The 72,089-nt window shown below is 32.8% G+C and overlaps 7 protein-coding genes and 1 non-coding gene across 9 annotated transcripts; 4 read left to right on the top strand and 4 right to left on the bottom strand.

Annotated features, from left to right (window-relative positions):
* Positions 1–12,828: 12,828 nt before the first annotated feature.
* LOC126666160 (ubiquitin-60S ribosomal protein L40) lies at positions 12,829–14,641 on the bottom strand. The gene is made up of 5 exons (XM_050359151.2): positions 14,462–14,641; positions 14,302–14,388; positions 14,123–14,225; positions 13,230–13,296; positions 12,829–13,115 (listed from the first exon to the last, which is right to left on the bottom strand). Exons 1-5 carry the CDS (start codon positions 14,562–14,564, stop codon positions 13,089–13,091), a joined length of 387 nt encoding a protein of 128 aa, XP_050215108.1. The 5' UTR covers positions 14,565–14,641; the 3' UTR covers positions 12,829–13,088.
* Positions 13,910–14,010, bottom strand: LOC126666410 (small nucleolar RNA snoR99). Its single transcript, XR_007637911.1, has one exon. It is a non-coding gene; the product is annotated as a small nucleolar RNA snoR99 (small nucleolar RNA).
* Positions 14,642–43,342: 28,701 nt separating the features above from the next.
* LOC126659415 (uncharacterized) lies at positions 43,343–44,050 on the bottom strand. Its single transcript, XM_050352734.2, has one exon. It carries the CDS (start codon positions 43,999–44,001, stop codon positions 43,471–43,473), a length of 531 nt encoding a protein of 176 aa, XP_050208691.1. The 5' UTR covers positions 44,002–44,050; the 3' UTR covers positions 43,343–43,470.
* An 11-nt stretch (positions 44,051–44,061) lies between these two features.
* On the top strand, positions 44,062–53,762 carry LOC126659389 (uncharacterized). Of its 2 annotated transcripts, XM_050352732.2 has the most exons (20): positions 44,062–44,602; positions 44,687–44,721; positions 45,141–45,262; positions 45,378–45,467; positions 45,587–45,706; positions 45,810–45,893; positions 46,358–46,435; positions 49,160–49,285; positions 49,378–49,467; positions 49,906–49,941; positions 50,024–50,079; positions 50,181–50,328; positions 50,840–51,275; positions 51,374–51,465; positions 51,584–52,133; positions 52,350–52,485; positions 52,764–52,805; positions 52,934–53,099; positions 53,196–53,279; positions 53,358–53,762. In XM_050352732.2, exons 1-20 carry the CDS (start codon positions 44,361–44,363, stop codon positions 53,484–53,486), a joined length of 2,862 nt encoding a protein of 953 aa, XP_050208689.1. In that variant the 5' UTR covers positions 44,062–44,360; the 3' UTR covers positions 53,487–53,762. The 2 variants fall into 2 exon arrangements, with proteins under 2 accessions (XP_050208689.1, XP_050208690.1); XM_050352733.2 differs by lacking the exons at positions 52,764–52,805; positions 52,934–53,099; positions 53,196–53,279; positions 53,358–53,762 and having other exon boundaries at positions 52,280–52,481.
* Positions 53,763–54,066: 304 nt separating this feature from the next.
* LOC126671810 (putative lipid-transfer protein DIR1) lies at positions 54,067–54,351 on the top strand. The gene has a single exon (XM_050365617.1). The coding sequence runs from the start codon at positions 54,067–54,069 to the stop codon at positions 54,349–54,351; it is 285 nt and encodes a 94-aa protein (XP_050221574.1).
* Positions 54,352–55,609: 1,258 nt separating this feature from the next.
* Positions 55,610–58,303, bottom strand: LOC126678256 (pentatricopeptide repeat-containing protein At1g62350-like). The gene is made up of 3 exons (XM_050373173.2): positions 57,920–58,303; positions 57,427–57,816; positions 55,610–55,996 (listed from the first exon to the last, which is right to left on the bottom strand). Exons 1-3 carry the CDS (start codon positions 58,244–58,246, stop codon positions 55,967–55,969), a joined length of 747 nt encoding a protein of 248 aa, XP_050229130.1. The 5' UTR covers positions 58,247–58,303; the 3' UTR covers positions 55,610–55,966.
* Positions 58,304–60,233: 1,930 nt separating this feature from the next.
* LOC126666349 (probable acylpyruvase FAHD1, mitochondrial) lies at positions 60,234–62,271 on the top strand. Its single transcript, XM_050359376.2, has 7 exons — positions 60,234–60,412; positions 60,497–60,662; positions 60,762–60,814; positions 61,022–61,084; positions 61,354–61,404; positions 61,487–61,604; positions 61,906–62,271. The coding sequence occupies exons 1-7, from the start codon at positions 60,299–60,301 to the stop codon at positions 62,016–62,018; spliced, it is 678 nt and encodes a 225-aa protein (XP_050215333.1). The 5' UTR covers positions 60,234–60,298; the 3' UTR covers positions 62,019–62,271.
* A 6,484-nt stretch (positions 62,272–68,755) lies between these two features.
* LOC126671792 (uncharacterized) lies at positions 68,756–70,026 on the top strand. The gene is made up of 2 exons (XM_050365603.1): positions 68,756–69,646; positions 69,835–70,026. Exons 1-2 carry the CDS (start codon positions 68,756–68,758, stop codon positions 70,024–70,026), a joined length of 1,083 nt encoding a protein of 360 aa, XP_050221560.1.
* The last annotated feature ends 2,063 nt before the right edge of the window (positions 70,027–72,089 follow it).

Here is a 72,089-nt window from a genome sequence, read left to right as displayed (position 1 = left end):
GAACTTCAATCGAATCACGATTGATTTCACGACTTGAAACTGTATGAATTCGAGTTTCAGTGTCGCGTGTGTGGACCCCCGAAGAAGCCCTACTGTTCAGGTCGGAAGCACTGCACGTTCGTGCAGCGATAGGCTTCACGTTCGTGCAGCCTGCAAGATACACGTTCGTGTATCTCGCTGCACGTTCGTGCAGCATCCTGGCTGCACGACGTGCTGCTCGGGAACGATCCCCGAGCTATATTCCGACGTGCTAACTCGCTTTTCTCGTCCCTAACACTTAAACACAGTCCAAAACATCCAATTCTATAATTAAAACGTTGAATCAATACGCACACGATCGATTCAATACGTTTAACGTTTAATATCGAATATATAATAATTATATATCGAAATAAACTTTGTATACGAGATTAATACCTCGATTACTACTGGATTCGTTGAAGAATCGGAGTCGGAATCGCCAAATGCATCGCGCCGCGCCGGCCTCGGCTTGCTATAACTAGCAAGCACCTCAATTATAAGAAATTGAGGTGAGTTATGCCGTCCCTCCCTTCTCTATTTATAGAGAATATGATTTGACTAAAGTACCATTTGGTACTAGCTCAATCATGCACTTTAACTCGGATTTTAATTAGTCGACCGTAGTCCAAACGGAGACTAATTCCAAATTTTACGAAACTTTATCCAAAAATCCAATAAAATATAAAACGAATAAAAATATAATTTTTATTCGCATCCGACTTATATTTTATTTTTAATAAATCTCCAAAGATTTATTAGGTCCAAATCAGTCCCGCTTAATTAAAATTACTATGTCCAAATTCCATAAAAATTTGACGGTAGCTTTGTCAAATTATTTCGCGAATATTAACACCAAAATTATTCACTCGGGACTTATAAATTATTTTATTTTAATTTGGACTGACGAATAATATTTAATTAGTTAATAATTGAAAACTAATTAAAGTAAAAGTTCAAGGACTAAAGTGGACAATTTTTCTTAATTGCCGCCCAAAACAACCGCCTCTCCTTTTCTATTTTCTTTTTCTTTTTCTTTTATTTAATATATATATATATATATATATATATATATATATATATATATATATATATATATATATATCTTAACGTATATTCGTCCATAACTCGTCGAGCTTTCCGAGTTTCGACATTCTAATTTCGGAGTTTTGTCCGAAATCTTAAACTCTCCATTTAGAGTGGTACATTGATATTTTAATTACCAATATATCAATTTATACGACACTAAAGAGTATTTTCAAATTTATTACTCCCGTTCACACTCGTTTATTAAAATTTAAATTCCCGATTTAAATTTTAAACTCATATTATTACGATACTCTTTTACGGATTCGTATAAATTAAATTTACGTTTAAATTTAATTTACGTATTCCGAATCTATTAAATCACTTCCCGTGATTTAATAATCTTAAATAGTCAAACCTACTATTATCTTTTGACTATTAAATTTAGTCTTTCCGAATATTTTTCTTAATATTCGAACCCACAAAATATTATTTTTAATATTTTGATTACTTCAATTTGACCTCGTGGCATATTCTAATTACTTAAAATTACGGGGTATTACAGATAAGCATCCGAAGGTGTCGGAAATTAGCTCCGAAGTTATTTCCTTAAAGCTGATTACAAGTGCAGGGCAGACTGCACAATAAAATGTTCAGTCCAAAATGAATATCTCAGGTTCCGATTCATCAAAAACTTATACTTAGACATATTTAGATAACATCCTTAAGTTTCCGTAACAACAAACGGAACTTAATTTGGAGTTATATAGCTCGAGATACGGCCTTCGCAACAGGGCTGTTTTGCAGAATAGTTTTCTGCAAAACGTCCTACTAGTTTGCGTAACTTATCTCGTAACTTATAACTTATCGGAACCTAATACCTTAGCATTTATATCATAATTCATTGTACTATACTAGGGCCAAATTCCTTGAATATTAACCATATCAAACTTCAATCAATACTTATTTCGAAAACGTCGAACTACATTCCTTAAGCTTACCTCGACCCGTTGCTCGTCAAGTTTAAACCAACGATTAATGCTTCCGCTCTCGTCGCGTAAGGACTTCCCACACAGCCCCTATGTCCTTCATACCTCTGCCTACTAGGGTCAGGGTGTGGCTGGTCGAAGGCCTTTCGAACCTAGGGAGCAAAACGCATACACAAATCATCGTACACAATTCGCTATTTTACTTCGGAAACACGTCAATCGTTAACTTGTTTCAAACAACCCTACTACCACAAACCCTAGCCATTATTTTTCAGTTTATATTCCCATAACTCAGCCATCAATTGTTCATGAACTCGTAATCAAATCTCATTTAAACCTTTAATCGCCAAATATTAAAATCACACCAAGTCACTATAAATTGTCGCAAAACACAAACCCATTTCTATCAATATTTCATGAACCCTAATTAACCAAACAAGTTCATATATTTCGGCCATGACATATCCTCAATTAATCAGCCTCAATTTATCATCATTCAATCACCAAAACACACAATTTATAGCTTATTAACATCAAACAATATCAAACACATAATCCTTCATTATTGCCGAATATAGCAGCCCACAAACCATCAAAATTCGTCCTAAATTAGCCAACAAAAACTGAATTTGATGCTTACCCTGAGTAAAGACTTGAATCCCGAATCCATAGCCACCAAAATCATCAAATTTGGTCGAGAAACGAGTTCCGAAACTTGATTTTGGCATGATCTCTCCATCTCCTCTTTTCTTCCTTCTCCATTTTTTTTTCTTTCTATTTCTTGCTTTCTCAAGCTAAATGGATGAATTGATAAATATTGCTGGAAAATATGACACTTAATCACTTACTCACCAAGTTGTTGGCTTATATTCACTTTAGTCCTTAAATTTTCCACCTCCTCATTTCTTAATCCATAACTTTTCTTTCGTCCAATTTAGTCCGTCGAACACTAAATCTTTTAGGTCCGACTAACTCCATATTATTTATTTCCAAATAAATAATATTAACCTCATATCTTATAATTTTATTTTCCAATAATTTTATTTTGGCAATTTTTGCCAAAAACGCTCAAATTTCCATTTTGAGCTAACTTGCACTTTTTCGTCCAATATTTCATTTTAATGATTATTGATAATCATTTTATGGACATTATTTTCTTATCTTAAGAAAATAGAGTAAAACACAACTTCCCTCGGAATTTTATGGTCAAAAGTCCACTTTAATCCTTAAAGTGGCTAATTTGCACTTTAACTCAACTTCTCAATTAACCGTCGTGCTTATCTAAACGATATCCAAAAATTATGAAACTTTTTTCATAATTTCTTAAAAATATTTCACGAACCTTGACGTGAAAATTATTAGCTCGGGACTTATACTTTATTTTAATTTAATTACTCTGGCTTCCTTTTAGTCCCGCTAATAATCATTCCGAATAACAAATTTTCGCTTAAAAATTATTATTCTGCGATCCAATTAATATACTTATTTTGACAATACTTGTCATTTTGATTCTCATTCCCGATCACCTTATCCCAACTTTCTTAATTTCGGACAAGTGGCACGTCCTAGAATATGAAAAGTATCTTAACAGTTTACGGGGTATTACATAAACCGTATTTTAGAATGTCTAACAATTGTTTTGTTGTTTGTTTGTCAATACAGCCAGCTTTTGGAACTGGTCAAAACACGAAATTCGCTCATATGGTCAACACGAGTCCACTTGTTTAAACTGGAATCGATTCTGAGTCGGAACAAAGCGGGGAACGTCTCAAAACGTTGTCGGGCCAGCGGCTGGGCTTCGAACCCATGATGACATGGCAATGCATAATATTGCTGACGTGGCAAAAGGATGCTTTCTGTAACTGGACCGAGTAATTACATAAAATAAACCTACAACTAATTATAAGCCTATGAGTTCAAACAGAGAGTAATTTCGAGCCCGAAAGAGCCCGGAAACGTGAAAAGATGATTTGGAAACTAGTATGAATATCTGGAGAAGTTGGAGGAAGAGGAACATGGCGCCACCAAGAGTGGCAGCTGCGACAGAAGATGTCACGGCGGTGCTACTTTGTTCTGGCGGCGGCGCCAAAACACCAAGATCCATAGTGGTTTGTTTTTTAGTCAAAAACGATTCAAAGCACATAAAAGCACATAAATAGATGTATGGAAATTCACATATACGCAAATAACATGATTAAAATAAATTTAAACTCATTAAACATGGATCTAGAGAAAACAAATCATACCAAATCATGAAAGTTATGGCAGTTTATATCAAGAGCGTCAAATGAATACTAATCATGCATCCTGTTGCTTTAGAATTAGAAACAGTATGCCTATTAGCCAGGAATGGCGACGCAAAGCAACAAAGAAACAAACTGAAGCAAATAGCCACATCATACCCACAGTTGCAATTGATATTTTAGCTTCTTTCTCCCTAAATCACAAAAATAAATATCAGAATTATACACCGATTTCATAAAACCCATTTCAAGGTTGCCAATTGAACCAGCTCCTTGAAAGCATATGGACAAAAGTCGGGCTTTTCAAGCATAAACGGAGTGAGAGCATAAACGGTGGTCGTTAGAGCACAAACGGTGATCGTCGGAGCATAAACGGTGGTCATCAGACCTTAGGCTATCGGTGGCGACCGTCATCTCCTTCCTCCAGTGGCGGCGCTTCAGCTACTTCTCCGACGTTGTATATGGCCATTGAAAAGGGAAAAATAGTGAGAGAAAAGCGGAGGAGAAACGGAAAAAAAATGAAAAGTACGTGTTGTATGCAAAAAAATCCAGCTTGTCACGTGATATTACAAACTAAAATATTTGGTTGCAAAAAAAAAGAGAATTGTGGAATTTTGGGAATAGTTTCAAAATTCACGTGGCTGATATATTTTCCTTCATGATTTTCGGTGTAATTAACCCTTATTTTTATGAGTGTTTATCTCATGCAACCGTTGTGTCACGTCATATTTACATCAAGCCAATAAACATTTGCGATAGGAAATCTTTTAATTATTACTTATTTTTATGAATGTATAATTATCCTATTTTTATACATTTTGTCCCCTAAAAAAAATTATATGATTTCGTCCCTTCCTTCCATAAAAGTTAGTTCCGCCCCTATCTTTAATAATAATATTGCATTTGCAGAACATAAATTCTCACAAGCTAGTTGATGATGAATATATTTATTAACAGTCACGAAATCAATGTTGACCCTTTGTATTTAAATTGAAATACATCATGCATATTTTATCCAGTCTTTCCGAAAATTCTAAATTTTTCTCAATTGTTCATGATATGTTTGCAACATAGAACAAAGCCAAATTATTAAAGTTCCTTCATGTTTTGCTTCATCATTTAAACATTTCTAATTAAAAATAACTGCTTCATACCTCAATTTTGAACAATCACATTATACTTGCATTTATATCTTATATTATGAGTACATAAATCAAATCACTCGATTTATTAAAAAAAAATTAGTTTATATGAAATTGAAATGTAAAAAAATAGAAATTATACAAATATAGCACTGAAGTGCTAGAATTAATACGTCAAAGCTATTTCACCCACACGAAATTCAAAACATGAAACCGATACGATCTCTTAATGTGAAAATTCAATTAACCATTCGAATCATCATTCTTCCATGCTTGAACGTAGCTAACTTGTCCAGTAGGGTTAGGGTTTTGGGGTGAAGGGGGTTCATGGCACTTTTTTTCCTTGCATATGTTAGTTACATTATGAAATTTACTCCTTCTCCTTTATTTTGGTTTTATTTTTTAATATAACAATTTTCAAGTAAGAAGTCAATTCGTTATACTTTTCGATATATCTTTAACAACACCAATATATATTTTATAAACATATTTTCCATGAAATTGAGTTGAAAAATCATCCAACGGGATTTTTATTTACATATATATAATCATGTTCCAAATCAAATCTGGTCAAGATATATTATTTATCTTTTATTGTTTACTCGTTTTGATTGGTTTAATCAAATAAGGTCATTAATTTTTTTTAGGTTCGATTTCCACAATAATGTGCTTATTCACTTAATTATTTCGAACTGGTATATATATTGAAGTTTTACTGCAGTTATAATCTTTAAAGTATTTTATCAAAAACAAATCAAACTCATCATTATCTTTTTATAAAAGAAAGTATTTTCATCATTATGTATTTTTTTTATTAAATCTATTAACTAACAATAAGTAAACTATTGATATAATGACCCAAAAAAGAAAGAAAGAAGATAGTAATTTCTTTTATTATTTAGGTAAGTTCAAGGGAAAAAGAAACTCATAAAAACAATACAGCACTAGTGATTATTTCAGCAATCAAAAGCACAAAAACAAGAGTACTGTTGGGATTCGGAATTGAATTTGCAAAACCCACTGGCATGTTTTCCCTGGTACGCAATCGGACATTGTTGGCGACATGTTAATAGATCACAGGCCTTTGGATCCAACTCTTTCGAGCATCTATCGGCTTTAGCTTGAGGCGCCATTGATGCAGCTGCAAAAAAAAACATTTAAAATGTTAATACTAATTAAAAAATCACTAAAACATAAAATAAAGTATTCAATTTTTATAAAACATTCTAAAAATATAGATAAATAAATATTTACCTGAGAAAATGAGAAGCAAAATGAAAATTTGAGTTATTGAAGACATTTTTAATAATGATATGCACTCTCTCTTAAACTTTTAATAATTTATGTAATTGTGGTATTCTTATAACCAAGTGGAGATGTGTATATATAGTGCTATATTTTTTTGTATGGTAAGTAACACTCTTTTAGAACACTACGATTATAGTATAATTTGATTTGATTTTCGGTATTTAAACATGGAAGGATATTAATGCAGATTTTTCTAATTATTTATTACTATAGGTTATGTTTTTAATATACGTTTATAATAGAATGTGAACAGACATAATATTACTTATTCTGTATTTAATGTATATTATTACCTTATGGGCATTTATTCAAGCATAAAACGCAATGTATATGTTTCAATTGTCTTGATTTATTATGGATTATATATATCATATATATACTTTACTTATTTTGTATTTAATGCATTTTTTTCACAGATAAGTATATTGATAGAAAAGAGTCATACAAGGCAGAGGAAAACTAAAAACGTAACATAGAAAGTTTAATGCATTAAACGCATTTATCCTAAGTGTATTTTGATCTTTGACCCAATAAAACCGGGTCCAATGCAATCTTTTGATTTTAAGATTGTAATATTCTTTCCAATTATTTAATTTCTTTTTCACAAAATAATATATATACATATGTGGTCGGAGCGGGGTCGAACTCTTCCATGCTTATGGCAACCTCGGTCTAGTTTAGTTTGAAAAATAGAGTCGTCACCTAACTTAATTAGAAAATACATTTTCTACCAATTAGATAACATCACACGCATATGGACGAGATATTATGCATCATATCAAAAGATTGGGGTTTGTGGACACAACCTAACTCTTAGTTTGACTTATTGATTTTATCGACTTAAAAGACGTATTCGAAATAGAAATAGCATCTCATCAGAGCAGGAAATCCAAAAGATAATATACTATAAAAAATGAGTAAAAAGGTAAATAACTGGAAAATAAAGGACTGGAAAGTAAGTACAGAAATATAAAGGACTAGTACATTAAGATTTGCATGACTCTCTCTGCACTGACATGGTGAACAAAAAACAAATACTCCTAAACAAACATCTAAAAATGGGTTTCTAGCACATAACTAACAAATGTGGTATTCCAATTGCATTCATAAAGTTTAAATCGGATATAAAAGTGAGATTGATTTTATTATTAACCGTTTTAAATACCTATACAACCACTAATTACAATTTTCATGACGGCGCTAAAATTTATATGTGATTTGATTAGTTTGAAACTAAATTAACGTGATTATCTGACCCTGTTAATTAATGATGGATCTAGACATACACTCAAAGCAGTAAACAATATTTACATATCCAAATTGTAGTTGATATTCGTACTAGGTCAGAGATACTTTTGTGTGTGAAACGAGGCTATGTTTGATATGTGATATCGCATAGTAAAACCCTAATTTTTATGTATCGTTTTCATATGATAGTTTGATGTTTGCAATCGTATCGTTTTAAAAAGTTTTTCTGAAAACATTGTACGTATTTTTTTTATTAGATCGCGAAAAGTTAGAATGGTTTTACGCTTACTACGAGTTTTGAAGTTACCAATCTCATTTCTTAGCGCCGGTCTAGATTTCGGATCGTGACAGAAGCAAAACACAATATAAAATTTTAAAAAAGATTAAATAGATACTTTCTTTCTACTGGTACATGGAGTAAGTAAATAAAAACAAAAGTACATAAACTAAATAAAAAAAAGGTGAAAAATATATAGTCTTACTAAAAAAAGGAAAATAGACCAAAAATCATGTAAACAAAAATTAAAAAGTACTGAAACCTAATGATGGGTTAATGTTTTCATTTTATGATAAAGAGTATGATTGATTGCACATAATAATTCATGTTCAATCAAGATTGAATTACTGTTTTTTATTTTTAACAATGTTGGAAAGATACGTCTTGAAAATATTGATGAAGATGCTTTATATCTTGAAATTATCAATACTATTTGGCTGAATGGATTTGCAAATAAGTGCATTTTTGAATTTTCAAATATTTTGTACACTATTGTGATATTGGTCTAACTTATCCATCAACTGCTTTTACAGAAAATATAAAGCCTCAGTTCGTTCATTTTAAAATATTTTAAGAAAGTAACTTTTCAAAAGTATATTTTTTGAGAAGTGATTTTTTTGAAAAACCCTCTTTGTTCGCAATTGGTTGGCTGATTTCTATTTATAGTTGTTCCAAATCATAAACTGATTTTCTTAATTATAAATTACTAGTTAATTAAGAAAATGTTTAAAATAGGCCAAACCCTCAAAAAATACCAAATCTTTTCAATTTTTATTAGTTATAACCATAACTTTCAAAATTTGCTAATATAACTCGTTTTGGCAAATAATGTTTCTTTTATAACCATTTTTAAATCGGTTTATTTTTTTACTGTGATTAAACCTTTAATTATGATATAACACGCAAATGTTTGATATTTTATTGTGATTTAATCTTATATACATGGTTGTCATATTGGCAAGAAAATCGGTTTGATTTAAATTTGACTATAAAAAGAACATAATTTGTCAAAACGGGACATCATGTTTTCTTGGCTAAAAAAGAAACATCATTAAATATATAATATCAATATATATATATATATATATATATATATATATATATATATATATATATATATATATATATATATATATATATATATAATGTTTTAAAATAACTTATTTCTGGACTATTAAAGATTTTATTAGTTTGATTTTTTTTTCTTTTTTACATTTTTTATATTATTATTTAAATTAAATATTAACTTGATTCCGCGCAAATGCACGAGCTTAAGACTAGTGGTCTGATAATTTCAAGACTTCTTTTCTGTTGATATTACACTTACATTCTAGTCCATGGATTAGGATTCCCTCAAGTTTATTTTGAATTTGAGGAAGTCATGTTCACGATATATACTGTTGGTTATAAAATGAACGGTTTGATAAAAAAGATATAATTTTAATCAAATTAATTAACACCGTTCATTTTATAAGAAACGGTGTAGATCGTGAATATAACCTCTTCAAATTCAAATGAATTTATGGGAATCCCAATCCCTAGTCCATACATGCATAATTAAATGGATGTTACTAGTATAACCTCTTTACTAGCCAAAAAATGCTTTGAGAGAGATGTAAAACATATTTCATTAATTAAACCTTCTACACTTAATAGTACACGCTTATATCGATGATTGATTGTATGCAATACAACAAAAAAGCTTTGAACATAAATTGCCCACTAAACAAGAGTATTCTAGATAGTTAGTGAAATTTTAACTAAACTAACTAATTTTTTGAATATTTGTGAAATTCAAATAAGCCTATTAAATTGCGATTGCTTCATCCATCCCATTTAAAAAGCCTCTTTATCATATTTTACACATATTAAAAAGACACAAATCATGTTTGTGTTTCTTCTTTTGCTCTTATTTATTGTACTTTGAAATTGTGCATATCAATAAATGCCTTCCAAAATATGTTTGACCATTGAGATAAAACAAGGATAAAAAAAATTAAAATTATGCTAAAAAGACACAGTGAGATTTTTAAGTGGGACACAAAAAAAAATAACAAAGAGATTTTTTAAATGGGACGAAGAGAGTATTATTTTTCAAAAAATGTTCAATGAATTTTAACATATTATACTATTGTAGTTTGATTATGCATAAATATAAAGATTATAGGTATGATATTAATTAAAAATGCTTTATTATAAATAAAAATATAAAATAAAATAGAAGTATCTTTCATATAAATTTTAAAATAATTTAAAAAGGTTGATAAAAATAAACTAGAAAAATACTTTAAAAATACTTAGAAAGTTAGGTTACCTGAATTTTATTAGGAAAATTAAATTCTCAACTTATTAGAAAATAACCTTGAGCAGTTGATTCGTTTCACATAATCTCACCAAACTTGATTCACGTCCCCCGCGCATTAAAAATGAGAATTGGGAAGAAACTTAGAGAGAAAGGAAGGTTTTTGAAACTTAGAGAGAATTGGTTCCACATTGTTAACATATTTGGGTGGCCCACTGGTGGTCGAAAAAGCCCTTTTGGATGACTGCTTTATGCGGTATCATCATTTACATTTAGACTGGCTCACTCAGATTTGTTGAGGAGTCACTTATTTTTGTACATTTGATTATTCTATTAATGAATATTAGCCTTTGGTAAAAAAAAAAAAAAAAACAAACAAATTTACCAATGAGTTATAGCTTAAAGCATCTCCAATGTGATGCTACTTTTTATGCTAAATTTAGCATGAAAAAGTGGTAAAATACTATAGATAGCATCAATGTTTTAAAACCCGGACCGGTGAGAGAACCGGTAGGTCTACTGGTTCAAGATTCAACCGGTTGAACCGGTTCAACCGTTGGTTCAACCGTTTAAATAAAAATAAAAATTATTTATATTAATAATAAGATAAAGAAAAATAATTCTGAAATATATAATAAAATAATTTTTTTGAATTTCAAAATATTTTTTATACTCAAAAGGAAACATAACCCTAACCCCCAATGAATAACTTGTCATCCCAAATTTTAACCTAGCCACTGACATATCTCTTCTTAAAACTAACATTCCGCCGCACTACCATTTCCTCTCAACATGAAACTAATAAAATCAATACACTTTTATCTATTTCTTTATGAATCAAAGCTCGTAAATCAGTCCACTGTAAGATTTCAACCGCATCAATGTCTTCTCCGCAGCTGTGTATTCATTTTTTAATTTTAAAATCTTCAGTTTTGTTTTGATTTACAGAACCGGCCGGTTTCGAAGGGTTTTCCGGTTCAACGGGTGTCCGGTTCTTGCGGGTTTTCCCGGTTCAAACTGGTTGAACCGGAGATCCGGGTATTGAGGAACAATTGACCCGGACTGACCTCCGGTTTCCGGTCTAACCGATTGAACCGGCCGGTCCGGTCCGGGTTTGAAAACACTGGATAGCATAGCATTTCAAATTTTACTCCAATGCACAAAGTTAAAAAGAAATTTTAAAATTATCTATTAAGATAATTATCTCTTAATTTTATTAATTGCTAATTATTTAATAATTTTTTTAATTAAATATTTTAAACTAAAATTTATGTAATATTTTTTTTAATTTAATATGAACTTTTCAAAAGATATAGTTAAAAGAATCGATGAATTATATAAAAATAAATTATTTAATTTTTTTATAATATTGATGTATGGTCTACTATTAAAAAATCAAATCGATGTTGTAAAATTAAATAGAAGCATAAATGAAAAAAGTAAAAAAAAATAAAAAAAAGTAGGTTAAAATAAGGTTTAACCACCAAAAAAAAACCTCACCTTTTGGCCCCTTTTCAAATGCACCTTGACGTTGCAATTTTGTCAATTGTACCCTAATTTGCACCTTTTGTTTTCAATTCCACGCTCAAGTATTAAATTGATTTCTTTTTCATTTGAAAAAAGTTAAAATAAGTCATCCATTTTTAACTTTTTATGTGAAAAAGAGTTCAAACGAATATTTTATAAGGGTTTTTATGAATTTTTCCCGAGTGAAAAAAGTCCAATTTGATTTTGAGGGTGGAATTGAAACCCAAATTAGGGTGCAATTGACAAATTGCAACGTCAGGGTGCAACTGAAAAGGGGTTAAAAGGTGAGGGGTTTTTTTGATGATTAAGCCTTAAAATAATAAATGCAAAAAATGACCACGATAAAGTTGTAATTAATAATGAATTGCTATTGATTGTTGAATTTTAGCATATGCTATAGTTTATGCTAAAAATATTACATAATGAATAGCTGATTTATAAAAATATATCAAAAGAATGAAAACATTCTTTAATAAAAATATTATAAATAGTTAATGTAATTCCAATTAATAAACTAAAATATTAATGTGTATAAATCAAATAAGTCTACCTTTTATAATAGAAAAGAGTAATATAGTTTTTCACAATTTTAGACTAATTTAGATTAAAATTAAGACATGAAACAAAATTAAACTTTACTTGAACAATAAACTTCTTTGATTCCTTTGATATAACAGCATTTGTACTGCAGGGAAAACAAGTTAAATGTAACTGGTAATTATTACCTACCTCAATGGGTCATCATACATAGTAAATACCTGAATATAATTTGGAAATTTTACAATTTCTCTCAATTTGTAATCATACACAGATCAATTGGTTCTATTGAGCTAGCGATATATTGTGTATGGTTCCTACAATACCAGTAAAATTAAGTTTTTATCATTCAATAGCATTCAACCAAAATTTACCACCAGTTAAAGTAAAAAAAGTTAACAAAAAGGAGCATGGTCCAATACAGTTCACAGATAACACCAAGAAATGTAAATGACAAATCTCAGCCAGAGTCTACTTGACCTTCTTCTTGGGCCTCAACTGCAGACATGGAAAAAATGAGGGTTTAGTCATCATCGAGATACGATTTAATCATGCAACAATGGTAAATTAGAAAACAACAGTAGTGATTATTCAATTTAACATGTAAATCACCTGATTGCTATGCCCACATTTCTTCTTCCTGCAGTTAACAGCCCTCGGATGCAGACGAGCATAACACCTGGAAACACCAATCAGAGAAAAAAATAAGTTAAATTATATGCTACAAGTAATTCAAAATGTTACATCATTTCATATAACCTAAGATGCAGACTATAAGGTCAAAAAATTAGATCAAAGTATCAGGAATACATGTAACCGATGTATTGTATAAAAAGTTTGAATAGGTAAAATGATGTTCGTCAACAAATATAAACAATGATATAAGAAGAAAAACACGAAATCGGAATTCCACAAAAGAGCACCCAACCAAACACAATCTCATACTCTCTTCACTAAAAAGAAAGCTAGAATCAAACATCTCCATGTATTTATTTAATAATGCATTTCAATGAAACAAAATTAAAGACCTCGAGATCAAACAGTAGAGCGTTATTAAACTGCTAAACCTAAAATAACTAAACTCCTAATCCATAACTTCATAAGGAAAAAACAAAACATAATTTAGAGCTATGAAACTCAATAAAAAAAATCAAAATGAGAGTTGAAATTACTTTTAAACAACTAACCTAGTAAAAAGAGCTAGATTAAAAGAGTAAACGAGTAATTATATAACCCCAATCCTACTACTAAGCCTGTGCAATTACCAAGCAGTCGCAATGAAAAACACAAAAACATATACCCATCTATGAAAATCAACTGAAAGTAAAATAATAACAGCTGACAAAGTAAAAATGGGAATTAATATGGGGAACTGGTATAACTTCTGGTGCACAATTTAACAGCAAGAGAAGGTAAGTAAGTGCCCGGTTCAATCGATTACAAACAGATATCATTTTGCTTGATTTCGAACAATTTAACACGGAATTGGGTAAATCTTAACATACTTGCGGCAAATCATTTTCTCTTGATTGTATTTGCGAGCCAAAGCCATGAGAGATGGCTCTATAATTCCTCCTCTGAGCCTCAGCACAAGATGAAGAGTCGATTCTACACAGAAAATAAACGTACATTAATTATTTAAATTTAATAAAAATTACATTATTATAAAAGTGAATGAAAATACCTTTCTGGATATTGTAATCAGCCAAAGTCCTGCCATCTTCGAGTTGCTTTCCAGCGAAGATTAATCGCTGCTGATCAGGTGGAATTCCTATTGGAAAAGAAAACAATAGTCATTTTCTCAGTAACCAAACAGAAATTAACAAAAATAAAAGGAAGAATACCTTCTTTGTCTTGGATCTTGGCCTTGACATTGTCGATAGTGTCACTGCTCTCGACTTCGAGAGTGATTGTTTTCCCGGTTAGGGTTTTGACGAATATCTGCATTTTTTTTTGTTTCCAAACAAAGAAAGATCTCTGGGATTCGGCGTCGCTATGTTTATATAGTTGGGGTTGAAGGATGCTAGGGTTTTGAAGTCGAACTGTGGGAAAGCCTTGGGCTTCTCGGCTGGACTTTTACACATGTACTTAGATGGGAAATTTAGGTATTTATTCCAAAAATAAAAATATTTGCACATTTTACCTCAACACAGAAAAGTTGCAGAAAATACCTCATGTTTTTTTCAGATTTATGTTTTTACTCTGGGTTTAAAAATATTTATGATTTTACTCCGTTATCATCTGGTTATCATAAATCTTTTTGTAATTATATTTTTGCGCACGTTATCATCCAATTATCATAATCTTATCATATTTCATTATCATCTAGGTATCTTACTGCAGTGTTATGATAACAACATGATAATATACTGATACTGAGATGATAATCAGATACTGTTTTATCATAACATAATCATAGATATTATCATAACATTATCATATTTCATTATCATCTAGTTATCTTACTGCAGTGTTATGATAACAACATGATAATATACTGATACTGACATGATAATCAAATATTGTTTTATCATAACATAATCATAGATATTATCATAACATTATCATCTTGATACCATAAATATCATCTCGGTATCATATGATAATGTTATGATAACGAAATATGATAATATTATGATAACGATTTTATAATCAAACATTATTTTATGCAGAATTTTTTTCCCCGCAATGTTATGATAACTACATGATAATAGAGTGATACTCATATGATAATCAGAGGCTGTTTTTTTATAAAAAAAATAATTTTTTCTGCAGTGTTATGATAATGTGATGATAATGCAGTGATACTCATATGATAATCAGATGCTGTTTTGTTTGCAGAAAATCGTTTTTTTTCATCATAAAATTGTTTTTCATGCAGCTTTTTAGATCTAAAATTGAAAAAAATCAAGATTAATTTATTTAGATCTGAAAGTTAAAATAAATTGTATTTATCACCACGAATTAAGAAAAAAATCGCTAAAATCAAATATGAAAGAACGGCGGAGCGACGACGAAACGATGGCGGAGCGACAACGGATCGATGAAGGAACGATGATGAAAAAAAGAATAAAAATTGAGAAGAAAAGAAGAATAAAGAAGAAGAAGAAGAAGAAGAAGAAGAAGAAGAAGAAGAAGAAGAAGAAGAAGAAGAAGAAGAAGAAGAAGAAGAAGAAAAAAATGACGAAAAAAAAGAAAGCAGAGAAGAGAAAGAAGAAAAAAGAGAAAGGAAAGAGAAAGGAAAAAAAGAGAGTAACAGGTGGTATATTATTAGAGTAAAAAATATATAATTAGAGTAAAATAATAATAAAAAGTAGGTATAATTATAATATAAATATGTCTTAGAGTAAAAAAAATAATAATAGTAAAAGGGTGAGGTATTTTCTCTATCTTTTCCTTCTTGAGTTAGGAAATCCTATTATTTTTAAAAAGAGAGTATTTTTCCTAATTTTCTCTACTTAGATTTGTTATAAGTAGTAATAGTAGTAGTAGTAGTAGAGGTGTACATGGTTTGGTTTAATCAGTTTAATGCTAATTTTTTAAGAGAAATTTAGGAAATATATTCCAATTTTAAAAAATATTAGCAGATTTTACCTCACGCGTGAAAATTAAAAGAAATACTCACCTCTTTTTAAATTTTTATGTTATTACTTTAAAAACTATTTTCTTTATTATAATACCTAGATATTTTTTTACAAATACCGGAAAAAATAAAAATAATTATAAAAATACAACATGTATTTTTTCTTAACAGAAATACACAAAATCATTACAAAAGTACATTTTTTTACAAAATAATTACAAAAATACAATTTTTATATAAAATTCGACTTTTCCAATTTTTATATATGTTTGGTATATAGTATGTATATAATATGTATATAATTCATTAATTTTGTATATAATCCATATATAATTCGTATATAATACGAATTATATTTTTTCCAAAAAAAAAATCAGATCTGAGAATGAAAATATGAAATATGAAAAACGGAGAAGATGAAGATGAAGCCAAATTAAAAATTTAAAAACAAACTGAATAGATCATACATACAACAATAAATCCTAGATCTATACAAACAAATCATAGATCTATACACACAAATCATAGATCTACACATATAAATACTAGATCTATACATATAAATATAATTTTAAAATATTACACTTAAATGGCGGCGGTGTGGAGGAGTTAGTAGCGGCGGCGTGGTCGTGGAGGGGATAGCAGCGTCGGCTTGGGCGAGGAGGGCACAACGGCGTGGACGTGGAGGGCACAGCAGCAGCGTCATGGAAGTGGGGGCGCAACGGCGGCGCCGAGCAGAGTAACGGGGCGGCGACAAATAGAGGAGAAGGAAAGTATGTTGTGGTGGTGATTTTATAAGATGGAGATTGATGTTGGTGGTGGTGGAGATTAATGGAGGAAGAGAAAATAAATTAGGGTTTGAGTGGAGAAGATGAAGAAAAAGAAGGAATATATATTTTTGCTAATAAAAGAAATAAGGTGGCATATTTGAAAATATGAAAAACACTCTTGTAAAGAGAAAATATAAGATAACATGTTTGTAAATATTTTACCTTATTATAGTATAGAGTGTAATTATTCCTAATACCTAAAACAATATTCAAAAATACTCCATAAACTTGGTTTTCACTCTTCATTTGTTTGTTTGCGATGCATAACCTTTCTTTTCTTTTTTTTGCTAATCATATAATTAACTTTCTGCATCAAATCCATCTATTTCTTTTTCTTTTTTAATTTTTCTCGACGGTTATAATATTTTCTCACTATCTATTCGATGATGAGGCGGTTGCATTTAAATCTTTGTACAAATTCGAAGCTCAAAAACCGCTTTCAACTAAAATGACAAAGAGAGGTGGCGGCGGCGGAACAGAGAGCGATGGCGGCGGCAGAACAGAAAGTGGCAACGGCGAAGCAACGAAAAGCAGCGAATGGATAATAGATTTGTTTTAGGTTTTCAATTATCCAATTATTTGGTAGAAGATTCAAAAAGTGAAATCTGAATATTTTATTAGAATATGAGAAGCAAGTCATGTGAATTGTGATCTACAATTATTTTTGATTTTAATTTGATCTGTTATCTTTTGTGATCTTTTTGAATTTTGATCTATAATTGTTTTAATTTTGAATTTTTTTTCCATTAATTTAAGTTGACAACAGGAATTCATATGCATTGTTCTATAGGAGGAGCGGTTCGGCCCCTCTTCTAAATATAGTCCAAATCAATGCAGCAACAACTCCATGCCTTCCCGCATTGCTTCTGTTTATGATAATATATATCATGTATCTCTGTTTCTTTTGGATTTGATAAAAAGGCAGTTGAATGATTTATGTGAAAATTGTCATTTTCCCCTTTAGAAATGAAAAAATGGAGTCCAGATATCATGAAATTAAATTCTAATTATGAGTGTTGTTCAAGTGATTAGGATTATTTAATTTTGGAGTGACTGATAAAGTATATTCCGAATATGTGGTATTGATGTTATTTATTTAGTAGTGTTTTAATTGCTTCAATTTAATAATAATTGTCGTAGCAGAAAATAGAGAAACCATATATTATAAATCATGATAAGGTTATAATAAAGTATGTAAAATAAATTTGCATAATAAAATTGTGATAATACTATGATAATATTATGATAACGTTACGATAATATTATGATAAGATTATGATAAAGTTATGAAATTATTATTATGAAAAAAATATGCTAAGATTAAAATATTTTGTGATAATGTTATTATGATAAGATTATAATATAGTATGTAATATAATTTGCATAATATTATAAAAATGTTATTTAATTCTGCATAAATAACATAAAATAAGTTATGAAACAATTATGATAATATTATGATAGTATTATGATAGTGTTAAAGTTATAAAAAGATTATGATAAAATACATAAAATAAATTTACATAGTAATATTATGGTAATATGATAAGGATATGATAATATTATGAAAAGGTTATGGTAACGTTGCAAAAACATTATGATAACGTCATGGAAAAGTTTTGATAAGGTTATGATAATATTATGATGATGTTATGATAAAATATGTAAAAAAAAATATAGTTTTAATTAAAATTTTAATATTTTTGTTCATTTTATATAGTTTTTTTATTTTGCAATCGATATAATAAAATATCAAACAGTAGTATATATCTTAAATTTATCTGAAAAAATTAATAATATTCGACCAATTGAAAAATATTGGCAATTTATAATTTATATATTTTCTGTTAATTTAAAAGAATGAAGAAAATAAAAGAATGAAAAAAAAATTGGAAAGAAATAATAAAAATATTGAGAAGTAAAAAGTTGTTTGTCTTAAATAAAAGTTGAAAGTGGTGTCAGGTTGTTGTCATGGGAGAGTGGGAGGGAGAGAGCGAGAGAGAGAGAGAGAAAGGTAGTGTCAGGTTGTGTCGCGGAGAGAGAAATTGCATGTGTTATATATTCACAGTAAAATTATAAATATTAACATATGAAGAGTAAAATTATAAAAAAAAACTAATATTATGATGTAATTTTCATATCTTTTTCATGTTGAGTTAATTTATCATATTATTTTTTTATTTTAGATAAATACCTAATTTTCTCATTTTTTAATTCAAACCAATTATATTGGTTTATCAATTTAGCAAACCAAAATCAAACCACATAGATATTAAACCAACAAAATTAGTTTAGTTTGATTTGATAATTTATATTTTAAATCCAATTTAAATCATCATTCAACTGATCGACCGATCGATAATAAATACAAATATAAAAAATGATTAAAAACAATATCAACTATAATCATATTTATTTTGTTTTTCAAATAATACCAAAAAAATACAATCTCACAACTAATGCTTTCCAAAAAGAGAATCATGAAGTTTGATATCTAATAATTTACCTGCAACACATAATCAAATGATAACATGCCTTGAGCCCTTGGTTGATGTTATGAATTTAACTTTGAACTCTTTTCCTGCAAAACACGATGCAAAGCAAGATTATAAATAAATATATATAGAATAAACTCACTCAATTAACAAAGTTATAAAAATATTAGAAATTACTGCATATAATTTTAAACTTACATTATCAAAACTCAAACTTGTAAGAAGAAGACTTGAACCATTAAGTTTGTAGAAACAAACCTGAGAATTTTGTACAACAAAATAATAAATAGGAATGTTTCATGATTATATATAAAAAAGAGAATATACACATTATATTGTAAAATATATTTAGAAGTTACTTTTCTCAGTATCTTCAAAATTTTCTAGCTCCTCCATAGATTGTCGAAGGTCAATTGTTGGCTTATAACATATCCAATTTTGAGAACAAATAAGAGCTTCTACTGTATTGCAGCTAAGTGAACTCCTATATGAATCAAGAATTTTGCCGCTTGTGCTAAACGCAGATTCTGAAGCTACGGTAGAAACTGGAATAGCCAAGATATCGCGTGACAATTTTTGATAAAATTGGAAATGCATTAGTTTTAAACTAATAACATGTCCATCTTGCGTCGACTTAACTTCAAAACTCAAAGTTTTTTGCTTTTTATCTTCTACTCTGTATGGGTACTTCTTACACAGATTTGAGATATGTGCCCACAAGTGACTGGTACCACAAGTTTTTGTATCACAACTATAGTCTTTACCACAGTAGTTACACCCACATCTTAAATTATCAATATTTGGTAACGTTGTAAAGTGATCAAAAATATCAGATGTTCTAGATCCTTTGACACGTTTATGAGTCGCCTGAGCCTTCGTCTTTTTCAGAGGAAGAGGGGGGAGACCAGATTACAATTTAGAACCAGTACTGGTAATTTTAGGTGTTTCAGGAGTAGAAATTTGATTCATAGTAGTAAAAGCTATATGCACTGGTGGTAATTTGGTGGAACTTGAATCTTCAATGTTCATAGTGTTAGATTATGAAAGTTTAATATGGGATGAAATTGGTAGAACTGGCAGTAATTTTGAAGAAACAACGAATAGTTTTGATTCTATAGAAGTCTTATATATGAAGGAAGAAAATGAAAATACTTATGAAGAAAGAAAGAGAATTTGAAAAAGGAAATGAGAAATCTTCCAACTGTACAAATTAAAATTCCAATATAAACTAGAATTACTAAACAGGAAAACGATTTAGTTTCCAAGATAGTAATAATGACATGATATTTTCAATATTATATATATATATATATATAATATTGGTTTGATTTGGTTTAAATTGGTTTATTAATTTTGAAACTGCAAATCAAATCAATAATTTATATTTTATGTTCTCAAACCACAATCAGACCAATGATTATTTAAACTGTAATTTTTGGTTTGGCTTGATTGAATTGATTTGATTTGATTGATTTGATTTTTTCTTGTACACCCTAAGTAGTAGCATATAATATATACTCTCCTAAATAAATAATTGTAAAAATACATTTTTTGAATTGTTAGCTTTACATAAATACTTTTTTTATAGAGAAATTTAGGAAAAATACAGCAATTTTTACAATATTTGCAGATTTTACCTCACGCTTCAAAACTTAACAAAAATACTCACCATTTTTTAACTCTTTATGTTTTTATTTTAGAAACTATTTTCTTTATTATAATACCTAAATAATCTAAAATACTCCAAAAACTGCATTTTTTACTCCTCTATTTATGATACATAAGCTCTCATCTTTGGCTATTTCTTTTCTTTTCTATTTTTTTGACAGAATAGTGTTCGGTCATTATCTATTCGACGACAAGGCAGTTGTATTTAAATCCCTACGCTCAAAAGTCCTTTCCAACTGAAACGACAAAAAGAGACCGCTGCGGCAGCAGTGGAACAGAAAGAGGTGAAACAAAAAAAGGCGGAACGGGAAGCAACAACGACATAACAAAAAGTGGATAATAAATTGAGTTACTAGATTCAAAAAATGAGATCTGATTATTTGACAGAACATATCAAGGTGATGTTGGCTTCTGTATTTGGTATTACTGCTAAATGAGCTTCTCGGCTTAAAACAGACAACTCATAAGTTGTAACTTTATTTCTAGTGGAGGAGTAGAGATGGAGGCGACCTCTGACAACGGCAGTAGAGGCGAGCTTCAGCGGCAGCAGCAGAACATGAAGCAGCGGATGGATAATCGATCAGTTGTGTCGGCATAAGCTAATCAATGTTTTTTGAAATTTGGGGTTCCATTTCATTTTTATGTTCAATTTTATTTTGTTTTAAAAACATAAGAGAAACCACTATGTGGAAGGAGGTGGTGTTGTAAATCGTGATGATTTCATAGAGCCTATTAAAAGGATGAACGAGTTATTGTGAGATATTTTATTTGCATTTTTTAGATTTGTTTACTGTGACATAATTATGCAGTTTTAACTTAGTGGGGTTTGCATTATACATTGTTTCCTGTTGAAATTTAACTCAATGTTTAGAGTTATTTGTTTATCATTAAACTAGAATAGAAGTTGATCTTAATTGATATAATTGTTATGAATAGTGTGTGAATATTTTGTATGACAAAATTTACTTATCTAATTTAAGTGAAAAAATTTCAATCCTCCATATTTGACATGGATGTAAATGCATTAATTACATGGTGGGTGAAATTGCCTGTAAATAGGTTTCGCTACATGTAAGTTTCATAAGTAAAAAATACTCATCAAATAAGTGAAATCCTCTCAAATATTTGCTCCTTTTGTTGTGTTATTCTAAGTGTTCATCAATTACTAATTAGTTTAGTTCATAAGTATCAATTATATTATCATTAAATGTATAACACGTTATCAGCACAATCGTTCTCTATTAGTTTACGATTTCCTAATCCAAGAAAATTCGGTAAAGTATCGTAAAGGTAAATCTCTAACTTTAATACTTGTCTAATTATTTAATTAATGGAAGGTTATACCTCCTACAAATTTTATTTGCTTAACATTTTATTATGCTTATGTTTATATTATTAATTTTTATATGGAAGGTTAAGCCTCCTATAAATAACTCTTTGGTAGTTTAATTTTAATCGTTTATGCTCGAGTGGTAATCCCCTTACTATAAACGAATTTATTTAATTGACAATATTAATACAAACATAAATATTTTTATATCATAATTAATTTAATTCGTTATCTAAATAATTTTAACAAAATATAAAATAATCTAACGGCTACATAACGGTAACAAACGGTTGTATAACGGTAATAAAACGGCTATATTCTTCTCTATATATATTCACTTTAATATTTGTTTTCACTACACAATTTTTCATCTCTTAATCTTCAAAAATTTTAAAACGAAGTTATTTTTAATTTTTATTATTATGTTAGTTATTTTATTACTCATTGGTATATTTAATATTTTATGGGAAAATTTTTATTTATATTTATATATTTGTATTTATTGTTCTACCTTTATTATCTGCTGCAATAATTATTGATTATGCATATTTATAAGCGAAAAATATGATAGTTGTAGGGGTGGGCATGGACCGGTTAATCGGTCCACGAGGGTCATATGTAAACCGGTCCATAGTAGTTCGGTTTTTAAAATTAAAAACCTAAACTTAAAATTTTAAACGGTTAACCATTAAATCGGTTAACCATTTAAAATGGTTCGGTTTTGCGGTTTTTAACCATGTAACTATTTAAAAAAATAGATAAAAAAAGATACAATTTATAGATAAAATTTTAAATATAATCTAATAATTAAACTTTAATTTTCATTCTATTTAATTATAAAAATATAAATTTTATATATTTCTATTTCAATTAGGTAAATATTTTATTAAGAAAAATAAAGTTATATATATATATATATACTCCTAAAATAAAAATATATTGATAAATAAAATATTTTTAAGTATATTTTTGTTTTTAGAATTTTTATGTGTGTAGATTATAATTTTTTTTATTTGAATAATTAAAAACGTATGTATGTATATATATAATTTATAAAATATATAATATTATTTATAAACCGGTTAACCGCGGTTTTTAAAACTCCAAAACCTAAACATAAACCATTAACCGTAAAAATCAAAAATCAAAACCTAAACCTAAACTCTTGGACCGGTTAACCACATTTTCCGGTTCGGTTTTACGGTTTCGGTTCGATTAATCGGTTTGACCGGTTTTTTTGCCCACCCCCAGATAGTTGTATATGTGTTTAATCTTGAAAATAAATTGTTATTATTTCTATGCTTTTATTTAGTCCTAATTATATTTAATTTTTATATGATAGTTTAATCATGTCAAACCTTACAAAACTTGAATTATCTGCCATGGATACTAGATGCAAAAATACATTTGCAAGCCTCTGGTCATGAGGACACTATTAAAGAAAGAAATAATGCATCTACTCAAAATCGTAAAACAATGATCTTCCTTCGTCATCATCTTGATAAATGATTAAAAAAATGAACATCTCAGTGAAGATAATCCACTTATTCTCTAGAAAAGTTTAAAAGAACGCTTCGACCACCATAAAACTGTAATACTTTCAAAAGCTCGTTATGACTGGATGCATTTAAAATTTCAGGATTTTAAAAGTGTTAGTGAATATAATTATGCAATATTCCGAATTAGCTCAAAGCTAAAAGATGATATCAGCTCTCGCCAAAAGGCAAGAACTAGATAACACCGGCTATCAAATCCATGAGATTCGCCTTGACAAAAGGACCAAGGACAAATCATCCGAATTCCAAAAACAAGCTAGAATCCTCGAAGACTCGGATAAAGCGCGTCGTCTGAGGGATTCTGTCACGACCCATTTTCATGAATCGTGACCGGCGCTAGGGTATGGGTATGGTCGTACCAAAACCCGTAGCAAGCCTTGCGGATAACAGATAAATACCATACACAACAATGTACCTGCATAAAACCACATGCTCGGGGGCAACCGAGACTCCAACCTAGTCTAGCAGTACATATAAACAACATATATTTAAGTACGCTTAATCTCAAATAAACTCCAACATGGCAATATAATATAAATGCCATAAACACTGTAATCATGCCAAAGCGATAAGGTAATAGTTGGACCAATCCAACAAACAATAGTCTAAGATATAAACGTATAAGACTAAGACATAAATACCAATCCTACTACTGCGGTCTAAGAGTTCAAAAATAGTTCGACTCATTTATTCTGAAATAAAATAAAGAACCTCCGAGAATGAAGAAACGGAGATCGACCAAACGCTCAAATCATAAACCTGGAAAATTTGGGAAAACAACGGGGTCAGATTTACTGAGTAGAGTTTATATAACCATTTACATTTATTAAGTTAAAAACCTTTAAAACGTTTAATAAAACATTTTCATTATGGATTATCAATGAAACCCTAAACCACAATTCTAAATCCATTGTCGTGTCGGTGAGACGTATCTCAATAACCGATCCCCGACTATCACTTAATAAATAGTGAGCCCAGGAGACGTATCTTCCACCGGTGCCCTCACTAAGGTGAGACGTATCTCAAACCTACCTCAATACCATAATCATTACCGGTGCGCACGCAGTCCCGATGATGCCCATCGAGTAGCACGTTCCAAATCAAATCCACAATGCCGAAAACAGTTCAAAAGCTGTTTATACATATATATATACAAAATAATACATTTGCTTAATAAAGAGGTAAATAGAGATATAAACTCACTGCTTGCTATTCCACGTGAAACTTGACAAGCAATCTAACTCTGGTTCGCCTCTGAAGTACGAACAGTCGACGGGTCTAAATAAAATATTAAAATTATAATTAAAATCAGACCCTAACTCTAAAGAGTACTAGACACCACATAGGACTAGCACAACGCAAAACCAAGTCACATTTAATAAACACTTATATTAAATGCATTCCAAATATAACCCAAGTTATGAGGTACAGATCATATAAACATATTTAAAATGGTACATAGAATAATTAAATAAATCCGAGTTAAAATCCATATTAGTGAGTCAGCCGAGTTATTAAAACTACCAAGCTTCTTCCCACTTATTGGGCGACCAAAGTCTAACCCGGTCCAAAAGTTTATTAAATTTATAAACCCGAGTTTATAAATTAAAATACTTGATAAATTAATTATCTATTTTTAAAATAGAATTCGATAACTTCAAATCCAAGTAACCCAAGTTACAATTAAAACTTACCATTTTAAGTTTATAAAAGTTTAGGGGCTAAACTGTACTTTAGCCAAATTGGCATATCAATCAAAATTGAATATAATTACTAGAGTAATTATATTAATTAGGTTATAAAATATTTATCGTTTTCAAATTGCCCAATTATAAATTAAAACGAAATCAAGGTTATTATCACAATAATGACAATAGCTAGAAACAATCTTGAGGGATTCAATTGCTTAAAACAATAAACAATATGGATTCAAATAGTTAAAGCAATTTTAACCCGTGACTTAATAATACCTTTAGCCATCTCCTACATACAAAACCATAATTAACCAAACAATCATCACTGCCATATATTTCAATTCAAGCACCATGAATTCAATATTAAAATAAGAACCCATTAACAGTAGCAAATCAATTCCATATAACTCTATTTATGGAGAAATCAACTAAGGCAACCAAAATATGAAATCATAACCACATGTTCATACCGTGAACTGAAACAGCATATTCATGGCCAAAGGAGAAATCCTTTTTTCTTCTAAAACCACAATAAATCTCACTTAATAATCAACCTAATTTATATAAACCAACAACAGAACACAACAACTCATTGACATCAACTATAAGAACAAACTCAGGCATAGTCTATGTCGGATCGACATCGAAACGAATCAAACAATGAGTTTAAAGACAACACCAGACAAACCGGTTATCAAATAACAAAACATGAGATTATAGTCATCAATACGACAAGAATCATAACAATAACAATGGCCAAGAATTCGGCAGTAGACATGTTAATCAAGAACAGTGAATATCAAACCCAAAACGATAAACTTGCGGCGATTGAAACGGGATTGATTACGTACCGTTTTGCAAAACCGAGATAGGGAATTGAAGAGGCGTGTGTCTACAATCTCATCGACAAAACGAAACTGGATTTGATCAAGAAACGAAGAAGAACGAATCAATTTACGGAACGCCGTTTATAAGCTTAAACCAAAAACAATGAAACAGGGAAACTCACCGAGCTTGAGTTCAATGGAGTTGGAATGAAGAATGAGGATTGATGAAGTTTATGGTCTCTGAGTTTGAAAAGAAAAAAAAGGGTGGCAGATGAGTTTGATTCAATGATGGAAGTTTAGGTTAGAAAAAGAGTCGTAACAGAAGCATATATATGCAAAAGGAAGAAGAAGATTTCATGTTGCATAATAAACCTGATTCATTTTTTATAAATTGCATGGGCTTTCCTTTGTTGATTATTGCATGGGCTTTTCATGTTGATTAATGCATGGGCTTTTCATGTTGATTAATGCATGGCTTTTCATTTTACTTATTGCATGGGCTAAGTTTATATTTAACCATGGATCAATTTATTAATGCATCATAGACCTAAGAAACTCATGGATATTATTTAATTTAATAATAATAATAATAATAAATTGCATAAATCTCGAGGAATGCAAATATAATAAAGAGAAAAAATACGGGATATTACATTCTCCCCAACTTATTATAAATTCGTCCTCGAATTTAGAACGCAAAAACTCAAAGCATAACAACACGTAAGGCACACAAAATCCAACAACGATAGCGCATAATCAAAGATACACGTACCTCAAGGAAAGAGGAAAGGATAACGTTTCCGCATATCCAACTCGGTCTCCCAAGTACACTCCTCTACAGAATGATTGCGCCAAAGAACCTTGACCATCAGAATCTCCTTGTTCCGCAATTTACGCACTTGCGTATCAACAATCTCAACTGGTTGTTCCTCATAGGACAGCTCCTGGTCAATCTCAACACTCTGAGGCACAATCACATGCGAAGGATCGGAAATACACTTCCTCAACATAGAAATGTGAAACACAGGATGTACTAACGACATGTCTGGCGGCAGAACCAGACGATATGCCACAGCTCCAATCCTCTCTGAAATCTCATAAGGACCAACGTACCTCGGTGCCAACTTTCCTTTGACACCAAAACGAACCACACCTTTCATAGGCGAAACCCGAAGAAACACAAAGTCTCCCACCTGAAACTCGATGTCTTTTCTCTTCGGATCAGCATAACTCTTATGCCGACTAAAAGCTGTCTCCAACCTCCGTTTTATCAACGGTACCTTCTCTGAGGTAATCTGAATAATCTCAGCACCAGACAACTTCCGCTCGCCGACCTCTTCCCAGCAGATAGGAGATCGACACTTGCGTCCGTACAGAGCCTCATAAGGTGCCATCTCAATGCTCGCATGGTAACTGTTGTTGTAGGAAAACTCAATCAACGGCAAATGAGTATCCCAGCTACCCTGAAAGTCAAGAATGCACATCCTGAGCATATCCTCCAATGTCTGAATAGTCCTCTCAGACTGACCGTCAGTCTGAGGATGAAAAGCTGTACTGAAGTCCAATCGAGAACCCAAGGACTCCTGTAACGCTTTCCAGAACCTCGAAGTGAAAACCGACCCTCTGTCAGAAACAATCGAAACCGGTACACCATGCAAACTGACAATCCTGTCGATGTACAACTGAGCCAACTTCGAAGCAGGATACGAAACCTTGATCGGAAGGAAATGAGCTGACTTGGTCATACGGTCAACTATCACCCAGATGGAATCGTACCCCTGTCGAGTACATGGTAAACCAACAACAAAGTCCATGGCAATCCGCTCCCACTTCCACTCTGGAATAGGTAATGGTTGTAGATAGCCAAAAGGTCTCTGATGTTCCAGCTTCACCTGCTGGCAAGTCAGACACTTGGAAACGTACTCTGCAACATCCTTCTTCATTCCGCTCCACCAATACGTACCCTTGAGGTCATGGTACATCTTGGTAGATCCCGGATGAACACTGTAGGCTGATCTATGCGCTTCCTCCAGAATCTGGTCTCTCAAACCATCTGAATCCGGAACGCACAGTCTCGAACCAAACCTGAGAACTCCGTCAACAAAAACAAACTCGGAATTCCCATCCAGATGGATCTCGTCCATAATTCGTTTCAATTGTGGATCCTCAGCTTGTAAAGCTTTAATCCTATCAATCAAAACCGGCTGCACTTGCAGATGTGCCAACAAACTCCCGTTCAGAGAAACCTGAAAATCGTAGCCCGAAGCTATCAAACCATGCCACTCTCGAACCATGGGTCTACGTCCAACCTCAGAAATATGGGCTAAACTGCCCGAAGACTTGCGACTCAACGCATCGGCTACCACATTAGCCTTACCAGGATGGTACTGAATAGTACAGTCGTAGTCTTTCAACAACTCTAGCCACCTCCTCTGTCTCAGATTCAACTCTCGCTGATCAAAGATGTACTTCAGACTCTTGTGATCAGTGAAGATCTCGCAAGTCGCACCGTACAAGTAGTGCCTCCAGATCTTCAGAGCAAAAACTACAGCAGCTAACTCCAAGTCATGAGTAGGGTAATTCACCTCATGCTTCTTCAGCTGACGAGAAGCATAGGCGATCACCTGTCCATGTTGCATCAACACGCAACCTAAGCCAATCCGAGAAGCATCGCAGTACACAGTAAAACCCTCTATGCCAGAAGGCAACGCCAAAACAGGAGCTGTAGTCAGAATCTCCTTCAGCTTCTCGAAACTTGCCTCACACTTGTCGGTCCACTCAAACTTAACACCCTTCTGTGTCAGCTTAGTCAAAGGTGCAGATATTCGAGAAAAATCCTGCACGAACCGACGGTAGTAGCCAGCTAACCCAAGAAAACTCCTGATCTCGGTAACTGACCTCGGCCTCTGCCAATCCATAACCGCCTCAATCTTCTTCGGATCAACCTTGATCCCATCCTTCGACACCACGTGTCCTAAGAAGGTAACCTGTTCCAGCCAAAACTCACACTTTGAGAACTTAGCATACAACTGATGCTCTCGCAAGGTCTGTAGTATAGTCCTCAAGTGATAAGCATGCTCCTCCTCACTCCGAGAATAAATCAGGATGTCATCAATGAAGACGATAACAAACTGATCTAAAAACGGCTTGAAAACCCGATTCATCATGTCCATAAACGCTGCTGGTGCGTTAGTCAACCCAAACGACATGACTAGAAACTCGAAATGCCCATAACGCGTTCTGAAAGCAGTCTTAGGCACATCGACGTCCCGAATCCGAAGTTGATGATACCCGGATCTCAAGTCAATCTTGGAAAAGCACTTCGCACCCTGCAACTGATCAAACAAGTCGTCGATGCGAGGAAGAGGATATCTGTTCTTGATGGTAGCCTTATTCAACTGCCTGTAGTCGATACAAAGCCGAAAGGAACCATCCTTCTTCTTAACAAACAGAACTGGAGCACCCCACGGAGAAGTACTCAGTCTGATGAAGCCACTGTCCAGAAGTTCTTGTAACTGCTCCTTTAACTCCTTCAGCTCAGCAGGAGCCATCCGATACGGCGGTATCGAAATAGGACCAGTTCCAGGAACAACGTCAATGCAGAACTCGATATCCCGATCAGGTGGTAATCCAGGCAACTCCTCTGGAAATACGTCAGTGAACTCGTTCACTATAGGGACAGTGTTCATACTGCCCACCTCAGCATCCATGTCTCGAACCACAGCTAAGAAAGCTTGACAACCCTTACTCATCATCCGCTTTGCCTTGATCGCAGAAATCAGATTCTTCGGTGTCTCCGCCTTTTCCCCTTGAAAAGAAAAGGGTAGATCACCTGGAATCCGAAACTCAACCGACTTCCCTCGACAGTCGATCGAAGCATAATGGCGTGCCAGCCAATCCATCCCCAAAATCACGTCAAATGAAAGAACATCTAAAACAACTAAGTCAGCACGCAAATCCCTTCCATGGATAACCACGGAACACGATGGATACACAACATCCACCACCACACAGTCAGACAAAGGAGTAGAAACAGATAAAGGTTCACACAGACTTGTTGGTGTTACACCCAACTTAGCAGCAAAACACGTAGACACAAAAGAGTGGGTTGCACCCGCATCAAATAAAACAAGAGCATCTACGAAAGAAATCTGAAGAGTACCTTGCACCACTGCGTTAGATGCATGAGCATCCTGAGGAGTCAAGGCGAAAACTCTGGCCTGACCCTGACTCTGCTGCTGAGAGCTCTGCCCGGTACCATAGCTGCTAGAACCTCTACCACCGTTGCCACGACCTCCAAAACCACGCCCTCCAGAACCTCGGCCCCGCTGGCCACCAAAAGAAGCAGCAGGTTGAGAAAACCCTGCTGGTGTAGAGAACGCTGGTCTCTGACTCTGATAGGATGGCTGAGCGACACTAGCTGCCGACATCTGCTGCCCAGATGCCTGACACTCTCTGGCAAAGTGACCCGGCTGGCCACAAGTGAAACAACCTCCTGGTGCTAAACGACACTCTCCCGGATGTCGACGTCTGCAGTTCTGACAGAAAGGAAAACTAGCACCTCCGCTAATACCGCGTCCAAAACTGCGGTTGCTACCGCTGTTGCCTGAACTGTAAGTGTACGGCTGATAACTCTTCTTGACACCCCTCTTCTTGTTCTTGTACTGAGAAGGTGCCGATTGGTAGCTACTACCACCACTCTGTTGTCCAGGGCCAGAAGATTTCTTGGTCTGAGAAGGACCAGAAATATCCCCAAACTGCAGTAACGAGCTCTCCATACGCCGAGCACTGTCTACTACGTCTGTAAAATCTCTGCGTGTCTCGGTCAGCAAACTCACAAAATCGCGCCCTAAGCCTTTTACGTATCTGTTGTTCACCCTTTCCTGATCTGTCTGCAAGTCCGGCGCGAACCGACCCAACCTTACGAACTCTGTCGTATACTCGGATACTGACCTATCATCCCTAGTAAGTGAGAGCAACCTGTCTCTGTGACCCTCTGTCACTGAAAACGGCAAGAAGAAAGCTCTGAATCTCGCCACAAACTGAGCCCAAGAGATGGTAGCCATGTCAGCATGAACATAGCCACGAAACCAGTCACCAGCTGAACCCTTCATGGAAATTTCGACTAGAACGACGGTCTGACGCTCAGTAGCCTGAAGTCGCCGAGCATTCTGCTCAACCTCCTCGAGAAAATCCAGCGCGTCTCCAGAACCGTCAAACTCAGTTGGCTTCAGCCTCATGTAAGCCAAAACCAAATCTCTGTCAGTGGTTCCGACACCACCAACTGCTGCACCACCAGCCTGTGGTTGCTGTTGCTGGGCAATCTGACCCAAAACCGCATACTGATCCTGCAAAGCGACCTGACCCGCTTGCAGCTGAACCTGGTTGAGTTGTAACGCCGCGACTCCAGCCAAAAACGTGTTGAAGTCGAAGTCGCCCAACTCAGGTTGTGCCACACCTGGCGCTTGAGCACCTCCTGCAGCACCGCGTCCTACGCCTCTGCCTCTACCTCTGCCAGCTTGGCCTCGGCCACCACGACCTCGACCAGCTCGACCCCGACCAGCTGGGCCTCTGCCTGCTAGTCCTCTACCAGCATGAACCTCAGGTTCATTCTGATCCACCTCCATAGAGATCGCGTCATCAGCTTCAGCATTTTGCTGAGCCGCAGCACGAGTACGAGTATTCATTCCTAAGAATGAAACAAGAACAATTTTAAATAACACAGCAAATTTCATACCCAAGCATGAAATAGAACAAGCACCAATTAAGATTTCCCGAGAAATCAACAACGATAAAAATTTTATTCACCCAAGTGAAAACAACCACATAATAAGCAATAAGCAATTAAATCCACACGACTGACTCACGACATTCCTATAGGAGTAGGCAGAAAGTTTTTGAAAACAAAAGATGACGTTTCAAAGACAAAACTCGAATCCTAATTCCGCAGTAGTTCCTAGGACAATTTAACCACTTAACATGCCAAACAATAAACACTTAACATTTAAAAAGGCCTTGGTTTGAAACCAAAGCTCTGATACCAAGTTTGTCACGACCCATTTTCATGAATCGTGACCGGCGCTAGGGTATGGGTATGGTCGTACCAAAACCCGTAGCAAGCCTTGCGGATAACAGATAAATACCATACACAACAATGTACCTGCATAAAACCACATGCTCGGGGGCAACCGAGACTCCAACCTAGTCTAGCAGTACATATAAACAACATATATTTAAGTACGCTTAATCTCAAATAAACTCCAACATGGCAATATAATATAAATGCCATAAACACTGTAATCATGCCAAAGCGATAAGGTAATAGTTGGACCAATCCAACAAACAATAGTCTAAGATATAAACGTATAAGGTGGCGTTTGATAAAACTGAAAATTAAGTGCTGAAAATTAAGTGCTGAATTTTAAGTGCTGAAAATAATAATTGCTGATTTTTATAAGTGCTGAATTAAATAAGTCTGTTTGATAACTGCAAGTTTGTAATTACTGAATATTAATGAAATTATTATATTTACATTTTAAACCTTTAAAGATTAACTATTTTAAAAATAAATTATTAAATATAAATTAAATATTATTTAAATAATATATAAAAATTTATTATGAATAACATGTATCATAAATAAAAATATTAAATTTTAGTTGCATAGGTTGATAATTAGTTCTTAAAAATTATAACAATGCTCCCCTTTAACTTGAAAATTAGCCCTTAATATAAAATAGTAGTTTTTAGAATTTTAAAAAATCGTTTAAATATGATAATCTTCAAATTTGGCGAATCTCATGTAATCGAGTGTCGATACCATCAAACTTTCACCTTTTAGGCGGGTGCTAGGATTTCTCCCATAAAAGTAGATTATGTACGACTTGTATCCATAATTGTTATGTTGGAGTTCGGTTTCATCAATTACCAACAAAAATGCAAATAATATTAAAAAGCGGAAATATTAAATAAATGACATATAGATTATAAAAAGAAAAGCAAAGATAGAAAATAAAATATTTCCAATAAAAAATATAGTACTTCGCAATTTTAAGTGTTAATCTAAATATAATACACTCATTGTGATATTAAAAAAAATGTGAGATAAAATATTTTTATTTGTGAATAATAATTGAAAATTATAAGGATATAAAATTTATTCAATAATAAAACTAATATTTAACAACTTGATGTTTTCAGTAAAAAAAATAAGTCAAAATTTTTGACTTATTATTTTAAATGGTTTTTGGCTTAACTGAATAAGTTAAGTTGAACCTTTTTGAGTTATCAAACCAACTTAAAACAATTAAGTGCTTAATATATTAATTTAAGTAATAAGTTGAGTTATCAAACACCCCCTAAGACTAAGACATAAATACCAATCCTACTACTGCGGTCTAAGAGTTCAAAAATAGTTCGACTCATTTATTCTGAAATAAAATAAAGAACCTCCGAGAATGAAGAAACGGAGATCGACCAAACGCTCAAATCATAAACCTGGAAAATTTGGGAAAACAACGGGGTCAGATTTACTGAGTAGAGTTTATATAACCATTTACATTTATTAAGTTAAAAACCTTTAAAACGTTTAATAAAACATTTTCATTATGGATTATCAATGAAACCCTAAACCACAATTCTAAATCCATTGTCGTGTCGGTGAGACGTATCTCAATAACCGATCCCCGACTATCACTTAATAAATAGTGAGCCCAGGAGACGTATCTTCCACCGGTGCCCTCACTAAGGTGAGACGTATCTCAAACCTACCTCAATACCATAATCATTACCGGTGCGCACGCAGTCCCGATGATGCCCATCGAGTAGCACGTTCCAAATCAAATCCACAATGCCGAAAACAGTTCAAAAGCTGTTTATACATATATATATATACAAAATAATACATTTGCTTAATAAAGAGGTAAATAGAGATATAAACTCACTGCTTGCTATTCCACGTGAAACTTGACAAGCAATCTAACTCTGGTTCGCCTCTGAAGTACGAACAGTCGACGGGTCTAAATAAAATATTAAAATTATAATTAAAATCAGACCCTAACTCTAAAGAGTACTAGACACCACATAGGACTAGCACAACGCAAAACCAAGTCACATTTAATAAACACTTATATTAAATGCATTCCAAATATAACCCAAGTTATGAGGTACAGATCATATAAACATATTTAAAATGGTACATAGAATAATTAAATAAATCCGAGTTAAAATCCATATTAGTGAGTCAGCCGAGTTATTAAAACTACCAAGCTTCTTCCCACTTATTGGGCGACCAAAGTCTAACCCGGTCCAAAAGTTTATTAAATTTATAAACCCGAGTTTATAAATTAAAATACTTGATAAATTAATTATCTATTTTTAAAATAGAATTCGATAACTTCAAATCCAAGTAACCCAAGTTACAATTAAAACTTACCATTTTAAGTTTATAAAAGTTTAGGGGCTAAACTGTACTTTAGCCAAATTGGCATATCAATCAAAATTGAATATAATTACTAGAGTAATTATATTAATTAGGTTATAAAATATTTATCGTTTTCAAATTGCCCAATTATAAATTAAAACGAAATCAAGGTTATTATCACAATAATGACAATAGCTAGAAACAATCTTGAGGGATTCAATTGCTTAAAACAATAAACAATATGGATTCAAATAGTTAAAGCAATTTTAACCCGTGACTTAATAATACCTTTAGCCATCTCCTACATACAAAACCATAATTAACCAAACAATCATCACTGCCATATATTTCAATTCAAGCACCATGAATTCAATATTAAAATAAGAACCCATTAACAGTAGCAAATCAATTCCATATAACTCTATTTATGGAGAAATCAACTAAGGCAACCAAAATATGAAATCATAACCACATGTTCATACCGTGAACTGAAACAGCATATTCATGGCCAAAGGAGAAATCCTTTTTTCTTCTAAAACCACAATAAATCTCACTTAATAATCAACCTAATTTATATAAACCAACAACAGAACACAACAACTCATTGACATCAACTATAAGAACAAACTCAGGCATAGTCTATGTCGGATCGACATCGAAACGAATCAAACAATGAGTTTAAAGACAACACCAGACAAACCGGTTATCAAATAACAAAACATGAGATTATAGTCATCAATACGACAAGAATCATAACAATAACAATGGCCAAGAATTCGGCAGTAGACATGTTAATCAAGAACAGTGAATATCAAACCCAAAACGATAAACTTGCGGCGATTGAAACGGGATTGATTACGTACCGTTTTGCAAAACCGAGATAGGGAATTGAAGAGGCGTGTGTCTACAATCTCATCGACAAAACGAAACTGGATTTGATCAAGAAACGAAGAAGAACGAATCAATTTACGGAACGCCGTTTATAAGCTTAAACCAAAAACAATGAAACAGGGAAACTCACCGAGCTTGAGTTCAATGGAGTTGGAATGAAGAATGAGGATTGATGAAGTTTATGGTCTCTGAGTTTGAAAAGAAAAAAAAGGGTGGCAGATGAGTTTGATTCAATGATGGAAGTTTAGGTTAGAAAAAGAGTCGTAACAGAAGCATATATATGCAAAAGGAAGAAGAAGATTTCATGTTGCATAATAAACCTGATTCATTTTTTATAAATTGCATGGGCTTTCCTTTGTTGATTATTGCATGGGCTTTTCATGTTGATTAATGCATGGGCTTTTCATGTTGATTAATGCATGGCTTTTCATTTTACTTATTGCATGGGCTAAGTTTATATTTAACCATGGATCAATTTATTAATGCATCATAGACCTAAGAAACTCATGGATATTATTTAATTTAATAATAATAATAATAATAAATTGCATAAATCTCGAGGAATGCAAATATAATAAAGAGAAAAAATACGGGATATTACAGATTCGTCCAAGAACCAGATCTATGGAATATTTTTTCTATTTGGATACAAACTTTAACTTACATTCAAGAAATATATTCATGAATAAGACTTTTATTTTAATAGGAAATCTCTTTCTTATTCAATATGAAATCCTACTAAAAAGAAATCGCTTTCTTGTTCAAAGTATTCAAGATCTTCACTCAACTACTAAATAAAGAGTCCAAGGTAATGCCTAAAAACACAATTACATTCATATACTCAAAACGCTGCTCAAGCCTAAACTGACTTAAGTATCAGATAGTTAATCGGACCACCACCGTCCGATTAGCTTCTACCCTATTTTGCAGATTGATTACCGGATCAGAAGACAGACTCCATCACTTATTATTGATATGTGTATTATTTTGATATTTTTTTCTCTCTTACGTTAAATTAATCATTGAACTATAAATCTCTTTCTTTCAACATAAAGAATTGAGTTATTTCAACAAATTATTAAATGCGATAAGTAACTTTAAAAAGGAAAACTATTGATAATATATTATTAATAATAACTTTACAAAATAATAGCTTTTATAATATGAAAGTTCAACTAATTTTATAAATAGAAAATTGATGATAAAAAATAGAAGCTATACAAATATTTTAACAAACATTAATAATCGGATATTTTCATAAATTTTCACTGTTTCTTTGTAGTAATATTTCATTAATAATAGGGGTAATAACAAAACCAATTGTGGCGTTTCATCTTTTTAGAAATTTAAATTTAATGTTCAAAACGTTACGAAACAAATACCAACTTTTTCAATTTTTATATTTTGTAGCATCATCCCGAATTCCGGTCATTTTGTCCCTTTTTAGGCTACAGAGTGCAAAAATGTGAAAATTTAAAATTTTATTTATAAAATTTTAAAATATTGAAATTTAATATACTAATAATATAGCTGCCATATATGCAAAAAAAAAAGCTGGAAAACTGTTTGGCCTATAAAATGTAAAAATTGAAAAGGTTAAGATTTGTTTTGTAATTTTCTAAACGTTAGACTTAAATCGCAAAATAAAATAAAATGAAACATTAGAATTTGTTTTTCTAATACCACTTAATAATAAATTAATAACTTCTATAATATGAAAAATAAATTAATATAATATAATCTATTTTATTTTATGTTTATATTAAAAAGCGGACGTATTATCAATAAAGATCGTCTATATCTATCTATTTATATACTTATATAATTGACACAGTTAAAATAGTTCTCTCACGAGTTTTCGCTTTTTTAAAACTATTTATTTTAATATTATTATTTTATATTAACTTCTAATTTCTATACATCATAGTGTTCTAATATATATTAACTTTTTATTTCTATAAATCATTAAATTTATTGAATATTAATCTATTCAAAAAAATTAACCTAAAATATTAACAAACTCATATTTTATATAAGATATTTATTTAATTTTTATTATTCTAATATTTTATTATATTATATTTTATTTTTATTTAATGTAATAATTATTATTTAAAAAAATATTTATATTAAAGATAGTCAATATTTTTAAATAATTTATTACTAATATTAAAATAGATTTTAATTTTATTAATTTGCATATGAATCTTTTTCATATTTTTTACATATGTTTTTAATAAATGTATTATTTAAATAAATATTAATTTAATTCCGCATAAATACGCAGAGCTTACGACTAGTTAAACTCATATATTGTGGAGTATTAAAGTCACATGTCTTAAAAAAAAATTTTGAGAGAAAGTCACATGTCTTAAAGTTAATAGTTAGTTAATGCATTCTTAATTTGTGTGTGTCATAACATCAATCTTAAAGGAAATGGGAAAATAATAGATTATGCTAATAATTCGATTTTTTTATTTATACCTTAATAATTTATGTTAGACTTATTAATAACCACCTGTTATATATATAACTAGTACATTCACCCTCGCGTTGCTTCGGGAATTTTAGAAAGGCAATAGCATTTCTAATAAAAATGCAAAAACAAATTGAAATAATAAAAAATGCTAATAAAAAAAATGTAAAAATAATCAAAATATAACTATAACCAAGTTTCGAGAATATTCCCATTCATAGGTCCGAAATTCATATAATATACGTGGTATTAAATTTGAATCCAGTTGAAATGCCTTTCTATAAATAGCCAAACATTGAAATGCGTTAATTACAATAAACAAACATAATTATATTAGCATAATAAAAGTATACATAATAAAAGTATACTTAAGGTAATTATCTGGTCGAGTTTCATTGGGATGATTAAATTGATAAAATTATAGGAAAACAAATATATTTATTTTTTTAATTTCTTTTTTAATGTTTGTAAAATAAACTTTTCTTAATAGGCATTTTATTCGTTTTTATACAATACATTATAAGAGTACACAAAAAAATAGTCAAATTAACTTTAATGTAATCAATTATGGTTAATTGTACATAATTATATTATTTATGTCACCATTTCGCTTACAGTTTTTTTTTTTATGTTTCAAGATTATAAAATTACTTTGGCTGATAATAGTAAAGTTCAAATATATTTTTTTGAGGGTAAAAATATTTTATTTAGTATTTTGACATTTTTAGAATAATTTTTTTTTCAACTGAACTATCATGCTAATGGTTTTGATAATGTGGTTATAGTAAAGTAAATGGAGGAAGTATATTGAAGATATTTCTTTATGAGAAAATTACAAAACAAATCCAAAAAAAAGGAAAAATAACAAAAAAAAAAGATTAAAAAACAAATTACATTTAATATCTAAAAAAATTATAAAAATATGAAATAGGTTTTCACTTTTCACGTACTGTATCAGATATATATTGGTACTAGCATTTCGCCACGTGCTACGCACGTGAGCGACATTCATATGACCCGTTATATATATTAAATATTATTTAAATGATTACATGTAGTATTTTTTATTTAAATATATTACCTTTTATTTAAAATAAAATTATAGCTTGTGAAATTGTATTTATATGACCCGTTAGATTACCGTTAGTTAATTTGCATAATTTAATTTTTAAACTTAATATTTTAATTTATTAGTTCTCAAATAAAATTTATTTTTATTTGAATTTTATAGTTTTTTTAAAATATTTTTTATAGGATCATAAATAATTTAAATTTTATGCTCTAAGTTTTACAAACCCTTATTATATTATTAATTATAATGAAGGTTTAATATTTTTTTCATAGTAAATATACAAATTCTGCTATCTTTTTAAATTTTTTGACATTGTGCTATGCACATGAATGATATTTATATAACCCGTTAAATATTTTAACCATTGAAGTACTATTATTATAAATCATACTTTATTCATTTATGTTAAATATTTTAGATCGATATAAAACTATTATTAAGAAACTGCAGATAATGATTTTTTTTCTTATTTGTTTTGATTAATTTATAGATATAACCAACTTTACTTGAATTAATAATTTTCATGATATCAAACTTAAGTCGTTATTATATGAAATATTAATTAGATTATTAAATTTTACTTTCTAGTTTTTAATAGATTATTTTTATTTTAAATTAAAATTATAGCACATAAATCATGTTTATATGATCTATTATATATACATACACATATATATTAGTTAAATTGCAAAATATAATATATGATTTTTTTTTTTGCCAAAAGATAGTAATATTGATAGATTGACATATTACAACTTATCGTCGAAGTACACCGTAGATCAAAATAATTAAAATAAAAAACAACTGAAACCCTATATCGATCTACAAAAAGAAACGAAACAAAAATAGAAATTTAAAGATACAAATTTAACAGGTGACTAAAAACAAGATGAATTCCAGTGTGAAGAATTCCCTGGCACCAATCATATCCCATAACTTCTATTAACCACTTGTTTCGCTGCTAAGATACTTCGACCGATGAAAAGAAAACCTTGAATCTTCAAGAACTTGAAGCTGAAGTTTGAACAAACGCTGGAAAGTCTTGAAAGAACCAAGGATATACAAAAACCACGAACAAAACACACCAAAACTCCAAAGAACGGAGTAATTTATTCAAACAAACAACAAAACATTGAAAGAAACGAGATAAGAGACGATGATATGCGGCTAAAAGTCGAAGATCACCGTCCCCTGCGCTCGAAATTGAAGAAAAACGGATTTTCTCTCTCTAGAATACTTTTTCTCTCTCTAGACACCGCTTCACGGCCAATAAATATAATATATGATCAAATAATGAAATTTGTTAGTATGCACATATTGATTCGGCACAACGCACAAAAATCTATGAGAAAGTATTAGAATGACATAGCTCTAACCAAATTATTCTAACCTAATGCCTTGTATTTTTTATTATAAATTAAACTCTTAACTCATTTACGTTTTTATATTACAATAAGACTCCTATTTAGTTTCATGTCTCCTTATTGAATTAGACTTATATTTATATGATATGTAGTTAAAATATCCTTATTGTCGAATTTCAAATTTAATATCCTTACTAAAATTAAATTTTTAAATTAACATACAAGCACAGTTGTGTAGAACAACTTATATGCATCCTTATCTAAATTTTGTTTTCTAGTAGTAATTAAACTCCTAATTAATTGATTATAATATTTTATTATTAATTTTATCTTTTAATATTAGTTATACCCTTAATGAACACTAATATCGTAATTTTGCCTAGCATTTGGCCACGTGCTACGCACGTGAGCAATATTTACCTGACCCGTTTTATTTATTAAATATTAACTAAATTAATTAAAATCATAGCACATGAGTGATTTTATATGACCCGTTATATATATTGAATATAATATTTAGTTTTCAATTAATTTTCGTGAATATATATATATATTAAATAAGTTGATATATGTTTATAATATTATTTTAGTTATTAAATTAAATTTTTAATTTTTAATTATAGCATGTGAATGATGTTATATCCCGTTATATGTAAATATTAATTAAATATTAAATTTTTAATTTTAAATATTTTGAATTATATTTTCAGTTTGATATAATTTTTGAACTACATACTTAATATTTTAATATCTTAATTTTGAAACCCCTCTGGATTATAGAATAGAAAAACATCCTTTCTGTACTAAATTTTTTGATTGAAGCCATTTCTAATATATTTATAAGATTGCTATGTACGCATTTGATTAATATCATATGAGCCGGACTACATGATTTAAGATAGACTTAAATATGACTTGCATTGCATTACATATGTTAATCAAACTCTTATATTTCCAATTGTTTATGGTTTCTACGCAAAAAAAAAGGATCCTAACCTATATACAATTCTATTTGTACAGTCAATTCTTATTTTTATATTAAAATTGATTTTTTTGTTAGAATCAAATTTATACTTGATTACTGTTTACCTTATTAATTATACCCTTAATAAACCCTATTACCGTAATTTTACTTGTCCCCCCCCCTTCCCACATATAAGATAGTTATAGATAGATTATAGATAGATAGATAGATTATATCACACATGTATATGAAAAATATATATTTTTATAGTAAAAAAATGTAAATTATGTAAATTTTTTAAATGTTTAAATAAAATTAAAATGTTTTGATTAAAATGTATTTTTAAATAATTTTTTAAAATAATTTTATAATTTTTTTATAGGCCTGTCATTCGGGCCAGCATAGCAAGGTCTGTTTATCGGTAATTCAACATGTAAAGCCCACCCAATACCAAAAGCAACATCCAATATGAACGCTAACTAAATTTTGTATACCAAAAAGCTTATCATTTTGTCTTCTTTCCAACACAGCCATCATGAAATTTTCTCAACTCAAAAACTCGAAGGCTAACTAATTATGTTAAATTTTTATGCCTAAACCCGTTGCAGCTTTCGTCTTCCTCGCGGAAAAAAATAATCTTTCTTTCATTAAATTTGAGACTTTTGTAACATATTCAGACACATGCATAGTGCAAGATTGAAGAATTAGGCAGAGATCCAAAATAAGAGCTTTTCTTTTCCAAAAGGCTCAAATTTCTCGTAACTTGTTTCCATTTTGTTTTGTTACATCCGAATTGAGCTAGTTACCGCCAACTATAACTTCCCACTCATACCTTACTGCTTCTCATACCTTTCTTGCCTATCTGTCCTCTCATCCTATTCTTGTTGTTCTTATTACCTCCATCACAATGGAAGTTATCCATACTGACTAATGATGGAGATAGAAGCAAACAAAGCAACAGGAGCGGCGTTGAGTACTCTGAGCGAGACCATCTGGAGAGAAAAAAACCAACAGAGAAGTGGTCGGTGATGTCTCTGCAAGGCTCACATGGAAGGATCTGACTGTGATGGTCACCCTCAGCAACGGAGAGACGCAGAATGTTTTGGAGGGGCTCACCGGCTACGCAAATGTTTTTGATTTAATGGAAAAAAAGCTGTATTCGATAAAGTGGGCTCTGTGTCTTTTTTAAACTTTAATTATATGGTATTTATCAAGGGCATAACTGGAAGAGGATTATTAGAATTGTGCATGGAGAGCTTCCACATAAGCCAAGACTTTCTTAAAAAGTTACCGAAAATCGTGGATAGAAAGCCTCCTTATATTAGTCAATACTTCTTCAATAAGTTACCAACATGCGCAAATAATCACAACCACATCTTTGTTGAGAAGTTTTACATATGTGCTCTACACGTGATCTACTACTAACGGCGTTAAAAGAGAGGTTAAAACACTGTTGAATGTACAGTACTTCTCTTTTATAAGTTAGATATAGATTTTATATAATAATTTTATATTTATAAAATAAAAATATCTGATTACTTTTCTGCAACATATTCTCTAAACATAAATATATAAAATTCATTTTAACAAAAGGTGAAAGTCACACACACGTACCAAATTTTCAAAAAATAAAATAAAATTACCAAGGATCTAATGTGAAATTGTCTAATTTTCTTTTACATTAACCAGATAAACCAAGATAAATAGAAGTGGCAACACCGAGCGCGTATACACCAACCGCCGCCCCAACCAAACTCACACCAGACCGAGTAAGAGCACCCATCCCAACAATTCCCGCCGCTCCGATCGGCACTCTCGCTAAAATCGCCTTCCCAGCATTACCCACCACGGCCTCCGTATACAACACAACCGCCCACTCCTTAAACACTTCCTTCCCCAAAATCAACTCCTCATCCTCTTTAAATTTCTTGTTGTTCTTTTGCTGGCGAGTCACGACGATTCCAAGAGCAGAATCAATTTGAGACCGAGTTGGAGGAGACGGGACCCACTTGAGGAGTAGCGGGTAATTGTGGGAAGTGGAGATGGCGGTGTGAATTTGATCAGAGGCGGTCGGGAGTTGATATGGCAAGACTCCTTGGAAAGCGTGTTGTGTTAGGGAGAGACAGTACGTGTAGGCTGAGTCGCAAGCTGAGTTGAACTCGGCCGAGTTGTCGAGTGTGGTTTTCACTCTTTTGGATGCCGATATCCCCATTTAGGTCTGATGCTATCGTGTCTCGTTTGCTCGCTTCTCAATAGATGAAAGACGGAACCAAACGACGACGTACTGGATATTTTTAAAATCCGTCTGACCTATAATAAACGGCGACGTGTCCAGATACTTAAAAATTCTGCCCAAGTTAAACAAAACGACGTCTTGGGATATTGAAAAATTCGGCCTAACCTGAAACAAAACGACGTTGGTTAATGTCTGTACTCGCAAAACGATGTCGTATGTAAGGATATATTATAGACAGCGCCTCATTTTCACTCGATTAAAACGACGTATAGTCTTCAATTTCTTTTCCGTAAAAATGCAAGGGAGGTAGATTTAATTGAAAAAAAAAAAGAGAAATGGAGGGAAGATGGAGAAAATGGATGATGATAATGGCGATTCATGGAATTGGAATAATAATATTTACAAGAGGATTTCTATTGACAAGAACTGAGCTTCCTTATTACAGTCACTGCTCTGATGTATCTCAGTCTCCTTGCTTTTCACCATCCGTTAACTTTATCGATCGACGGCAACAGCAGCAGTGTTGGACTAAACCTGCTGTCGATCGTCTCATCATTATTGTTCTTGATGCTCTCAGGTACTTTTTAGAATCATTTGTTTACTCTTAAATTTTATTTTTATAAACTTTGACTCTATTTCAATTTTATGTGTTGCTTTTCAGGTTTGATTTTGTCGCTCCTAGCTCTTTTTTTCCAGGTTACCTCTCTTTTCATTTAATTCTTTCATACAGTGTTTTTTTAAAAATATTTAGAAGAAAATGCGTCAATTGAATTCTACTTGGCTACAAATTTAGATTTTTTTTTTTTATCATAGTTGCCCGAGCTCCATTCTTTCAGAGTCAAAACCATTTAATTTGAAATTCACTGAATAAATGAATTAATCATGCCACAAGTGATAAACATTCCTTATGATGTAATTTTGAAGAAAGAACAAAAATTTAAAGGATTGAGTTGTATCAACTATAAGATTTCCGAATATTAATATTTGACTATTCTAGAATTCGATTCTACTCGATTCTTGCATTTACAAGCACATTCATTCTTATGCAAGTTTTTCTGCTAATTCATTATGTTAGTACTAATATCAAAATGATTTTATTTTTTCATTTCATACAGAGAAGAAGCCGTGGATGGATAAACTGTCTGTATTGCAGAAAATGGCATTTAAAGAAGGTTCCTCTGCTAGGATTTTCAAAGCTATTGCAGACCCGCCTACAACAAGTCTTCAACGTTTAAAGGTCTCATTATATTCAGTTTAAAAAAAAAATTCATTAATTGAATGAGGCCTTAATTTTCTTAACTTCTGTTAAATGATCAAATCATCGAAACAAACGTGGTTCCTTTTATTTTCAGGGCTTGACTACTGGAGGACTCCCAACTTTTATTGATGTCGGAAACAGCTTCGGGGCACCTGCAATTATTGAAGATAACTTCATACATCAGGTTTAGCTCTAACTTTTGTTCCCACTTATGTAGAGTATGGTCATGAATATTTTTATAGGTTTTTGAACTTTTTCTGAACTGTAAAGTTATATAATTCTCATGAGCAATCTCACTTGCAGTTGGTTATAAATGGGAAGCGTACGTTGATGATGGGTGATGATACATGGGTTCAGTTGTTTCCTCATCATTTTAACAAGTCTTTTCCCTACCCATCTTTCAATGTTAAAGATCTCCACACAGTATGTTGTTTTACCGTATTCTTTTATGCACCTTTTACAGATATTATTTTTCTAATATGTTTCATAATTGATACTCTTTTTTAATGGAATTCTAATTTTCCAGGTAGATAATGGATGCATTGATCATTTATTTCCATCCATATCTCAAGATGACTGGGATGTTCTAATTGCTCATTTTCTTGGTGTGGTAAGATGAGGTGTCTTACAATTTCACGTTTCCAGTATGTGTGTATGTCATGTAAATTGATTATTTATTTCTATTATTTTATTCGCTATGAGTAGATTTAAATATGCTACAAGTATTCATTGTTATGTTTTTGGATTAACCTCTGTATGTCTTCTTGCTTTTCAAGAACAATTATTAATATTGTATATCTTAACAAATTAACAACAATTTACCAGTTTCATGATAGGTATCTGTAAGTGTTGTACTCTATTTCCAAGACCTTTATGAAATTGCCGGTCTATCCAAAGTCATCATTAAAAAATTCTGTTACTTATTTAAATCACAAAAAACAATATCTCAGTCAAGTTTTGTACTCATCTAATATAGAGAAAACATTTGCCTTGAGTTATTGTTCTTCTTAGTTTACATTTTAAAAACTGGTAATTGTGTAAGAAAACTGAACCCTTTTGATCAATGTGATACAGGATCATGCTGGGCATATATTTGGTGTTGATTCTGTGCCAATGATAGAAAAGTTGGAGCAGTACAATCTCATTCTTGAGGTAGTTTCCCATTTATTCAGATTAAATTTTCAAATTTGAGTTCGAGTTCGAATGGGCTTAAATTCTCAAGTTCGAGTTTGAATGAACTTAAATTTTCAAGCTTGGTTTCGAGCTCAAACGATATCCTGAGCTACTCAAGCTTGACTCGAGTTTAATAAATAACAAAAATAATTGTTCAAAAATTATCATATTCGATGTATTCTAAATATTTTCTCTATTATGGCTTAATGCCTTAAAACCCGGACCTTTCATCCCCTTTTCAATCTTACCCTGACGTTGAAAATTTGTCAATTTTACCCTATTTTGCGTTTTTTCATTTCAATTGTACCCTGAAGCATAAATTTGACCTTTATTTATTTGACAAAAGTTTTAAAAAAATCTTCACAAATGGTCAATTTATTATAAAAAGTTAATCTAATGCAAAAAGGGTCAATTTATAATTTTTTTTTACCAAATGAAAAGATGTCAATTTTATGCTTTAGGGTACCATTGAAATGAAAAAAATTGCAAAGTAGGGTAAAACTGACTGATTTGCAACGTCAGGGTAGGATTGAAAAGAGGATAAAAGGTCAGGGTTTTTTAAGACATTAGGCCCTCTATTATTTATGAATTTTAATCAATTAAAATGATATAAGTATCTCATTTTAGAAATTTAAAATGTCAATATAACAAAATAAATTATCATTGGAGAGGATTTAAAGTTGCCACTCAACGGCCTTTTTGTCCCATCTCATCCGCTTTTTCCCATATCTTTTACGTGTAAGAGGCTCGTTTATACTTGCGATCCTCACAAGTTTCTATAATTGATACTCGAGTTTGGATCAAATTTTTCGAGTCGATCTTGAGTAATTTGCAAGTAGCCTAATTAGAAAAGAGTCTGAAATTTTAAGTCAAAAATGGGCTAATAATCACCCATGGCACCTCAACTTTAAGGGTACGGGCGCTAAACCCCCTGATGTTTAAAAACGGGCGCTAAACCCCCTGATCTTTGTGGCGGCGCTCACTAAACCCCTTTTGGACGAAATATGACCAAAATACCCCTGGCGCCGTTTTTCCTGGTCAACTGACTTTTTTTTCAAAAAAAAAATAAATAAATAGTGCTGCCACGTCAGCTGCCACGTCACCAAACTACCCTAAAAAATTAAAACACCTAAAATACCCCTAAAACACCCAACCCAATCAAATCAACCCAATAACATCCAACCAAACCACTTTCACCCGAACCACCACCCCACCGCTCTCCGGCCACCACGTCCGACCACCGCCATGGACGAAACATTTTCCGGCCGGTCTGTTCTTCGTGGAAGAACAAATCCGTCGTTCTTCCACGATGACCGGAAAATTTTCCGGTCATCTCGGAGAAGATGACCGGAAAATTTTCCGGCGGTGGTCGGGTGGCGGGTGGGGTGGTGGTTGGGTCGGTTTTTGGGTTGATAGATTGGTTTATATTAAATTGGGTTGGTTTGATTTTTTTTTTTTAAATTAAATTAGGGGTATTTTGGGTTTTTCAAATTTTTAAGATATATTTCTGACGTGTCAGATGATATGACAGTGTCAGAATTTTTTTTAAAAATGTCAGTTGACTGAAAAAACGGCGTCAGGGTTATTTTGGTCATATTTCGTCCAAAAGGGGTTTTGTGAGCTCCGACACAAAGCTTAGGGGGTTTAGCGCCCGTTTTTAAACATCAGGGGGTTTAGCGCCCGTACCCCTAAAGTTGAGGGGCCATGGGTGATTATTAGCCTCAAAAATGGGACCCATAAATGTATATTTCTCCTTCTGTCCCCCGGCTGTATGTTATTGCATAATAAACTGGATAGGCTATTTGAAGATGTAAACTATGCCATCTGGTTTGTTCTAAATGATAATAACCACCACAACAAAACTTTACCTAATATATTTCCGTGGCTGGCTGGCTGCTAAACTTTTGCTTCTGGTTTATGTGATTCTCCACCTTCTTAGCTAGCATTTAAGTGATGGTGGCTGCTCTTGCTCTCTGTTTGCTGCAACAGCAGGCATGTTGGATTGAGGCCACATGTCTGATCTTATTTTCTTCCTTTGTTTTTGGTTCCTTTTGCATCAAATTTTCTACATTCATCTGTAGCAAAACTTCATATTTGACGTGTTTTAATAATTGTGTATGCTATACAAATGCATCTTGAACCAAACTTGAGATACACATTTTGTGATAGAAGCATGAGAATTCAAGCAAAATGATGTCTGATAATATTTAAGTTGTTCCGGAAAGGCCTTTTTTTCATTGGCCGCTCAATTTTGTACATAAATTGCAAATGCTCTGGTGCTCTCTAAGTTTAAAGCATATTGGTGAAGGTTAAAAAGTTATGAACCTAGCCTAAATTAAAGATGGATCAGAATTAACTGTGAAGAAAATAGCAGGGCTGCCCTGGTTAAATAAGAAGTTTTTTTCTAAAGAATATCATTATCTGTGATTGAATGTAAGGATTTTGACTTGGAGTTGATAAATTAACGCTTAAAGAGATCTGATGAATACCATTTAAGGGTCATACATAATATAAAAATGTGTTTAGGTGCACTTTGTCAGGCTGATGTGGTAGAGGTGCATATCCTGTTCATACTGATGTCAGTTAAAACTGCACCTGCTTTGTAGTCCGTGCTACAGCCAATTCATGCTGCTCTTTTTAAAGATTTGCACGACAGCTATAACTTATACCCTTAACCTGGCCCTTATTGATATTATGCTTCAGAAATTAATTGAAGAACTGGAGAGCCAGTCTGGGCCAGGTGGCTTACATGAAAATACTCTTCTTGTCGTAATGGGTGACCATGGGCAAACATTAAATGGTGATCATGGTGGAGGGAGTGCGGAAGAGGTATGTTAGATATCTCACGGCATTAGCAAATTGATTCTTGTTTGTCGTACTTCTTTTAGTTAAGTTATGGACGCTTGATTAATGTTATGCAGGTGGAAACATCAATTTTTGCCATGAGTTTTAAGCAGCCACCATTTTCAATTCCATCTGAACTTGACAGTTCATCTTGTGAACAAGACCTGGTACTGCCAAAGTCATTAGATGCATTTGTTTTCAGTTACTAGCAGCTTCAAATTATATGTTCTCCCACTTCAAATCGCATTGTTAGTTGCTGATTTATGTATTATCTATATTATTAGAGTTAATATTCTGGTTGACCATGTTTCTTCTTCCCAAATGTCTAAAATATCAATTGAAGAAGGCAAGGGTAAGGAAGGAGAACTTAGGTAATAAATGACATGCATGAACATAACATTGCATTTTCAATATGATTATATGATGTCCATATGTAGTAAGCGACTATAGACACTGATTAAACAATGTTTTTGATCCATGATGCAATTGTATTTAGCCCTGTAAATTGTAAGAAAATAGTTGACAGATTGAAAGGATAGCTCCTTGCTAGACAAAGCTCTTATTAGTCTCCTATTTGAATTGCTATCTCCATATTTTGATTTCAGGAGGCAAAGAAGATGTGCACCAGCTCTATTCAACAGGTGAGAACGCTTATAACTCTACTGCATTCACTTACAGTTCCTCTTTATTAGACAAGGTACTTACTCAGATAACTCTCTGCAGCTTGATTTTGCAGTGACAGTGTCAGCTTTACTTGGTGTCTCTTTTCCTTTTGGAAGGTGCCGTGTAAGCATCCTTGAATTATAACTTGTATCGTATTCTATTCATGGTGTTGGAAGGACACTGCCATTTAATTTATCTTTCCTGGCTGCTCTTTCAGCATTGGACGTGTTAATCCTGAGCTGTATGCTTTAGGTTCTGGTACATGGAATTTGGAGGAAACTAAAATAGAGAATTGCAAAAGCCAGTCAAATTTGGAAGACTGGGTACAGAATTATGTCAATGTGCTCTGCATCAATTCTTGGCAGGTATTTTTTCTTAACTGGTCTTTACTTTCTAAAATAAACTTGTAAATGGCATCAGAAATAACTTCATATTTGATATTTGTATAACTCTGGCGCGAATTCTATTAAACAAAATGATATTTATCTTTTCCACTTTTAATTAGTCCTATTGTATTAGTCGGTGGGGTCGTGGGTTGGTATGATGTCTGCCAGTTATGTTACCATTTTATGGACCGAAACTTGGAATAAAGCTGTAATCGTCTGACATATTGAAATAAAAATGGTAGATCAAAGCTAATAGCCTCCCAAGCTAAGGTTAATTGTCGGGGCCTCCATCATTATTCTTTTGATTTGTTTGGTAGGATTTGGATGTAACCACTGGATCCATTTAAATGTGTAATCACTCAAGTTAGCACCCCAGAAAAGTGCTTGATTTATATTTAATATTATGGACAGTTAGCCTGATTAGTTAAATGCTCTCCGGTTTCCACCTGCCATCCATCTTATCCCAATCTTGTAAATTCTTCATGTTCAGGTCAAAAGATACATTGATGTCTATTCAGCTTCATCAATGATTGGATTTTCCTCTGAAGACCTGCTACATCTATCAAACATGTACAATCTGGCAGAAGAGAATTGGTCAAACATGAAGGATTTGTTATCATATAAAAATGAAAGCTGCCATTCTATCTTGCCTGGTCTTACAAGGCAAATTGATGCTTATTTTGACTTTCTATCAAATGTTTCAGAATTGGCACGCTCCAAATGGACCGAGTTTAATTTGAAGATGATGGGCATAGGTCTAGGGGTTATGTTAATGTCACTTTTAATCATGTTTCTTGCTATTCAGCCATCAAATAAGCCATATGCCGTTTTTCTACCTTCCCCTGGAGATTTGAAGATATCCTCAGTATTTGCTTTCTTTATAGTGGCAATACGTGCTTGCAGCCTTTTTTCTAATAGTTTCATTTGTAAGTTCTGATTAGTCTCATGCTTCCAAGAATGCTTTCCCTTTTTCTCTTTTTTCACCTAGTCTTGTTGACATTCCATTTTTCTGAATCTTGAGCAGTGGAAGAAGGAAAGGTAGCAAGTTTTCTGTTAGCCACAACTGGCATTGTCAAGTTACGACACTCAATCTTGAGAAAGAAGATGCTGTTTGAAGTATGTATCTATAACCTTGAAGGTTGATTACCACGAGTTGATTTTGAGATCACTGATAAGAAATTCTAGAATTTGTTGAATTCGGTAGTGCTGATTTTTTCAAGGGATTCATTTGCAGGCTATCATTTTTCTTCTGTTAGTATCCATTCTTAGATTATGCATCGAGGTTGGGCTGTCTAAGCAGGCCACTACTTCTTCATTTATGAGTGCATCTCCCTCGTGGATGCTTGGTATTGCTCCAGGCCATCCAATATGGATGTATTTGTCTGAATTTGCTCCACTTCTTGCTATAATCTTATTAGCGGGGTTACTGTATAGAACCACTTGTAGCAGCTACTGTTTGGGAGTTTGGAAGTATGTAATTGTGGGAACTGTTTCAAGTTATATACTTATAGCGGTTCACTGGGGATCTGAAAGTAGCATACCCATTCTGGCCCTGTTACTTCAGGGAGTTGGAAAAAGTTACATTCCCAGATTAGTCTATGCTATAGGTCTGGGTCAACTTACGTTAGTGGCATTTGGTTCAGTTTTTACTGAAGAAAAATCTTTAGATGGAAAATGGAGCCCGATAATGAAAACAGTGGCCATTTTATCTGCTTGGAGTTCAACAATCATTCTTCTGTCAGGAAAGCAAGGTTCTTTGGTTGCACTGGCATCCATAATTGGAGGTAATTATTTGTTGTTATAGCTTTAGTCTTCTATTACATCACATCTTTGAGTTTCAATTTTCAATTTGATCTTCTGTGGCTATGAAATTTATTTGTTTTATTAATCCAGCTTAGGTAGCTCTTCTCTGTTATTTCTTTGGTGACAGTATCATTAACTGCTCAGTGCTCATCCTTTAAAAGGATTTGTCCATGTGTATAAGAGCTTCTCTTTATCAGGGTATTGCATAGCAAAGCTGCAGCTCGTGGAAGACGATGCCTATAGTAACATTGCTACAAAATTGAATTTCAGTCCTCTTGCTGTAACACAATGGAATCTGCTAGCTGTATGTCTATTTTTCGCCACAGGTCACTGGTAAGATAAGATGCCTGTTATTGACATTAATGTTTGCATATTTGCTGGGACTATTTGCAGTCTACTTTAGTTTACTTAATCACTATTTGCTGGGACTGTTTATAGTCTACTTTGATAGTGAATTCAGATGAACTGTCATTCAAAAAAAAAAAAAAACACTACATTAAATGACAGTTCATCTGAATTCACTATTAAAATCATTTAATGTAGTTAATCTTAAAATCAGCAGTTAACAACGTGCATGAAAATGTTCCCTTACCAGAGTTGCAAATTTTCAGGTGTGCTTTTGATGGCCTTCGCTACGGTGCTGCATTTATTGGGTGAGTTTAATTATGTGCATGCAAGCACATGTTTTTGCATTATTCGTGAATTTTGTTTACTAACCCTCAGAGGTCCCATGAATATGATAGTGGCGCTTGCAAACGGACTAATAATTATTTCCATTCAGGTTTGATGAGTTCATTCTCATTCGTCAAGCTATCCTTCTTACAATCGATACATATGGTTTTTCACTCATTCTTCCTATATTTGGGCTCCCATTGCTCGCTATACACCATTCTTTTTCGGGTCAGACCAATTACAGGAACAATTCAGTTTTCTCACAGTTATATCAGGTGCGTGTTACTTCTTTTCGGGTATCATGGTTCAACAACGAGTTGGTTGATTTTTTAATTGTTCGGTGCACTGATGGATCATACTCTAATTTTCAGATGTATATGATGTTTGGACTCATTACAGCAACCACAGTTACAGCCACTATTATATGTGTCACCATTCAAAGGCGGCATCTAATGGTACCGATAGGAAATTATTAATTCTTTTATATATTTTGACACGCACTGCTATTTTCTTACTTCTCTCTCCTCTTATAGGTGTGGGGTTTATTTGCTCCGAAATTTGTCTTTGATGTGGTCAGTCTTCTGCTCACGGATCTCTTAATTTTCTTTGCTTTGCTATTTTATCCTAGCCGAGCACAAAATGATAGCCAGAAGAGAATTTGACATACAATGTTCGCTGCCGATGACAGTAGAACATGATTTTGAACAGAAACCTAATTCATTTGTTGGTCGTTGAATCCTTTTTATTAGCTAGATGTTTAACAAGACTGTTTTTTCCAAATTTAGAAAATGTTTACTAAATTCATTTTTTTGTTGAAATAGCCAAGATGGAAAGAATGTTAGACAACAGACCCTTTGAAAATTTTGGTACTTTTGTAGTTTTGTTATACATACATGTTAGAAAGAAGGAAAAAAAAAACGTTTTTTTTCCTGAATAAATGAGGAAAACAACTTTAATTTATTTGTGTTAGCTTGCAACTAATTTTTTATTTGCATTTACTTGTAACTAAAGTTGAAATAATTATTGGTTGATTAGTTCGCAAATTTGGTCAATTATCTTGGAACCAACTACAGTTATAATCAAACCAATTGATTTAAATTAATAAGACCAACCATCCATTGATAACAACCCTATGTTATTTTCACTATATATTGACATGAGTTTCGTGCAACTTCAATAAGCATCTGCATAAACTCAAACATATATAATTTAAAATAAATTTTCTCTAAATAAAGAAAAAAAATGGGTTGCAACAACACATTGGTTATATGGATTGCGGCGATGTTAATGATTGTGATGATGAATGGAGTTACCGTTGAAGGTATATGCAACACGAGTATACCATTAATGAGCGAATGCTTCTCCGCCGTTGATGGAGATCCTAGCACGCAATGTTGCCTTAACATTCAAGACGCCGACTTGCAATGTCTTTGTAAATATAAATTTATGCTGTCATTTTATACTATTGATCTTCAAAAGGCTATGCAAATTCCTACCAAATGTGGCCAGAGCAATCCATGTACATGATGCAACTTTGTGAATTTTAAGCTTGTTTGAAGAATTTTTTTCATTCATTCTCAATTTCTATTTATTAAATATTGTTGAGGCTTTGTTTAATGTTGAAAAATCTCATATTTAAATGTATTTCTTGTGTACTGTAATAATGAAATCAATTAATTTTTTTTTATTCACTGGTTTTGATACATTATTATATATTTCACACATTGTCCGTCAATACAGCAATCTGTAAGTAATAATTTCGTTTATTAAATATAGCATAAAGCAATGATACTATGATAGTGACAAGAAGGGAAAAGCTTGATGAGTAAAAAGATATGGCTAACGCATAATTGGTTTGTCGCACGAATGACATAGCGCAACGGTTGCGTGCAATAATTTTTCTTAAGTTAAAATTTATATTAGATTTTTGTTTTTTTTAACAAGCCATGTGGTACTGATTTGCATTTATTTTACAATAAATCAGCTGGCACATAGTTATTTACTGACTGTGTTTGTAAAATATTGATGTAAAGAATTTAATATCATTAGAGTGACAATTAACAAAGATATTTTAGTCTTTTTAAAATTTAATAGAACAAAAAAATGAATGTTAATATTGTTTTTTAAGGTATTAGAATATCAAGTACCCCCTTCGTCCCTTCCTATGTTCAAGGTCCTAATTTATATACACAACTTTTTTATTTTTAGCAAATAACTTTAAAATTAAAAGTCTTATTTTTTTTTTAAATATGTATAATTATTTCAAAATAAACTAATTATTTCACATATTTTTTTCTAAAAAGTATTATTTCATATTTCAGTAAAAAATAAATATTTTGTCAAAAAAAATATATATAAAAAAATATATTTTTATTGTCAATAGTAAGAGCTTATACCATTTCAACTATAACTTATCGGTAAAATAAATTGAATTATTCAACTTATCTGATATAAAATGCATTAATAAAGGGACTAGTCACTAAAGTGCCATTTCCGATAATTTTTTTTGAAAGTACTACTAGTAAATCTAGTAAATATAAAAAGATAAAAATTAGAAAAATAAAGATACAAAAATTTATTTGAACAAACCTGATACTTTTTTTAAATGATTTTGTGTTTATTTAAAGTTTAAACAATTTATCATTTTGAAACGGATGGAGTATTTCTTGAAAAGAAATTGTAATGAAAACATATTCTCATTATATAACTTTCTTAATCTGAGTGCCAAATCAAAAATTTCATTCCAAAAAATGCAACCAAACACTCCCAAACATTCTCCCAAGCATTAAAACATTTTCACCACTTATCATATACTTTTTGGTACCAGCCAAGCTTTTCTCTGCTCTACTGTCCAGATAATGCCATTCATATTCATACATACTCTGAATACTTGTTTGCAGAATAGAAATACAGTTGTCAAATGTCTCGAGTGAACAAGTTATAAGAAAACAGTTCATACCGAAACTTTTCAGTTAAACATGTTCATCAATTCGATCAACTGACAAACTAACCTGTTTGTACCATCAATCGACTAGGAGTGTTTGATAATTCAGACCAAAATGCGCCTAACGAGAACTGGCCGCTTGATGACACCTCTGTCTTCAAAATTTGATGAGAGTTATCAACCTTGACATCACAATCGTCAAACAAGATTTATCGATGGCCCTCTTGCCTACAAAAGTAGAACTAAAGTGAGAAATTTTGTAGGAGCCAAATTCAACAGAAACACAGAAAAGAAAAAAGAATTCTTATTTGAAGCAATTTGATGAACTTTTAAAAATGAGAAGTGTATTTTGGATAGATATATTGCATTATAGGCCATAGAAGTTCTCAACCTCTCATTAGGTTACAATTTGTTCGAGAAATTATAATTTGCTCCAGTTGCGTTATTGACGCTTCATTACATATAGGGTTAATTATTATTACACTAAGTTTAGGTAGATATTACTGTTTTCCTCCGGGATTTACAAAAATCACTATTTTCTAATGTGTAGGTATTAGATAACTGAAACCCTTTTACAAGAGAAGAGAAAATAGCGGTTTTCCAAATTCGGGAGGAAAACAGTAATTCCGACCTAACTTAAAGAGGTGATAGTAATTAACTTTTAAATTTACTAGAGCAACAATGCTAACATCATGTTACATATGATATAAAGTAAATCAAAGATGATAAAGATCTGGTAAAAAAGTAAAAAATGCCATCTTGGCCTACAAAAACGAGACTCTAAATGACATCGGAAGCAAAAACTAGACAGCAGATAAGAGAATGTTTTATTGTACTTCAGTTAAGTCACTAGTCTTATTTCCTACAAATATGAGGAGTAAACTTACAAAACAACTTTCATCAGGAAAATAAATTAAACATTACGTCCTCTTGGACTTCCAAAATGAGTCTTTAAATGAGATGCCTAGCAAAAATAAAATTACAGATCTACTCTGCGACTTAGTAAGAACATGTAGCTCCGCTAAATCCAAAAGTTGTTGATTAGAACCCCCGAATTTTCTATAGCAAACATCATCATAAGTCTTCATCAGTTACTGCTGCTATCTATCAACGAATTTTTGTTTACCTATGGGGATTCATATAAAGGCTAGTGGGAAGATGAATACAACATGCTGAAAATGGAGTACTAAAAGGGCCAAGAGAATGGGAAGAAAGAGGGGACTCAGAGCTAAGGTATTTTTCTGTTGTCTTCCTATTTCACACAAAAATGTCAGTTCAGTTGGAGTTCATTCCGTGGTAAGTTGACAAGATAACCCTATGTTGCACAAAAGTTTTTCAAGCACTACACTTTCAGTTTCATTTTCATTTCCAAAAACGCTTCCAACACTCTACATTTATAACCTATTCTTATAACAAATATCATTTCACCGTTCCCATTTCAGCTTTTCATTTATGTGCAATATAGAGATTAACAGATATATATATAATATATCAACTGAAGATCCCAAGCTTCACAAAAATAAATCCATTCACAAGAAAATACATTAAAATCATCACATAATCAAATTATCCCAGTTTCCAATTTTCATTCACTATTCAGCTGCAGAACATGTAAACAGAAATGAAATCATAAGAATTCAAAAGAAAGAACAACTTACATCCATTTTCCTCTCAATCTCTTCAAGGAATTTCTCAGGATAATCCATATACTCATCACAATCTTTCTTTACAACATCAACAAGCTCACTTCTTCCAGCATCCTCAAGATTCCTAATCAAAATTGCAAATGTCAACTTATCAGGAACACAGCCTGATTCCTTCAATCTTCCATACATTTCCATAGCCTTTTCAACCATACCCACTTTCAAATAAGCTCCAATCATCTCACTAAATGTCCTCGTATCATGCTTCAACCCTTCCTCTTCAAGTTTACAGAAATATCCTTCTGCCATTAAAATCATCTCATTCTTCCCCAACATCTCAAGAATCCCATAATACAATGTTATATCTGGCTTGTACCATATTTCTTTTTGCACATAATCAAACACCTGATAAAACCCTGATACCAATTCAGATTAAAAGCACTTTAATTTGAGTAAAAATTCAAACTTTGACACACTAAAAAGATAAAAAATAGTAAAAATAGAGTACCTTGAGTGCTAAATCTAGTTCATTTTGGTCCTGTAATAATTCAAGAGTGTCAATTAAGTCAGTTTTGAGAAGTCTTGAGAGTTTATTCTCGAATACGTTTTGTAATCTTGAATTTGAGGATTTGGCTAATTTGAGAGACTGAACAGCTTGAATTGCTTCGGATGATAATCTTTTTGACCTCCATAATGGTTTTCTTGGTTTACCTCTGAGGCTACAGGTTATAATTGAAGTGGGATTTTTGAGTTTTTGTGGAATTTGGAAGAGTTTGAGGTGTGGAGGGAATTGGAATTTGAGAGAAGTGGAAGCCATTTTAGAGGTAGATTCCATGGAAGAAGATGGCTCGGTATGTTTATAACCGGTACCCACGGCTAAGGGTGTGCACCTAAAATTAAATTGAATCAAATTGTAAATGACTTAAGTTGTAAGTAACAGGCAATTAATATATAAATTAATTTTATGGAAAAATTAGTCATGAACTTGTATATTATGGACAATTCGCCCCGTTTTAAAAAATTAGCTTAAAATTTTATAGGGCAAATTGTCAATTTAGGGACAAACGATTTACAAGTTTAGGGGGCAAATTGCCAAAATGTGGCTAATTGCCCATTATATGCAAGTTCATGACTAATTTGCCCACAAAATTAATTTATATGTTAATTGCTGATTACTTATAAGTGAGGGGGGCAAATGACTATTTAAGTCAATTGTAAATAGTCCATTTGGTTTATTTATTGTATTTTTTTTAAATTAAATCTGATTTGATTTTTCATTTTTGAAAATTAAAAACTAAAAAAATAAGGCTTAATTACTTAAAAACCACCCACCTTAATTTTTTTTTTCGTTTATACCCTGACCTATAAAAAAATTCATTTATACCCTGACGTATGTGTTTATGTTTCACCTCTACCCGAAGCACTAAATTTACCTCTTTTCAGTTAATTTTTTTTTAAAATAGTCATTCATTTAGAGAAAAATTCATTTCTAATCAAACTCTAATTAGCTTAGGTTAAAAATGAAGAACTATTTTAAACTTTTTTTTAATGAAAAGAGGTTAATTTAGTGCCTCGGGGTAGAGGTGATACATAAATACATACGTCATAATATAAATGAATTTTTTTCTAGGTTAGTGTATAAACGAAAAAAAAGTTCAAGGTGAGTGGTTTTTAAGTAATTAAGCCAAAAAATAATTAAAATGTATGGCTTCCCTCTGGTTCAGGATAGGTTTAGACATTACATCCGTTTTCAGGCAGAATTTGACCGAACCAGTTCCAGAACGATTAGCAGTTCAACCTGGCTCAAGACCACCTGCAACATTAGTAAAGTTGAGTTTCGGTTCGGTTTAAAATTTTCCAACACCGACCATAAACTGTACCGAACCATACTGAGTCAAAAATTTCGGTTCAGTACGGTTAAAATCGAATTTCAGTAATTTTTTTATTTTTATGCTAAAATAATTCAAATATTAAGTAATTAAAATATAACATAGTTTCATATATGTTATTTAAAAATTATTAATTCATATATCAATAATAATTAAAAAATAAAGACAAAACATATAAATAGGAATAGTTATTGGGTACAACCGTTGCGTCATGTCATTCGTACAACAAATCAATCATGCGCTAGCCATGTGGAAAAGTTAATAATAAAAAAATAAATGATGATTAAAAGATTCCCTATCGCAAATCCTCATTGACTTGTTGTAAAAATGACGTGGCGCAACGGTTGCGTGGGATAAACACTCTATAAATAGATATGTATGTGTATTTTATTTTTTTAAAAAAAATATACTTTTTGAGATAATTTTGAAAAATTATATATTTTATATTAAAAGTTCGGTTCATTTAATTTTTTTGGTTTTTTAATTTTTAAAATATGCAAATCAAATCAAACCAAACTGAACACCAAATTATATCTAAAATAAAAACCAAACTTAACCCCAAGGCGTATATGAGTTGGTAAGGCGCTCTTCTAGCTTAAGTGAGGCCGCGGATTCAAACCGTACTCATGTATGCGGCCGTTTAAAACTTGGGGCCAGAGTTTGCCTCCCGCAAGAGAGCTACACGGCTCGAGTAGGGATTAGTCTGAATGTGGAAGGCTTAAAGGTGCCGTTTCATAGTTGAAACCCGTTCAGGAAACCTCATGGACCCTGTACCAAAAAAAAAAAAACCAAATCAAATCATTTTCAATGAACAACTGAACCAAACAACGACATTCGGTTCGGTTTAATTCGATTTCGTTCTGGTTCGGTTCTTGCTCTGTCTAAACACTACTACTAGTTAGTACCAAGTTTCTTTATGACAAGTCAGCAATTGAGCTATTAAACTAGCTTCGCTGCTCATAAAAATAGTTTAGTCAAACAAATAAAACGCCACAGAAATGGCGACGGCATCTTCAGGCGTACAAAGGCTTCTTCAAGTCGGGACAAAGATCGTCGCCGTTGGTCGTAACTACGCAGCTCATGCCAAAGAACTCGGCAACGCCGTTCCTAAGGTTAATTTTAATTCTACAATAACACCATTGCTTTTCAATTCGATCGGGATTCAGATCAACTTTTAAACCAATTTTTTTGATCAGGAGCCGGTACTGTTCCTCAAACCGACGTCGTCTTACCTTGAAAATGGCGGCACAATCGAGGTTCCGCATCCACTGGAGTCGCTAGATCATGAAGTGGAGCTGGCCGTGGTGATCGGCCAAAAAGCTCGCGATGTGCCTCAAGCTACTGCCATGGATTATGTTGGAGGTACTTGTTGTTGAGTCACTGGCAATTTAAAAACAAGTTATTTTAACATTTTTTAATCGATTCAGTCTTTTATACGTTTATATATGTTTGAAAATTTAGGTTATGCTCTTGCATTGGATATGACTGCAAGAGAAATCCAGGCTTCTGCCAAGGTAATTTTTTTGTATCTAGGTGCTCATAAAAATAACATTAATGGACTATTTAAAACCGAAAAAATTAGTAAGGACCCCGTAAGATGATACATTCATAGTGCTGTTTAATCAATATGACAACGCATTGTAATTCTTCATAATCTAATATGCAAGTTATCTATTTTTTGGATTAATACTTTTGTTTTACCTTTTCTACTATTTTATCAGTCTGCAGGGCTTCCATGGAGTGTGGCTAAAGGGCAGGACACATTCACCCCTATTAGTTCTGTTGTAAGCATTCGATTGAATTCCCTTTTTATTTATTCTCTTTTTGGTATTTCTCTCTCAGTTTGTTGAAGCATTTTTACTAAAATTTGTTTAGATATATGAGGCTTCTGAACAATTACACCATGCTTGTTACGTGATTGCATTTATTATATTTAATCAGCAAATCATTTTCTTTACCGGAGAGGCAAAAGCAATACTTCTTAGAAGACTCTAAGTTTTAATTTACTCTCTACATATTATTGATCATGTTTAAACTTTGAACTGCATTGCAGCTTCCCAAGTCATCTGTGTCTGATCCTGATAACTTAGAATTGTGGTTGAAGGTATGAAAAATCATTATTTTCGTCTTCTATGCTTATGGGCTTTTGAACTTATTAAGTCAAATATGGAATTTTGTTACTACAGGTTGATGGGGATATGCGTCAAAAAGGTCCGACCAAGGATATGATTTTCAAGATCCCATTTCTTATTAGTCACATAAGCTCAATCATGACTTTATTTGAAGGAGATGTTATATTAACAGGTATCACGTTGTTTCCATAAGATTTAGATTTTAGGTTTTGATTTTTTCCGAAAGTATCAAACTATGTGGCTATCTTATTCTAAAAGATAGCATGTTAGTTGAGATTCATTTTGAGTACTAAGCCTCCCCTAAAAAAGAAAATAAAAAGAAAAATACTATAGTTATAACAGCAATCTCCTTAAAATCTGTTTCATTTCTAGCAAATTGGTGTTTAGCTAAATTTTTCTGTGTAGATATCAAATGAGCCTTAGATTAAAGTTCTTAATGATTTTTGTTACCTTTTTTTTATTTTGGGGTACAGGCACTCCCCAAGGCGTAGGACCTGTAAAAGTAGGTCAGAAAATAACTGCTGGCATCACCGATCTTCTTGATATTCACTTTAATATCGAAAGACGCAGAAGACCAGTAGCTTAAGATATTCCTCAGCCTACCCTGGTTATCAGTCACCAAAGGAGAAAAATTTTCTTTCATATTCTGACTCCCACAACTATAGTTAAGGTAGCTTCACACAGGGGCTATTTTAAAGAAGCATTGTTTTTTTTTTTATGGAATGCAAATAATATTATGTTTGTAGCTTGTAGTTTGTACTTTATCTGGTCTAAATAGACTCAAGAAGTAAGCCATATAAGCACTCCAGTCATTTATATAGCTGAAGGTGCCTTTCTAATAGTGACGATTTATTTCTGCTCGCTATGGATGATATATTGTCAAATTTATGTCTTCAAATAAAACTCATTTTACTTTAAAAAACTTTTATGCAATTAAGGTTGCTTAAAGGTTGCAGTATTCCTGATAAATATGATCCAAGCTTACAAGAATGATTTCCTAGTTTTGGAAGGAGCTTTTGAGAAAGTGATGCCAGCAAGTGATCCAATGGAGATGTGAAAGGAGGTAAGATGGATTATATTTTTAAATTTTGTGTAGAAATGATTTCTTAATTCCTTAAAGGCACACTAATGAAGAGTTAAGCCGTATCTTATTTCTTATAGGCAGAAACTTGGGGTTCAGGCAAGCAAAATGATAATGCAGCAATAAACAAGCTGAAACCTTCAGTGTCTAATATAGAATTTGAATCTAAACCCAAAGACATTTACAAGTCCCCTATTGGTGCTAGAGCTACAGATTCTGCAAGAATTTTGAAGTTTACTAAGGAGCTATCAGAAACAACGGTAAAATTAGGTGGTTCTTTATGAGTTTATCCATCAATATTTACTTTTCACTAAAAATATGTGTGATACGTAGACATAAGATGGATATAACCCATTATTAACGTAAATGGCACCACAATTACTCATGAAAAGTCTTTTGTTCTTTTACTGCAAAATCGAAGATTAGTTTATCAGTTAAATCAAACAATTACATATATGATCAGAACAGCATGCAAAAGCACAAACGAAGATACTAAGATGATTTTAGAATATGTGTGGTGTCATTAGCTTGTATTCTTTTATCCATGAACTCAAACTTCCAATGATTCCATTTTTACTGCATAGCAGCGTGCAAACCTATAATACTAGGATCGGTAACTGATGTTGTTGGTCAATGCGAACTTTGCAGAACTCAGTAAATAATCTACAAGTGCTTATAAACTATATGTGATTTTCAAGCTCATCTCTATGCATTTTAATATCATTCATTGAACTTACAACCAACAGATTTTTCATTGTCAATTTCTTATGTGGTTTCTGTACTATCCTTAATCCGTTTCTTACTGTATTATTCAATTAATGCATATGTTCATCACAATGGCTTTTGTATAAAGTAAGGAACAAGTTAAAATTGATAGAACGTAGTCTTCGCAATGGAAAAAGAGTTTTTGAACGCGCCTACGCGCGGCGATTCTAAGCTTCATCAGTTTCTATGAAGCTCTTTCAATTTTCTGCAGTTCATTGCCAAATGGAGATCATGGTTTGCCAAATGGCTGGATTAGTTCTTTGTATCGAGCTCCACAATTTTTATGGAAGATCATTATTACAAACCCTTTCAGTATCCTTCCTTTACGCAATTATCTACCGTCGTTTTCCTTCTTCTGTTTTCACAAAACATCTCTCTTCTCTTATTCTGATGGCTTCTTCATCTTCCCACTTCACTTCTAATCCTTTCTCTCCTCTTCATACCCTTCAAAACCAGTCTGTTGCAGATATCATCGAAAAAACTAAGAATATGTATGTTTCTGATCCAGTTATTGATCTGGAACCCGATAACTCGTCTATGCCTTTAATGTTTGAATGGGTTATGGCTGGGAAGCTCTTCACCAAAAAACCAATCACTACGAAAGATGTTAAAATGCCATGCATGATGACGGCAAGCTTACTGGTGGTTTGCAGGTGGAACGAACTTCCATTGGTGTCTTTACGTTTGCTTTTGAGAAAAAAGCTGATTATGATCATGTTCTAGCTGAGAGACCATGGAACATTTCCAACCAACACCTTTCATTACAAGAATGGCCTAGCAACCGCACGCTCAGAAGTATTAGGTTTAAAACGACTGTCTTCTGGGTTCAAGTCCATGGGTTACCAAGGAACCAGCTTACAATTGCCAATGCTCAGAAAATTGGTAAGTGGTTTCCAAAGTTTTATGAGGTGGATTTCGATCCAACAAATCCTATATGGCGACAACAATTCTTGAGAATTCGAGTTGAGGTGCCTACGGACCGTCCATTTGCTAAAGGCTTCCACAACAAACCACGAACACCAGAAGAGTTTTGGGGAGATTTTCGTTATGAAAATTTTCCTGATTGCTATTTTTATTGTGGTATGATGAATCATATGATCCGAGCATGCAAGTATCGTATAGCAGATGAGTTTCATGGCTACCACTTGGAAGTAGGGAAACCATTACCTTTTGGTTTATGGCTGGGTGCAGCACCTTTGATCCATAGTTCGTTAGTCAAGAACAAAGCTATTCATTCTGATCATTTTAAGAGGGACCCAAACCCTAGGAGGCCAAGTTCAGGTCCACCAGCAGCTCGAATGAAACACATGAAGCTGAAGGAAAAGATGAACAGTGAGCCTCAGGAAAAGATTCACAGTGAGCCCATGGAGACTTGCATGCTACAGTGTCCTCCTCAAACTACAGTAACTCCCCTTCAAGAGGTAGTGGACGACAATATCTGTGACCTGACACCCACACAGCTTCCTGCCATGCCGCCAATGTCAGAGATTGAGGCAGTACAACTTCTTTCTAAAGATATTCTGACACCAGGAGACTCCAGCTTATTTGTCTTTTCATCTCCTCAGTTGGCATCTGGCACTTTGAAGACTACAGTCCTCCAACAAGCAAGTTTGGGGTTTGCCACACATCCCACTATGGACCCAGTGCTTACATCTGTTCCATCATCTAGTAGGGGGCCTCCACCAGGTTTTCCTCCACTCCACAGAAACCCAATTTCAAAACCTGGGCCCATTACCCTACCACCCCATCTAATTAAACTTCTTAGCCCACGACTGCGCCAAAAATTTCAACCCACTGGTTTATCCCCAATTCTTACTGAGCTAGAACAGGTTGAAGTTTGTTTGGACCTCCTGTATCGCAATGATCCTCGTAACCCAAAAGCCTCAGATGAATGGGATGCTTCATCCCAAAAGGAGATTGGTGCTTTATTCCAGGAGGTTTGTGCTGCAGATTATACTCTCCCATTGACTGAAGGTCTTGCTAGTAATATTGGTATACTGCCTACTACTGTGTCAAAATCTTTGGCTACCACACGTACTTGGAAGAAGATACAGTCCAGGGTGTTTCACATCCAAAAAACAATGATGGCTACAACTGCTTCTATCCTATCACATAAAAGGAAAGGGGAGATGGAAGAGGAATTTTGTAACAAAAGAACTAAACAGAATAGCCTTAGTATTGTTGATGCTGCTGATTCTCCACTTCTACTCATCTCTGAAGCCAGTACACCGCCACCAACAGTGCTCAAGGATTTTGATGACAATTCTACTGATCCAACACTCTTAGATTTTAATCCTGATCTGTTTCTCAGGGACGAGGAGGCCAGCCCTACAGGGTCTCCCAGTCTACTATGAAAGTGTTGGTATGGAACTTTCAGGGACTAGGGAACCCCCTGACAGTTCAGCAGCTGCACAAGATGTGCAAGGATCACTCCCCAGACCTCGTGTTTTTGATGGAAACCAAAAATGAGGTAAATAAGACTTCCCTCCTGACTAAGAAACTCGGTTTCAAAAATATTTTTTGTGTGGATCCACTTGGTTATGCTGGTGGTTTATGTGTGCTTTGGAGTTCAGACCTGAAATTAACTGTATCTCAGTTTGATAGTTTCTATATTGTCCTGCAACTCTCTTCGCTTCAATATGGTTGTTTTGATGTTGTATGTTGCCATCTGAACACTAAACAGTCGATTAGAGATGGTCAATTTCAGTTTTTGAAGACCTTACAGCACACTATTAGTCAGGAATTCATTTTTGTTGGAGACTTTAATGACATTGTATGTCAAAATGAAAAATCAGGCGGTCTCCCTTTTGATAGGTCCAATCATGTAATCTTCCATCAGTTTATTAATGATATGCATCTGTATGATTTGGGCTATACTGGTTCTCCTTTTACTTGGTGTAACAGACGTAGCTTTTCTTTTTTAATTTGTGAACGTCTGGATAGATGTCTGGCTTCGTTAAACTGGACTCATCTGTTTCCCCAGTCTAAGGTTTATCATTTACCAGATATTGGTTCAGACCATTGTGCTCTTCTATTAGATTTAGATGCACGTATCAAGAAACCACCTCGTCAATTTTATTTTAATAAAGCCTGAACCAGTTTACCTTATATCCACAATATAGTTGAATCAACTTGGGCATCTCCAGTTCTAGGATCTCCTATGTATAGGATTTTCTCCAAATTAAAAACCTGCAGACATAAAATTGTTCAATGGCAACAGCTTAACAAAGGAAATTCCAATGCAGCAAAGCGTATACAGTCCCTTTTGCATCTTATTCATCAGGCTAAAGTTCAAAATCCTAATTGCGTTGATTGGCAAATAATCAAATCTTATGAAATGCAATTATGTGTGGCAAGAGCTCAAGAGGAAACATATTGGAGTCAAAAATCACGTCAAACATGGCTCAAATTAGGTGATCAAAATACAAAGTATTTCCATGCAACAACTATCCATAGGCGGAGGCGAAATACAATTAGAGGAATTTTGGATTCTCATAATGTTTGGCATTCAGATGATCAGTCAATAGGCAATGTTATTATTCATCACTTTACCCAACAGTACTGCTCGTCTTCTCCTCTTATTCCTGATGAGGTATTCCACTCTTTTCCTTCTAAAGTAACTCAGTCTATGAATAACTCTCTATGCAAATCTGTTAGTGACTTGGATGTAAAACAAGCAATCTTTGCTATTAATCCTTTGAAAGCACCAGGTAGTGATGGCTTTACTGCCATTTTCTTTCAACATTTTTGGAGTATCCTAGGTTCTGAGATATCTAGCTTTATTAAGTCCTTCTTCCAAGGGGGTCATCTTCTTAGGAGTTTCAATCATACTATAATTTCCTTAATCCCAAAAACTCCCGACCCTAAATTAGTTTCTGATTTTCGCCCTATTAGTTTATGCACAGTCTACTATAAGATTATTTCGAAGATTCTTACTTCTAGACTTCAGTCAATTCTTCCTTTAATTTTATCATCTCATCAAAATGCCTTTATTAAAGGAAGAGCGATTTCTGATAATATTCTTCTTGTTCATGAAGTCATGCATTATTTACGTACTAAGGCAACTGGAAATACTCATTATATGGCTTTAAAGTTAGACGTCAGTAAGGCTTATGATAGATTAGAATGGCCGTATATAGAGTTTATTTTGAAAAAATGGGGTTTTGCTGATCAGTTTATCTCCTGGGTTATGGAATGCATTTCTACAGTTTCTTATACCATAAAAATTAATGGTAAAAATCATGGGTTTTTTAGACCTTCTAGAGGTTTGCGCCAAGGTGATCCATTATCCCCCCTCTTATATGTTTTGTGTTCGGAGGGTCTTACTCATATTATTACTGAGGCAGCTCAATCTAGGATTTTATCAGGTATCCGTTTAAATTATCATTGCCCAGTGGTTACCCATCTTCTTTTTGCGGATAATACGATCATTTTCTCAAAAGCTACCATGTCTGACATACAATCTATTCAATCCTTATTATGTTCTTATGGTAGTATGAGTGGTCAACATATAAATTTTAGTAAATCCGCTGTTTTCTTTAGTAGGGATGTTGATGAGTACCAAAAACATTTGTTTTCCCTTATGCTAGGCATTTTAGAACACTCGACTGAAGGTCAATATTTAGGTCTTCCTTTTCAGATTTTGAGATCTAAAAATCAAACGTTTTCGGGCATCCTTTCCAAAATTAGATCTAAGCTTGTTGGGTGGAAACATCTTCTTTTATCTTCAGCAGGTAAAGAGATTCTAATCAAAGCTGTTGCTACAGCTATCCCCATTTATGCTATGATGTGTTTCATTATTCCAAAAGGTCTCTGTCAAAGAATTAATCAGATTATTAGGCAATTTTGGTGGGGACAGCAAAAGCAGGAGAAAAAATTATGCTGGATTGCCTGGGATAAAATGTGCCGTAGTAAATGGGAGGGTGGATTAGGGTTTAAAGACCTTGAAGCTTTTAATCAGGCTCTTCTAGCCAAACAGGTGTGGCGATTACTTCATAACCCAGAATCTCTCTTGTTCAAAATTTATAAAGGCAAGTACTTCCCACATTCCAATTTTTTAAAAGCTTCCTTAGGGAATAGACCTTCGTGGGGTTGGAGAAGTCTTCGCTGGGGATATAAACTATTAGAACCAGGACTTAGATGGCATGTCTCTAATGGTAACTCGGTTCTGTGCTTTGAGGATTCCTGGATTCCAGGTGTTCTTCCCGGCAGTTTTTTGCCCTTAAATCCAACATTACCTCACCTTCCAGTTTCTGATTTTATTGATCCTCTTCTCCGTACCTGGAGGACTTCTTTACTACAGGCTTATTTTCCTTCAGAGGTTGTGAACACAATATTATCTATTCCCTTATCGTATTGGCCAGTTACTGATAAACTATGTTGGTCTCATCATCATTCTGGAAATTATGCCGTAAAAATCAGGTTATTATGTCGCCCTTCACCAATCCTTTAGAGAGTTCACCTCTATTATTCCAGTAATGACCAAGCAAGATTGGCAATATCTATGGCATATCAAGATTCCGCACAAGATTACTATCTTTCTTTGGAAATGTCTACATAATGGAATCCCTTCTGCCTCAAATCTGAATATTAGATTTCATCAAGGCATAAAATGTGCATTTTGTGATCAAGATGAGACAGTAGCACATATTCTTTTCACATGTCCACGAGCTATTCACTTTTGGTTTGCTTCTTCTTTTGGGTATCGACATGCGGGGGGAGCATCTTCTTTTGTGGATATTTGGAAGAATTTTATGTCTGCCCTTTCAAATTTGGGTACTGCTGCTGATGTGGAGCTCTTCTGTTTTCACCTCTGGTATTTATGGAAATCGAGGAATATTTTATTATTCAAGCATCTGACAATACCAGTCTCAGAGGTTATTGCATTGAGTACATCGGCCTGTTCAGAATTTCAAGAAGTTCAAAAAATTAATGAGTGTTTGGAGGCGTCTGGTGGTGCGGAAGTTTTAGGCTCACCACACCCTCCAATTTCGTACCCGGACCATACAATTGTTCTTCAATACGATGCAGCAGTTGACAAACAGAAGCAGCTGGGAGTTATTGCCGTAGTTGCCACAAACTCCCAACGACAGCCAATTGCAAAATTTTCTGCTATTTTTCGTCACATCTGGGATCCGGGTATTCTTGAACTGTTAGCTCTTCGGGAAGCCATGAATTGGGCATCTTATAATGGTTGGCATTCTGTTAGTTTTGAAGGAGATGCACTTCAAGTATCTGCTACGATAAATTCAGGGATTTGTACCAATGTTGTCTGGCAGAATATTTGTGAAGATATTTGGCATCTACAACAAGCTTTCGACACTTCAGAATTCCATTACATTCCTCGACGATTCAACAAGGATGCGCATGTATGGGCTTAAACTGTGAAAAATTCATTGTAGTTCTAGTGCTTCCGGATTTTCTTTTAGTTTGTTACGTTTTTATTTGTTTTCCTGTACTCTGTTCCTGTAACCTGCCTATCATTAATATATATCTATCTTCAGTTAAAAAAAAAAAATTGATAGAGTTGCATCACATTTATTAGGGATTTGCATAGCTTTTTGGATGTCAATGCCATAGAAAGCCAGTGGGATTGCCATCAAAAGCAGAGAAGCATTTTCTCAATGCTGATACGCTTGTGTTGCATACAACCGCCACCCTTCCTCCTCCGTTCATCATCACAATCATTAATATTTACTTAGCCAAAACAATTAGTGGCTGCCTTTGCTATACTTTCCTGTTCATCTGAGACAATGCGCAACTCATCTTTCACACCAAGTGCTTCTCTTGCTTTTGTGAAAAATCGTTTTCAAGAAGCATCGTTTTCGTAATTAACAATAGCAAATGCAAGAGAAAGTACTTTACCAGTAATTGGTCTGCAATAGCTCTAGCTCCTTAGGCATCAAGGCCAAAAAATACATATTGAAATTTACAGTCATTCGTTGTTTGAATTTTCAACCATTGATCTTGAATTTGTCATTTTTAGTATCAGACAGCAATGTGGAAGATTCACAAGACCTTTTTTTTCATGTATTTCAATGACTTTTTGCTTTGATCTCCATGGTTTAAGGTGGTTTACATCTCTCTAAACCTATGATGCACGGAAACGTGAGTTGATCAACGTTTCTCCGTTTCCAGCCGTTTCAAAAACGGAAACTTGAGGGACACCGGCACAAAATGTGTCCAGTACGTATCGGGGCGTTTCTGCAATTAACATTCGTTTCCTATAGAAAGTCCGAGTTCTGTAAAACAGAATCTACGTAATTCTTTTCATAAGTCTTCAAATCTTCTCCTATTCCTGCTTTGCTCATCAGAATTACACGACTGAACGGAATTCGACACCGGTCCGACGATTGTAAGGATAAGAAATTTGAGATTTATATGTTTATTTTCCGACATTAATTGAAGATTGAATTGTGTAGTTAAGAAATCGCAAAAAAGTTGATTGTTTTTATAGAAATTAGAAAGATTTGGATTTTGAAATTTAGTTTTTCTTGTTTGGTGGTTGTTGAAGGCTTCCGTGAGTTTGTGTAGTGCGAAACATAGATGGAGAAGAAGACTAAGGGTTGAATAATATCCATTAAATGGGTTGGGTTTATACAATTATCTTAATTTTATTGTTAAATAAATGTATCAGATATTTAATATTGTCAAGCAAGTTTTTTTCTAAAAGAATATTACAAATTGTTTTGTGTTCTTAAAATTTTATAAAAATACCCTTATATTTATAAAATTTAAAATTTATAAAAATACCTCTATATTTTTAATATTTACACGTTTCTCCCACGTTTCATGTCCTTTATTTTTAAAAAATCTCGTTTCCCCGTTTCCGTTTTCCGTTTCCGTTTCCGTGCTACCTAACTCTAAACTATATGATCATCTAGTGTGTACACTGTTTTTATACTAAAATACTTTATTTTTATGCACTCTCCAATAATTAGAAAATTTGTTTGTCGTTGAGTTTGCAATTTCACTTGTGGTGGACTAGTGCGAGTGCTGTTTAACTTTCTACTCGTACATATTTGTCTCACTATTTTGTGACACTCATATCCCATATGCAATTGTCATCAGAGCAAATTACTTGATGGCCATGTTTGGTTCATGGAATAGGTGCGGAATGGAATAGCTATTCCGTATAAAATGACTATTCTTTGCTTTGGTTCATGAAATAATTATTATATTGGCCTAATGTCTTAAAAAATCCCGACCTTTCACCCCCTTTTCAATCTTACCCCGACGTTGCAAATCAGTCAATTTTATCCTAGAGTAAATAACAAAACTATACAAAAAAAGGAACAATATCACAAAAATGCTAAGTCATCTCTATTATTACATCACCACCTAAAAAAGCTAAAACTTTACATTTAATACCTTCCCAATGAAAATGCAACACATGGCACACACAAAACAAATAAAAAAAGTCAAAAACGCGTCAGAATGGGTCAAAAACGCGTCAGAAACGCGTCTGACTTGCGTCAGTTACGCGTCAGTTTGTCAAAATTATTCACATGTATCATTTATGTATCCGAGATGTATTAGCAATGTATCAGAAACATATTTAATTATCATTTTCTCTTATTTTTAAAACAAATATATATGTATACATATACACCTAAACACACATACTATTTATATTTATTATTTATATCCATATAAGGTGTATGTATAACATATTTTAAATTAAAAGATACATGTATCACATACTTTAAAAATACATAAATTATGTTATAAAAGAGTATCCATAAAAAATGTTCTTCAATAACATGTTCGATGCGTGCCATATTCTTTTATTAATTATGAATATACATACAT

The sequence above is a fragment of the Mercurialis annua genome, linkage group LG1-X (genome assembly GCF_937616625.2).
Source record: "Mercurialis annua linkage group LG1-X, ddMerAnnu1.2, whole genome shotgun sequence".
NCBI lineage: Eukaryota > Viridiplantae > Streptophyta > Magnoliopsida > Malpighiales > Euphorbiaceae > Mercurialis > Mercurialis annua.
The sequence above is the reverse complement of the archived record's forward strand: the minus strand, read 5'-3'. Positions and strand labels throughout refer to the sequence as shown.

Excerpts from the sequence above, each read along its gene's own strand:
- LOC126666160 (XM_050359151.2), bottom strand. The coding sequence starts at position 14,564 with ATGCAGATATTCGTCAAAACCCTAACCGGGAAAACAATCACTCTCGAA. Across the intron at positions 13,297-14,122 it reads GAGAAAATGATTTGCCGCAA|GTGTTATGCTCGTCTGCATC; the intron begins GTATGTTAAGAT and ends TGGTGTTTCCAG. Across the intron at positions 13,116-13,229 it reads AATGTGGGCATAGCAATCAG|TTGAGGCCCAAGAAGAAGGT; the intron begins GTGATTTACATG and ends CCATGTCTGCAG.
- LOC126659415 (XM_050352734.2), bottom strand. The coding sequence starts at position 44,001 with ATGGGGATATCGGCATCCAAAAGAGTGAAAACCACACTCGACAACTCG.
- LOC126659389 (XM_050352732.2), top strand. The coding sequence starts at position 44,361 with ATGGAGGGAAGATGGAGAAAATGGATGATGATAATGGCGATTCATGGA. Across the intron at positions 46,436-49,159 it reads AGTACAATCTCATTCTTGAG|AAATTAATTGAAGAACTGGA; the intron begins GTAGTTTCCCAT and ends ATTATGCTTCAG. Across the intron at positions 49,468-49,905 it reads CATCTTGTGAACAAGACCTG|GAGGCAAAGAAGATGTGCAC; the intron begins GTACTGCCAAAG and ends TTTTGATTTCAG.
- LOC126671810 (XM_050365617.1), top strand. The coding sequence starts at position 54,067 with ATGGGTTGCAACAACACATTGGTTATATGGATTGCGGCGATGTTAATG.
- LOC126678256 (XM_050373173.2), bottom strand. The coding sequence starts at position 58,246 with ATGGAATCTACCTCTAAAATGGCTTCCACTTCTCTCAAATTCCAATTC. Across the intron at positions 57,817-57,919 it reads AACTAGATTTAGCACTCAAG|GTGTTTGATTATGTGCAAAA; the intron begins GTACTCTATTTT and ends GGGTTTTATCAG. Across the intron at positions 55,997-57,426 it reads AGATTGAGAGGAAAATGGAT|GCAAGAGGGCCATCGATAAA; the intron begins GTAAGTTGTTCT and ends CTACTTTTGTAG.
- LOC126666349 (XM_050359376.2), top strand. The coding sequence starts at position 60,299 with ATGGCGACGGCATCTTCAGGCGTACAAAGGCTTCTTCAAGTCGGGACA. Across the intron at positions 60,413-60,496 it reads TCGGCAACGCCGTTCCTAAG|GAGCCGGTACTGTTCCTCAA; the intron begins GTTAATTTTAAT and ends TTTTTTGATCAG. Across the intron at positions 61,085-61,353 it reads TCACCCCTATTAGTTCTGTT|CTTCCCAAGTCATCTGTGTC; the intron begins GTAAGCATTCGA and ends ACTGCATTGCAG.
- LOC126671792 (XM_050365603.1), top strand. The coding sequence starts at position 68,756 with ATGACCAAGCAAGATTGGCAATATCTATGGCATATCAAGATTCCGCAC. Across the intron at positions 69,647-69,834 it reads GATTCAACAAGGATGCGCAT|CTTTTTGGATGTCAATGCCA; the intron begins GTATGGGCTTAA and ends GGATTTGCATAG.